Below are 72,089 nucleotides of genomic sequence, written 5' to 3' on the forward strand. Positions count from 1 at the left end.
CCCAGGGGTGAGTCATTTACAACACAATGAAGTTTTACATATTTCATTTGTAAAAGTCTAAAAATACTCACCAAACTGTTACCAGAAAATACGTCTGAAATGTGGAATTACCTCAGAGTTTCTTCTCCCTCCCTCCCCCTTTTACTTTTTCTTTCTTTCTGACAAACAGGGTCTCCTGTAGCCCAGGCTGGCCTTGATTGAACTTACTATGTAGCCAAGGATGACCCTGAACTCCTGATTCTCCTACCTCTACTTCCTGAATATGGGATTACAGGGAATGCATCACCACACCTGGTGTGTGCGTTGCTGGGTATCGAACCAGGGGCTTTAGGCACATGAGGGAAACATTCTACCAACTGAGCTGCATTCCCAAAGAAAGTGTCATTTTTCAAAACCACACCCTTTTGCTGTTACAGTAGTGTGTATTACTTCCACGCACTTAAGAGACTTGTTCCTGGGTCCTCTCAAATGCCCCACGTGGGTAGGAAGGCCCCACCTTTCAGGGCCTAGGGTAGGGACTGCCACAGCGAACGATTACACAACAGAGCTACAGTTTAGGATGCCTGTGGCCTCTCTGAACCCCACAACAGCCTGCCTTTTCTAGAGGAGGCTGCTGTGAGGTTGGGGGAAGGAACATGCCCTGGTCTCTGTCAGACCCTGAGTCAGTCACTGGTCCTGTACCGTGCGCATCACATCTATGACCATATGTGTAGAAAGTATGTATCGCTTTCATAATTAGAAAAAAAAGTAGATAAAATAAACTATGGGGGAACTATACAGTGAATTCATGTGGAGCCATGATAAAAGATGCCATGCTGTGGAAAGAGCACCACCCTTTCCCTAGTGACTTCAATTCTCGTTTTCAGGAACCGTGTCTGCCTGCCCTTGCTAATATGGGCTCTTCCTTGAAACGGACTGGTGTCTGTACCGTTCTGCTGGCCCTCACCAAGGATTATTCCATTGTGGAACAACCGTCTCATGCTTCGCTCTCCGGAGCTGTGCCGAAGGAAGGAGAGCAAGCAAACCATCTCAATCCTTTGAAGTGCATCCCACGGGTTTCCTTCAGTGGATTCACCTTCCTATTAGCTTTCCGTGTGTTAATAGCTACACTCATGAATGCTTTCAAGCACATACACAGGTAGCAGAAGCCTGAAGCTGGGCGAGGACGGGGGAGCTGGGCCAGATCGTGAGAGCCGCTCCCCTGAGCTCCCCTTCCTAGAGACCCAGGAATACCGTTGCTCTATTCACAGATGGCCCCTTTATTCTGGGCTCGCCAGGCTTCTGAAGCTCAATTCCAAGGCCCTGTGTGAAGAGTCTCTCCAGGCTTGGGACGTTAGACCACAGCAATGAATCACACAAGGACTCCTTCCCTGTCAGCTGGAGTGACGCCTCTGAGTATACACAGGTGCTGACTCAGACTCTGATGGAGACCAGGACACATTCCTCCCTCACTTCACAGCAGCCTCCTCTGGAAAAGGCAGGATGCCATGGGGCACAGAGAGGCCACAGCCATCCTAAACCAACCTTCAGGTCAGCCACAGCTCTGTTTTGTAAGCATTCTCTGTGGAAGTCCTTCGGCCAAGGCCCCGAACAGTGGGGACTTCTCAGATGGAGCCCATGTTTATGACTGATCAACACAGACATTGCTGAGTGTCTCTAATACCAACCCCAAGCGAGGCAGTGCTGGGGGTGGAGAAGTCGGGCCCCATGGTGGCAGGTTCGGCCACTTTATGCCTGAATCTAGGGAGAGGCTGCACTTGAAGAGCAGTCTTCCCGGGTGGGTGGGGGTGCCTTCTTCGGGGACAACCTGCTGCCAATGACCCCATATGGCAAGGCCTGAGATTGATTTTTGAAAATCCCATTACTTAGACCAGGGTAATTGCTACACAACAGAACTGTATTGCTCACAGCTCTGGAAGCTGGGAAGTCTAAGCCCAAGATCATGATTAGGAACTGGAAGGACTCCTTTTTTCTAATCATCTTCACAAGCCAGGGAGGTCAAGTTCCCTTGGACCTTTTTTTTTTTTTTTTTTTTTTTTTAACAACAACAACAACAACAAAAAAAGCAAGATTAAAAAAGAGGGCTCCATCTATGGGGCTATGGGAAGCCCTCATCCTTGCTGGCCAAAGGCTTTCCAGGTGTAGCACTTTGGGGGAGTAGCACCCATACCCCTTTAAGTAACTCCTCCCCTATGCTCTGTAAGGAAGCCCAATAAACTCATTGGCTCTCCAAAGTGAACTTTGGTGGAATCGTGCCTCGGTTTGCTGTTGGGAACTTAGCAGAAGAGGCAGACCTTGTTTACATCTCCCCAAACAAAGGGATTTCACTACCCAAAGTTGTGCTATATTCCCCAGGTTGGCCTTGGACTCCTGGACTCAAGCAGTCCCCCTGCCTCAGCCCGCTAGAGCTACAGGCATATATGCCCCACACTGTCCCCTAGGGCCTGCCTTAGGGCATGTTCTTAGGGTGCAGCCCTCGGCACCTAGCCACTAGCCAATGGTAGCTCTCAAACTGTCACACTAGGGACTAAATCACCACAAATCTATTCTTCATGGGCCTAGGGTAATAAACATGAAGCCCACAGCAAAGACAGAAAGAAGATTATACTTAAGGGTTAGTTTTTATGTTTATATCTGTTTTGCCTTTGAGAATTCTCAAGAGGGGAAAACCTAGTGTTCTCTTGTTTGGCATTTATTTTTTGAGGCTGGGTCTCATGTAACCCAGGCTGGCCTGGAACTCCCTGTGTAGTAGAGGATGGCCTTGAATTCCTGATCCTCCTGACTTCATCACAAGTTTGCACCACCACAGCTGGCTGATGCAGTGCTGGGGACGAACCCGGGGCAAGGGTACCCGGGGCAAGGGTACTAGACAAACACCCGCTTAACTCTATCAGTGGCGCAGACAAGGCTACAGAGATTCGGAAAGAAGTGTGTCCTAAAGGTGTGGCAGAGGTCTCAGACACACATGCGAAACTAGAAGAAAAACCTCTGGCGCCCAGCTGCAGGGCTAGACCTTGGCCTGGATGCCTCTAATTTGGAAAAACTCTAATTCCTTTCAAAACCCTCTCCTGCACGCCTTTAGTCCCAGCACTCGGGAGGCAGAGGCAGGCAGATCCCTGGGAGTTTGAGACCAGGCTGATCTACAGAGTGAGTTCCAGGACAGACAGGGCTACACAGAGAAACCCTGTCTCGAAAAACCCAAAAAGGATGTCTGAAAATCCTCAGAAGGCAGGAGTAGATCTGGGGAAGAGGGCTGGGGGTGGAAAGAACTGGGGGAGAGGAAACGTGGTCAGGATGTATGAGAGAATAATCTATTTTCAAGTAAAGAAAATCTTCAGAAGGCAAAATTCACAGCCTGACCATTAGAAATTTGTGATCAGCTCCTTTTCTTGAGCCAAGATGGTGAGATTCCTGGGAGGTCCATGCTGAAAAGAAACTTTGCAAGTCTCTTTGTTCAACTAAACAAAGTCTTAGGTGCCAGGTTCTATGATACAGATGAGAAAATGGAGCTCTGTCTGCTCTTGGGGAATTTCTGATCTGGCTGGCTTTTTACAGCTCATCTTTTCTGGAACAAAGCTAGCCATTGGCTGGCCAAAGAAAGCCACCTTTTAGAGGTGGTTCCTGTATTGGTCACTTTGGCCATTTCTGTGGCAAAATTTTTAACAAGAACAGCTGAGGTAAGGATCAGCTTGTTTTGGTTTGCAGTTTGGGGGTGCAGCTCATCGGGGTGCAGAAGCATAGAACAACAACGGATCACAGTGCATCTGAACTCAGGAGCAGAGAGAGATGGGCTGGTACTCCGGCTAGAACCTCAGCCCTCAGTGCAGAGCCACCCACATTTAGGATGCGTCTTCCCATCTAATCTAATCTAGGAGCTCCCCTATAGTGCTGTGGGATGTCTTTCTGTATGCTGTGAGTATGTATTGCTCTGATTGGTTGATAAATAAAGCTGCATTGGCCTATGGCAGGGCAGGATGGAGCCAGGCGGGAAAAATCCAAGGGAGATAGTGAAAGGAGAAAGGAGAGGCGGAACCTTCCGACTACGCTATAGACATGCCCAGGGGTTTGTCTTGCAAGTGACTCCAGACCCTGTGAGACTGACAATCAATATTAACCACTGTGGTTCCCTTCTGGGGTCAGCCTACAAGACAAATGACAAGTCTGTTTAATCTCAGCCATGAACGCTCTGAATGGGAGAAGGTTCGTATTGATTCTCAACAGAAATAGAAAGTGACTCCAAGGAGACTTAGCCAGGAGGCCGGTGATAGGCTCACTGACGGTGGCCTGTACTGACAGGGGTGATAGGCTCACTGACGGTGGCCTGTACTGACAGGGGTGACAGGCTCACTGACGGTGGCCTGTACTGACAGGGGTGACAGGCTCACTGACGGTGGCCTGTACTGACAGGGGTGACAGGCTCACTGACGGTGGCCTGTACTGACAGGGGTGACAGGCTCACTGACGGTGGCCTGTACTGACAGGGGTGACAGGCTCACTGACGGTGGCCTGTACTGACAGGGGTGACAGGCTCGCTGACGGTGGCCTGTACTGACAGGGGTGACAGGCTCGCTGACGGTGGCCTGTACTGACAGGGGTGACAGGCTCGCTGACGGTGGCCTGTACTGACAGGGGTGACAGGCTCGCTGACGGTGGCCTGTACTGACAGGGGTGACAGGCTCGCTGACGGTGGCCTGTACTGACAGGGGTGACAGGCTCGCTGATGGTGGCCTGTACTGACAGGGGTGATAGGCTTGCTGACGGTGGCCTGTATTGACATGGGTGACAGGCTTGCTGACGGTGGCCTGTATTGACATGGGTGACAGGCTTGCTGACGGTGGCCTGTATTGACAGGGGTGATAGGCTCACTGACGGTGGCCTGTACTGACAGGGGTGATAGGCTCACTGACGGTGGCCTGTACTGACAGGGGTGACAGGCTTGCTGACGGTGGCCTGTACTGACAGGGGTGATAGGCTCACTGATGGTGGCCTGTACTGACAGGGGTGATAGGCTTGCTGACGGTGGCCTGTATTGACATGGGTGACAGGCTCACAGACGGTCACTTGTATTGAGACTGGACGTGTTTTCTCTTCTCTCATCTTACCTTGTCTGCTTTACATATCTTTGAGCTGATGAGCCAGGAAGAACTGACTGACAAAATGGCAGCTTCAGGGTTTTTCATGATTGCTCCTGCCTCTTGGGAACTGTCCAGATAAACTACCCAGCATGCCAAGAGGCTCGGCTCCCAACTTGTAAAGACAGGAATTCTCAGTGAGGGACAACACCAAAGCAGCTCCATCAAGTGCACGCCGACACCTTCAAATTCTCTGGAAACGTTACTGAGATGATTAATCTGGGTTATCAACTTGATGAGAGAGAGAAACCCCTAAGAGATAAGCAGATCGAACCTCTGATGTGTCTTTAAGGGGGCCCTAGAGACAACTGAAGCGTCAGGGCTCTGGTGTGATGGATGGATTAATCACTTGGTAGATTCGTAACGTGACGGCACTATTGGAAGGTAACGAAAAACAGGAGGTGGAGCCTAGGAAGCAGGTCACTGAGGCTATGCCCTTGGAGAGCTGTATCTTGGCCCTGTATCCTCCATTTCTTTGCTTCCTGGACGCCATGGAGTGAGCTGCTCTTCCACACCCCTCCCACCCCACTTCCGGTTATTTGGTGACAGGCAATGAAAGTAACTCAGAAAATTGGTACCAGAGAAGTAATGCCATTCCTGTGACTGATACACTTGACCTTTAACCTTTGGAACTGATTCGGGGGAGCGGAGCTTAAGGGAAGATTATGCTGGGAGCCCCGAAGATTAGAATGCCAACAAAATGTAGACAGTGGAAGCCAAGGGGGAACCAAAACTTAGACCAGGGGCTATTTGTGCTACAGTTCTTACAAAGAACTTACTGAGATTTGCCTGTGTCCTGAAGCTTTGTGGAAGGCTAAATTTTAAATTAATATTCTAATTAACTTGGCAGAGGACATTTCATGATCGCATAACATTAGGCGGTCGTATGGTTATCACTGGCTGCTTTTAGTCAGACTTACAGTGAGAATCTGGATCCGAAGGAAGGGCTTTGAAAATCGTGCAGTTTGACCCAAAAGGGGGCAAACTGAAAGTTGTGGGCAAAGAAGATGGAGCTGATAATTTATGCACTAAAATGTAGCATAGCACTTTACATGGGGACAATCGGGAAAACGGCTTGAGATATCTCAGGAATTGGCCTGACTCTACCCACCACAGGCTCCAGGGTAGAAAAGTATAAATAAACTCATTTGAAAGACTTCTCCTTGAGAAGCGAATACTTCTGGGTTAACCTGGCTTTACAAGGCTGCTTAGGAAGTGTTTCCCCCAGGATGTGCATTATCAAATCAACTGCCCAGGCACTTAAAGGCCAGGGAAACTATGGTCGAAGGGTGACCTGGCCAGACCATGGCCTTGCCATGAAACGCTGCTTTTGCACACCAGCACAACGCAAGAGTTACAGAATCATGGAAACTTCCATCACTTTCAAAGGAAGGTCTTGGAAGCCACGCAATGTGTGGCAGGTCAGATTCTTTGTAAGGACCCCGGGAGACTGAGGATCGAAGCCATGAACATGGATTCTGTGCTGGAATAGAAACCCTGGGATATTAGAGTTGCCCAGCACGTGAAATGTCTGCCTAGAAAAGCCACAAGTCATGAATAATTTCTCATTTTCAAACTGTTCTGTCAGCTACTGGACCACAATTATGACAAAAGGACTCAATGCACGCCAGCATCAGAGGAACACCATTGGCTCTCCTCAACGGCTTCCCGTCTGGACTGTTTCTTTTTGGAGGGGTTGGCACAGAAGCCATCAATTGTTGGGCCCCGGCCCCGTTCCTTGGGGAGCTGTTGCCTTGCTTGCTGACCTTGATCAGTGTCCTCCCTATGCTAATTCCCTGCTGGTTTCATTCCTCCTAAACAGCGTACGGAAGGTTCCTTGTTTGCGTATCCTGCATGTTGGTGTAATGCTAGAATGTAAAACATCTGTAGCGAACTTTTACCCTCCCAGGTTCTTCCACTGTGCTGTAAGCCTGTACTTAAGGCCTCTTCCCTCCTTCAATAAGGGGCATTCTACTGAGACGAATGATCTGCTGTCTTGTCTCTGTTTTAATCCTCAGCCCCTCGCTCGGACATGGTGAACAGATGGTAGCGCGGGCGTTATATTCAATGTCTCTCATTCTCAATTATGAGTCTGCACTCATCAATACCACTGCAGAAGCTTCCTCACCCATAGCAGCTGGTGGCAGCATGGACATGGGACAGCAACAAGGTCTCCATCGGCAACACGGATCGTGGACACCAACATGGTTTCTGGTAGCAGCATGGACCACGGAAGTCTTTGGAGAACACTGAACCCAGAAAATGAGCCGTTCTTCATCTCGGATATCTTGTTGTTGCTCAGAGTCAGGGCGATCAGGCGGTTAGGTAGTATGTCCAAGGGCAGGACCTGCAAGAGCTCCAGGCCGCTGCGTACCACCCTGCCCTTGGTGCCATTCTTTATAAATGACTCAGTCACAGTGTAGTGTTCTAGCACCAAGAATCCATTTATTGCCAACTCATGAAACATACTTCTTTTGCCTTTGAGGTCTAGCTCACAATGTATTGTGATACCATAGACCGCATTCCATACATATATCACATACACAACCCACAGTACCATGCATTAAGTGCTGTGTGTATAAATTATCTTGATAAACTCATGCATTAGCTGATTGAAGTTGATGTTTATAATCCTATTTTCTAGATAATGAAAATGAAGCTCCAAGAAGTTAATTAATGCCTATGAAAAGACACAGAGTTAGTTAAGTGGCAAGCCCAGGATTTTGATGTCTGCCTAATTCTAGTGTATGAGCCCTTAACTACTAAATGCATTGCTCCACACAGAAATTCAGTTGGTTCAGATTTTTGTGACTGGGACATAGATTAGATTTTAGGGGAAAAATGCAGGTATAAATAGTAATACACAGTGAACATTTATTGAGGATTTTATATATATATATATATACATATACATATATCATGAGTACTGTGAAAAACACTTTACATTCATTACTGCTACATCTTCACATCTCTTGGAGGCACATACTATTATTATCCATAGTTTACAGATTAAGAAACAAAAACCTGAAACTCAGAGAATTACTGTTAAGAAATAAGTCATTAGGAAAGACTAGGTGTGCTAGATAGTTTTATGTCAACTTGACACAAGCTAGAGTCACTTGGAAAAAAGGGAACCTCACTTGAGAAAATGCTTCCACTAGATAGGCCTGTGGGCAAGCCTGGGGTGTGTTTTCTTGGTTGTTGACTGATGTGGGAGGGCCCAGCTCACTGTGGATGGTGTGACCGCTGGGCTGGTGGTCCCTGGGGTAGGAGAGGGGAGGGGCCAGCTCTCAGAAAGAAGGAAAGGAAAGTGGGGAATGGGAACCCTTTAGTATTATTTAGTAGATCTAAGGAGAAAGTAACATGGTTTCACTCTAAATGACAAAGTCTTTGAGGACGATTTTTAAATGGTGCAACCACTTTGGAAAACTATTTCGCAGTTACACACACACACACACACACACACACACACACACACACACACACACACACTACATTCTGACTCAGCATTTCCACTTCTAGGTATATACTTCAGAAAAAAAATATAAAATACAGTCAGCTCCCTTTATTCATGGGTTCCACAACTAACTGCAGATAGATGCTCTTTTTAAAATAAAAACTATGGCTGGTCATGGTAACTTACAGCAGGGCCTAAATTTCCTTTACCCTAATTAATAGCTTGATGGCTCTCAGCTAGCCTAAGGAATTTAGCCCTTCCACCTACTATTGATTTAATTGTGGAATTGTTTGTGATTTCATCACCATTCCAATCACATTACACTTTAACAGGCCTCAACACACTTATCACAGTCTTGGTTCCCTCTACATACTAACCACTACATAGTGGAGACATTTTATATATCGGACAAATAATATCAACCCTACAATTACATGAGTGACTGCATTCATAGCCGTACATATTATTCCTGTCTACTCTCCCTGAACTTGAGACTTGGAGGCAGAAGGATCAGAAGTTCAAGGCCAGCCATTCAGCTACATAGTAAATTTGAAGCCAGCCTGTCTCAAAAGTAAATAGAGAGAGAGGGACTTGTTTTAATTTCTACCCCAGAACAATACAATACAACAGTTATTTATTTAGCATTTATATTATATTACGTATTCTGAACAATCTAGAGGTAACCAGGTGTGCTGACTGGTCTTATGTCGACTAGACACACAAACTAAAGTTATCTGAAAGGAGGGAACCTCAATTGAGAAAATGCCTCCGTAAGATCCAGCTGTAGCACGTTTTCTTAATTAGTGATCAATGGGGGAGGGTCCACTGTGGGTGGTGCCATCCCTGGGCAGTGGTCCTGGGTTCTAGAAGAAAGCAGGATGAGCAAGCCATGGGAGCAAGCCATAGCAAGCACTCCTCCATGGCTTCTGCACCAGCTCCTTCCTCCAGGTTCCTGCCCTATTGAGTTCCTGTCCTGACTTCCCTCAATAATGAACAGCAATATGGAAGTCTAAGCCAAATAAACCCTTTCCTCCCCAACTTGCTTTTTAGTCATAGTGTTTCATCACAGCAATAGAAACCCTAAGACACCAGGCATGGTGGTATACACACCTGTAGATCCCAGCACTTGACAGAGGCAGGGAGACCACTGCAAGTTCCAGGCCAGCCAGGACTGCACAGGGACACCCTGTCTTTACAGCCTAAGTAAGAGAGAGGGATGACTGTCTTCAGGTGGCAGCATTTGTGATGTTGACCCGTCGAGAGCAAATTAAAAATTGGGTAATGCTGAGAAAGGCAAGCAGACTTTAGTTCCGAAGTGTGCGGCACCACTCTGTGGAAAAGGGAAGCAAGCACAGGACTGGACCGTATCCATGGTCTGTTTGGTCAGAAGCCAGGTCGGGCCTCTGGATTCTCTTATACAGATACCAAAATGAGCGTTACACGGGTGAGGATATCTGATGGAGTTTTTGGGGAATCCCAGGAAGTATGTCCCTGGAACAAAAGTGATCTTCGCTAGCATTAACAAGGAGGTAGAAATGGCAGGCCTAGTGGCTTATATAGTGAGTAAGTGTAGCTAGAGTTTTCCTGCCTTGTCCACACAGTCAGGACAAATCTCTGTCACCCGCCAGTCCCACAGCCGCTCAGACCCAACCAAGTGAACACAGAGACGTATATTGCTTACAAACTGTATGGCCATGGCAGGCTTCTTGCTAGCTGTTCTTATAGCTTAAATTAATCCATTTCCATAAATCTATACCTTGCCACGTGGCTTGTGGCTTACTGGCATCTTCACATTCTGCTTGTCATGGTGGCGGCTGGCAGTGAGTCCTCCTGCCTTCCTGTTCTTTCTTTTCTCCTCTTTGTTAGTCCCGCCTATACTTCCTGCCTAGCCACTGGCCAATCAGTGTTTTATTTATTGACCAATCAGAGCAATTTGACATACAGGCCATCCCACAGCAAGTAAGGCTACTAGTGAGTACTTCCCTATCTAGTGAGTAAGGCTACTAGTGAGTACTTCTATATCTAGTGAGTACTTCCCCTGCCTTGTTTATTACAAAACAAACGTCTCATGGCTTTTCATGTGTACCATAATCTAATTTGTACACCTGAAATACAGATCACGAATGGTTAACAACGTTTTTCTTGGACAGTCCTGATTAAGGGAAGCTGACTTGTAGTAGTAAAGTGGATACGCTCTCTTTTAAAATAACAATTCTAGTCGCAGAAACACTGTCACTGCTGTCCCTTTCTCAAGACAGGATTAAACTTGATTAGTACTGTTCAACTTTCCACAGAGATGGGGGTGTTGCCTCAAACCGATTGAATGGCTTTATATTGAGGTGTATATAACTAGGCATCTGAATATGTTTAAACACTGGGAAAATTCCATCACCGTCTCAGAAACAAGAAGACTCACCTGTGTTTCAGTTTGTGTTCACTGGCCTGTTACAGGCAATGGCTACACGTCAGGAAGCAACTGTCTGTTCTTGACGATGCTGATTTAATTAGAATTCCCTACGTCAAGGATGCTGCCTTCTACTGCTGAAAGGCACTTATTGTGGTTTATGTATAATATCAAAAAGTATTTAACACTAAAAAAGAAAGCCTAAATAAAGAAAGAAAACCTAAATCAGGAGGTGATTTAGAGTATATAGGAGAGTATATGTAAATTATATATGTGTAAACACATCATTTTGTGTAAGCTGAGCAGCTGTGGGGGCTGCTATTGTTTGAATAACTGTCCCCCCAAAGGCCCAAGAGTTAAATGCTTGATTACTGGGTAGCACAACTGGAAGGTGGTTGTACCTTTGGGAGGGCCTGGGGGAAGTCTTTGCGGAGAGAGCACTCCCTGGAAGAGGAAGACCCGGACGGTCGGTGACTTCCTCTCTGTGGCTTCATGGTGATGATGTGAGCAGCTTCACTCTACTATGGCTGCTACCGTGACCAGTGTCTCACACAGGCCCAGAGCGTGAAGCCAGCCATGCACAGACTGGAACCTTCAAGCTTTGAGGCAAAATAAACCTTTACTCTTCATAAAATAGCTATGTCGAGTAGAACCAACTCCCCCATACCCCTAGATACCAAGGGACACAATTGTGTGTTCACGCAAAAAACTTCAAAGAAGCATTACTCCAAGATGGAAGCAAGGTAAATATGCCCCAACAGATAAACAACTATGGACTGGCCACACCATGCATTATTATGCACGTATGTAAAAGGAATGAAGTGTTGATACACATCACAACTTGGATAAATCACGACCGTCATGAAACAAGCAAAACAAGTCAGTCACAGAAGCCCACATGTTGAGCTGGGCAGTGGTGGTGCACACCTTTAATCCCAGCACTCAGGAGGCAGAGGCAGAGGCAGGTGGATCTCTTTGAGTTCAAGGCCAGCTTAGTCTATGTCTACAGAGTGAGTTCCAAGACAGCCACAGCTGTTACACAAAGAAACCCTGTCTCAGAAAAAAAAAAAAAAAAAAAAAAAGTCTACAAGTTGCATGACTCCGTTTATATGGTGTGTCCATCATGTACAAACTGAAGAGCCAGGAAGTAGATCGTGGTGGCCTGAGGCTTGGGCAGGGCTGAGGGGGCCAGCATAAAGGGGGGAATAAATGCCAATAAATAAAAGGAGATGGTAAAAATGTTATAAGATTAGATGGTGAAGATGCATTTTATGAGTATTCTAAAAACATTGAAGTGTAAACGATTGGTGATTGATTGATTGATTGATTGATTGGCTGGACTGGAACTCACTAAGTAGATCACAGAGATCTACCTGCCTCTGTCTCATGAGTGCTGGAATTAAAGGCAAGCACAACCCCCCAGCTAAACCGGACACTTTAAATGAGTGGATTTTTATGTATGTTAAATTTATCGTAATGAAACATAGAAATAAAACAGAAAGAGGAAGGAAGGAAGGAAGGAAGGAAGGAAGGAAGGAAGGAAGGAAGGAAGGAAGGAAGGAAAGGGAAGGACGGGGGGAGGGAAGGGAGCAGTCCAGCCACCCCACTAAAAAGATACACAGAGAGGCCACACAGAGCAGAGGCCATGGACTCAGATGGGGAAGGAGAAATTCCTGCTCTCTCGAAATGCACATCAAGCCTCTGAGGAGCCCCAGGCCAGCATCAAATGCCACAACTATGTGTCAGAGCAAGACAGGCAGGCCCAGCAGGCTGAGCTCAGCCTACACTGACCACAATAATGAAACAGATGTGCTTTCGAGCCACTAAATTTGGAGCTTTTTGTCATACAGCAATAGACAACAAAAACGCCCATTTGAAATGATACAAGTTCCAAATGGATCAGAGAAGAGGAGGGGGTGGTATTAAAAGAAAATATAGCTAAATTCCTCTATTAACTGGGTATGAGGGAAATGTTCTAATTATGCCTCAAAATGAGGGTTCACTAAGATAAAACATTAATACATTTAAATTGTGTTAAAATTGTTTAAGCTTTTGAAGAGCAAAACCTCCATGAACAAAGTCAAAAGACGTGTCAGAGTCAGATGAAACATGTATAACCTATATTACAGAAGAAAAAAATAAAAGACCAAAATTGGGGTTTGGTGGAATGCTCGGTAGGTAGAAGGGTTTCCTCTGCAAGCAGGAGAGGATGGTTCAACGGACTTCCTCTTCTTTGAGAAACTGCCTCAAGGTGATAGGCCGAGAGCAATAGAGGAAACCACCCCGTGCCCTTTAATGTCCTCCACAAGTGCGTGCATGGACTTGTGTACTTGTACATGCACAAAACATGACCGGGGGCGGGGAGGGGGAGGGGGGGGAGGGAAAAAAATGAACAAAAAAAAAGAAAGAAAAAAAACCACTAAAATTCCTAATATATAAAAACAATTTTTTAAAAGTTTATTTTATTTTTAAGTGTGTGTGTGCGCGCGCGTGTGTGTGTCTGAGAGTATGTGTGTGTGTGTGTGTGTGTGTGTCTGAGAGTATGTGTGAACACATGACAGCAGCGCCCTCGGAGCTGGGGTTACAGAAGGTTATGAGCTGCCCCATATGGGTGCTGGGAACCGAACCCTGGTCCTCTGCAATGGCCTTACTGGATCCTCAGAGCTGAGCCATCTCTGCAGTACCCTCCCACCCCCTTTTGAAAAAAGAACCCTCCTACTTCAGGCTCTTGAGTGCTCGGACTAAAGTTTCATACTACCACACCCAGTTTATAAATAATTTAAAACTTTTTAGGATAAATGCCAAAAATTTACCCTAAAAGCCGGCAAAGATATGACTAGAAAATTAACAACAGCAAAGTAAAACTGACACTTAAACACGAGAATCTCTGCTCAGCTCAATCATCATAAGCAATATGTAAATCAGAACTATCCCAAGTGCTTTCTTGGCACAGGAGGCCCTGCATCAGTCTTACAAAAGCATACTGAGACAGGAATTATTTTACTTATGAGATAGGCCAAAGTTCAAAATCTTGACAGCATAGTGTGCTGCTGGGCCTGCTGAAGCACCTTCATATATTCCTGGTGGAAGGAAAGGTGGTACAAGTTGATGGAGAAGAATTTGGCAATGTCCGGCAAACCCTCAGAGATCCACCGCAGCCCAGTGGTCCCATGTCTAGAAATTTACCATGAGAACACACCTCCACCAATTCAGAAGTATTCATGTGCCAGGCTGTTCTTACAGCACTATTTGGAGTTAAAAAAAAAAATCTGCAGATGGCCACGACGGTACATGCCTGTAAATCCAGCATTCAGGAGGCAGGAGGATTGCAAATTACAGGCCAGGTTGGCTACATAATGAGATCAAAGCTAGCCTAAACTATGTAAGTCCTTTTTCTTTAAAAAAAAAAAAAAAAAGAAGAAGAAGGAGGAGGAGGAGGAGAAGGGGGAGAGAGAGAGAGAGAGAGAGAGAGAGAGAGAGAAGGGAAAGAGGAGGATCAGTTGATCTCTGAGAGAGAAGGTCCTTGAAGCTTTGCTGAAGTTGAAGAGATCAAAATATTTTGTAATAATAATAGGAATTATTTTTCATTTGTGTGATATGGAATTTGCAAAAGAGCAGTACAAAGGCAATGCAAAGTAAACCTATTGACACTTTAGCACAAAAAAAAAAAAAACTTGCTAGGCATGATGGCACATGCCTTTGATCCCAGCACTCCAGAGGCAAAAAGACTAGAGGATATCTGAGTTCGAGGCCAGTCTGGTCTACATTGAGAGTTCTGGAACAACCAAAGCTACATAAACCCACCCCATCCTCAGAAAATATAAAGCACAAAGAAGGTTGTTCTGAGCTAGTTTTATTTGTTTGTGTGCTTAGAAACTGAACCTTAGGCCTCATGCATGCTAGGCAAGGGCGTTCCCACCGGAGCCCTGTCAGGCCTCTCTTGGTCACTGTATATGTTTTTGCTACCATGCATTTTCAGGAAAATCCATCCAAATGCTCATCAGAATATTCTTGAAAAAGCAGTAAAATTATTAACTTTATTAAAACTCACTCATTATGTGTGTATCATCTAGGAATCTCATGATTACGTGAGAAGTATCTCTGCTGTGTTGAAGAGCCGATGATTGTCTGAAGGCACAAAATGTGTACAGCTGTTTGGTTGTTAACTACACTAGTTAACCACTTCCTCTTTCTCTGCTTCTTTCTTCATTGTTTTCAGACAGAGTCTCCAGTAGCCCAGACTGGCTTCAAATTTTTTTTTTTTTTTTTTTTTTTGGTTTTTCGAGACAGGGTTTCTCTGTGTAGCTTTGTGCCTTTTCCTGGAACTCACTTGGTAGCCCAGGCTGGCCTTGAACTCACAGAGATCCGCCTGGCTCTGCCTCCCGAGTGCTGGGATTAAAGGCGTGCGCCACCACCGCCCGGCTGGCTTCAAATTTTATATGCAACCAAGGCTAACCTTGAACTCCCGATCCTCCTGTCTCTACATCCCAAGCACTGGAACACAGGTGTGTGATACCATGCCTAGTCCTTCTACTATTTTTTTTTAGTGAATACCTGTTTCAAATGAAAAAAAATCATTGAAAGATAACTATGGCTATTCAGACTTAGGCATTCAGCAAACACTGTCTCGAGAATGAATAAAGTGAGCCCCTGTGGCTTTGAGGAAACAACTAAGACAGTTTGCTATCAATGATGAAATGTGAGTTTTCAAACTAAAGTTAGATATTTGGGAAATGTGCCCCCGCCATTCCGAGCATGACCATTCCTAATCCTGAGAGGTTTTTCTGTTCCTTTTGTCTGACCATGAGTGGTGGCTGAGGAAAGAAGGGTGTCATTTCCTTCAGAGGTGTAGACACTGAGAAGTTGCCCAGTAAGTAACCTCCCAACTATGCTCATGCAAGAAACACAATTAACTCTGTGAGTTCGAGGCCAGCCTGGACTACAGAGTGAGTTCCAGGAAAGGCGCAAAGCTACACAGAGAAACGCTGTCTCGAAAAACCAAAAAAAAAAAGAAAGAAACACAATTAAGCTCAGTGGGCCACACCCAAAAGACATGGATTTGTTGGAAAGAGGGAGTTTAGTGGAGAAGAAGAAGGGAATGAGAGAGGGTAATAGAGGGTACAAATGACTAAAACTATATACATGTATGAAACCCTCAAGCAATAAAAAATAAAAATGTTAAAAATAAAAAAGATTTTATACTAAAACTGGTGGCAATATTTGTAACAAGTCTTTCTCTGTACCACCAGCCAGCTCCCACATAATGACACAGAAACTTATTAATTATGGAAGCTTGGCTTTTAACTTAGGTTTGTCTCAACTAGCTCATATAACTTAAATTAACCCATATTTTTTAATCTACATTCTGCCACGTGGCCTTACCTCTCTTCCATCTTGCACCTTCCACTTCCTCTCCCCATGTTCTCACATCTCTCTCAAGTGTGCCTAGATTCTTCCTCCTGTGTCCTCTCTCTGCCCGGAAGTCCCGCCTATACCTCCTGTCTAGCGATTGGCCATTCATCTTTTCATTACACAATCACAGCAATACATCTTCACACAGTGTATAACTATCTCACAACAAATATTAACAAATGCGATTTTAATAATACATAATAAATGTGTCAAAATTCAGAATAACTGTATTATGCAGTCATTGATATTTTCTAAGGACTCATATGTGGGATTACAAAATAATACAGAGGTAAAGATGGACTCAAAGTGGAAGAGAGGCTAAGAGGCTTTGACGTCACAGATATTTTAAAATCTTTTTTAGACATGGCTTCAGATTCCTTGCAACGATTAGTCTTAAGAATAAACTACCACATGTTCTGTTTTCATGTGGTATCAAAAGGAAACTCATAAATATCAGAATAGCCTATTAAAATGTCTCTCCTTTTCCCTTTTTATTTTTTAGTAAGTGTGTGTGTGTGTGTGTGTGTGTGTGTGTGTGTGTGTGTGTGTGGTGTATACATGTGTGTGCATCTCTGTGTGCAGAGGCCAGAAGAAGACAGCAGGTATTATTTTTTATTGTTCTCTATCGTATTCCCTTGACACGGGGTCCTCACTGAACCTGAAACTACATTTGTGCTGGCAGCTCCCCAGCATCTGCCTGGCTCCACCCTGCTGTCCTGGGGTTACAGGCACATCTGGTCATGCATTCCTTTTATGTGGGCACTGGGACTAGAAGTCAGGTCTCCATGCTTGTGCGGTGAGCGCTCTTACACAGTGAACTGTCTCCCCAACCCCTGTTTATCCTAATTTTCCTAATTACAGATCTGGGTGAGACTAGTATGAGAGCTATAAGTTTAAGTGACTGTGCTTAAGAGAGCTATAAAACAAAATGCCTCTAACCTGTAAGCCCTACTTGCCCAAGGACAGATAACTTCCTGGAGTGCTGGGGGCTGTTCGTGTAAGAAAGCAAGCCACATGTTTTCACCTCTATAAACAAGGTTGGTTGCCATGACTGCACAGAATGTATTTGATCACACATAGGTGGGAGGTATGCATGTCAGGAAATATGCTTGACCCTGATTGGACAAGGGCAGGGAAGTATGTAGCCTTGTGGGTTTTGCCTTTATAAGCACCGACTAACATAATTCTGGCCATTCTCTGGGAATCCCGAGTATGGACCAGGCCAGTGTCTATCATCCCGGCCAGTATTTAACAAAGCTTGCTTCAAATTTGGCTCAAAAATTGTGGGAGTGGTCTTATTCTTGTCCAGTGGGATCAACACTAATTTTTCTTCATATACTTCTATTAAAACTACATGTCCCAATGTATTGAATACAAAAACAGATTTGATTATTCAGCTGCTCTATTAAACCAGACATTAAAGAGATTTGCAAAACTATCAGTGTCACTATCCTCATTAAAATTTGTACATATTGTTATTTCTCATCCATTTAAACTGTGGTATTAGTGCCAGGCATAGGGGTACACACCCTGTAACTCCAACACTTAAGAGACTGAGGCAGGAGGATGACAAGTTTGAGGGAGCCTAGGTTGCATAGTGATACAGTCTAAACCAAGAATGTGACGGCATTGACATACAGTGGGTTTGTTGCTGTTCTTAAACGAATTAAAAAAATAAACACTGTAGAAAGTTCTCACTTTTCTTTCTAATGATGATACACGCTAATCAATTCTACCTACACAGACATCCTAGGGGCCCCTCCAGGAGTCTGCACAAGTATGAAAGAGCCCTGTAAGCAACAGGTTTCGCCTACATAACTCAATGCCTTGTTTAACAAACATTGCCATTCCTTCTGTTCACAGGAACTTATTTAGGACCGGGGAGAGCGCTCAGTGGTTAAGAGCGCTCACTGCTCTTGCAGAGGACACTGGTTTGATTCCCAGCCTCCACATAGTGATGCACAATAGTCTGTAACTCCAGTTCCAGGGACCTGATACCCTCTCTGACCTTTGCAAGGCACCAGACATGCAAGTGGTGTACATGCAAACACGCAGGTAAAATATTCATATGCATAATAAAACAAACCTTTAAACACATCAGAACCTAATCTTTAAAAGTATAACTTTCATAAGTGCCCCTAGAACTGTTTTTTATGCAGTCTCTCGGGGACTTTCCCCATGATCCTGCACACATCCTGAGCCTGGTGCTTGCTCAGCAGAATCTTCTGGTCAGACCTTCCAGCTGTCTTGTGTCATTCCTGCCTCCCCTACATTCTGCTAGGCGAATTCCAACCACCTCAGCCTCCCCGGCCCAACTTCTCTGCTGAATGTTCTCCTTGCTTTTCCATGCCTGAGCTCTGGTCTGGAATTTGCTTCAAGGTAGAAATCCGGGACCATCTACTAATTGATTACCTCATCTGTCCTTTTTCAGCCGATTTCTGAACCTTTGAAACCCCCGTCCCACCTTATTCTAGTTTTCTAGAAGCTTCCACGGAGGGCTAGTCCCATGTCTGCTGGCTTTTGATAACCAGAATAACCTCTTTCAACCCTCCTGCTCTGCTTGAAACCAAAGGGCCTGGACTTGAGCCATCCCAGACCCTGCCAAGTCAGTGAGCCCTGCTCACCCTTAGCCTGGCAACATGGTCCTTGTTCCAGAGCTCTAACCTCAAACTCCAGTGCTAAATGACACATTACCCTCCCCATGCCTCCAAAGAATGAAAGGGAAGCATTGTATTTTTAACTAAAAAGCCCTGGATTTCACGGGTTGGTATAAATTAACGTGGTAGGAGGGAGTACCCGATACTCCAAAATGTTAACAATGACAGCCCAACCTCAGAGAAGTCAACTGTGAGTCTTTTTTTTTTTTCTTTCTGGACTTTCTAAATTTTTAAATAAATGAACATGTGCTATCTTTAGAAAACAGAACAATGTCCCATACTTGTGGTCCCCTCCCACTGGGTGACATTTCATTGTGCCTTAGTACGAATATAGGCCAGGGTGTGACTGATAGTTGATGATACGGTTCATCTGGGTGCTAGCCAGGGTCTGCCCTGGATCCACAATACAGACCACTGAATTCTGACATCCTCCCTTCCCTGACTCCCAGCAGAAGGTTATTTGAAGAGTTTCCCTGTTTGTCAAGCAACTGACTGCAGCCCAAGAAAACACATCTTTCTCAGAAATTTTTCCAGACATTTCTGATACAGCCAAGTCTCTCAGAGGAGCTTGAGGGAAGGAGTCCTAAGGAACTCATGATTTATTATTCGTCGCCCCGGGCTTGGGGCCCCCAGCCTTTGCTCCCTAGCTCAGGCTGAGGCAAGGGAGACCAGCCTTTCTGCAGTGGCTATCCAGTCGCTCAACTGCTGCGTCCCCTTTAAAAACGGAACAAACAGTTCCTCCGACTGCAGAGCAGGAACTCGAAGGTCTCAGGAGACGTTCGCATATTCTGGCAAGGAGCCTGATGGATAATAGATAACAGGTTATCCAGGAAATAATTAGAAGCCTGCGCCCACACGGATCGGTTGCTCACACTGACCCCTGTCGTTCAGGAAGTGGCCCTGAGTGTCAGAAGCTTTTCTTCTTTCGCTTTCAGGCGTCAGAAAAATGTCAGGCCTCTCTCCTGCCTTTATGTGTGAGAAGTTAACAAGCGCTGAGTTTCCAAGAGGCACTTAAGACCGTCCTAAGCATTGCGGGTTCTCACGAGTCTGGGGACCTAGAAGGTTCCTTCCCATGAGCCCCTGTGCAGGACCCGTGGGGAATCAGCTTATCAACCCCCTGCTGCGGTGTAGGAGGCTGGCTGCTGGGGCCTCTCCACCTCTCTCCCTGCTTCTCTCTACAACCGGTTGCCTGCTCTTCTACCCTGGAATGGACTGCTTTCACAGTCCGTGCCCGGCACTGAGCAGACGCTCCCTAGTCTCCCTGTCTCTTCTCCGGTTCAAGACTAAATACCCCACAACCCCACACCAGCACGCACTGTTCTGTTTGATCTTGAGATTCGGAAGTATCTGCTGTTGTTTGTAAGTGCAGTTTCTCTACGCATCCACTGCTGTAGATATATTTTGATGCTGTTAGGATGGTCCATGATGGCTTCTACCATCTTTAGCTTCTTCTTTGGTAAGATGTGTGGGGTTTGAATGTAAATAGGAACGCTGTGGTGGAGTGGAGCCGACAGAGATACTGAAGACGGTGGATTCCATTTTCTCTTTCTACATCTTTGAGTGGGGCTGACATTTTTTTTTCTGTCCTAAAATCAACAGTAATAACAAAGATGACTTACTTTGACCACGAAAGTAGTGGGCTTCAATAAACACCCTGAGTGCACCTCTGAACTCTTTATGTAGTCTTGTCTTAGTATCCCCATTTCACAGATGAGAAACCTAGGTCTTGGGGCAATTAAATGACCTGCCCAAGATTCACACACATAACCCAAAAGTAAAACTGGAGCTGTCAGAGTCCTAAAACCTATAAACATGAACGGACCATGCAAACCTGTACTAGGCAAACGACACCGAGCTCCTTCACTCACATCTTCTACCCACATGCACCAACCCTTTCAAGCAAAGAGGCCTGTGCCCTGGAAGTTACCCTGAGAAAGGTGGTGGGAAGCTGTGGTGTATTATTGCCTATAGCATCTGAATCATCCGTGTTTAGTTTCCTAAGTGGGCCTGGGGCTTCATTTCATAGGAGCCTCACACCCCCACTCAAGCCCCATGAGTCAACATTGTTTCTTATCACCTCTCCTCCACCCCGAGTTAGAAACAAAGTCTAAGCTAAGAGCAGAGAAGTGGTTTGTTCACGGTCCTTGGGGTTGCGAATTCTTAACTCTATGTCTGTCTTTACCACCTCCGCCATCCCCCAGAGGCCTCTCAAAACCACACAAAGAACTGTGTTTTGCTTGTTTGGTAGGCAGTCCTTTGTAAAGTCAAGAGCTCGGGCTCAGGAACCGAATTCCTAAGGTCACATATCAACTCTGGCACGGGCAAGTTCTGTAACTTTGCCTCAGTATCTTCATTTCCTCCTCTAGAAGAGAGCACCATGTTCCCCCTAAGACTGCCTTTAATGGGGTTGCTGGGCAAAGTGCTGGTGTCCCACTCCCTATCAAGGAAGCTGTCAGTAAACGGAAGCTGCTAACACTTTTTGCTGTCACCCGTGGCTGAACTTACAGAGGAGCCCGGGTTTCAGCTAGCATGGCTTATGTTTTCCCGTCAGAGACAGGCTTTCCAGACTCACCGCCTCAGCTTTAATCCCCCACCGCAGACGGTAGGTGCTGGGGCAAAGGTTTGAGAACAAGGAGTCAGTGATCAGAGGAAGCTCTGTGAGAGAACCGGGAAAGGGAAGCAGAGCCGGGATTGTTACATGAACACCACAGGAGGCCACTGTTTTGGACTAAGCCCTGGACAGATCCAACAGACCAGAGGAAAATCAGAGTCAAACTGAACCATCACTAAGCCAAAACTAAGTCGTTATCTGGACTTCCGGGGGTGGGGGCGTGGGAAGGAGATTCACCTTCTAATCAGTTAATTTTTTTCTATCAATTTATCTCTCTGCATTCCCCCTTACCAGGAAAGCAGCTTTGAGATGACTAATATACTCTGCTGTTCTTCATGCTCTGCCTCCTGCTCCTTCCATCCTCCCGCCCCCTCCTCCTCTTCTTCCTCCTCTTCCTCCTCCTCTTCCTCCTCCTCTCCTTCCCCCTCCTCTTCTTCCTTCTCTTCCTCTCCCTCCTCCTCTTCCTCCTCCTCTCCCTCCTCCTCTTCCTCCTCCTCTCCTTCCCCCTCCTCTTCTTCCTTCTCTTCCTCTCCCTCCTCCTCTTCCTCCTCCTCTCCCTCCTCCTCCTCTTCTTCCTCCTCCTCCTATCCCTCCTCCTACTCTTCCGCCTCTCCCTCTTCCTCCTTCTTTTCTTCTTTTTCTTCAGTTCTTTTATATCCGTAAAACTAAACTACTGCTTGGCTTATTGACACACATTTTATTCGGTTGAATGAAGCACTGGCTGTGTCTAGAACCACAGATAAAGCCAATTAAGTCTCCAGAGTAGGGTTGGGCTACAGCCCAAGGAGCTCTGCCTTGTTCTCTGTGTGGTTTTTAAGAGGCCTGCCTCAGGGGTGGCAGAGGTGGACCCATACTAAGACAAGCACAGAGTTGAGCCTTAGAAGCCTGGATTCCAAACACGTCCGAATCCAGGGACCTTGGACAAACCTCGCTGAGTGCAAGGTCCTGGGTTCCATCCCCAGCTCCACATAAATGGTTTGTGTTAGTGCACACCTGTAATCCCAGAAAGCACGAGGTGAAGGCAGGCTGTGTATCAAGTTTCAAGACCAGCCTGGGATATACGAGACCTGTTTCAAAAAGGAAAAAGAAGTTTTCAGATTAAAAAAAAAAATTAGTGTAAGTTTGTGGGTTTTGTTTTATTTCGATTTTATACATATGGATGTTTTGTCTGCATGTATGTCTGTGCACCATGTGTGTGCAATGCCTGGGGAGGCCGGAAGAGCACATTGGATCCCCTGAGTAGAGTTACAGATGGTTGTAAGCTGCCATGTGGGTGCTTACATGTACCGTCCCACTGGGCTACACCCGGGTCCTCTGGAAGAGCAGCCAGGGCTCTTAAGAGCTGAGCCATCCTGCTAGCCTGTGTGTTTGCCTTTTGATAAAGGCAAGCCTGAAAGGGGTTAGGGATTAGGTTTCCATGAGGGGAAGAGAGTCAGTTCCTCTGAGACCTTCTGATAACTTGCTTGGCACACTCCTCAAAATGGTTCCCGAGAGCCCTGCACCCAGGGTCACCGGTCAGGGTCACTTCTGGGACAAGCTCTTCAGGGACCAGAGCACATGCTCAGGCAGGCAGAAGCAGGAAGCAGTTGGTACCCAAGAAGAACAGGCAAGTGATTTGGAGTGGGCCAGCTGTGAGGGGTGGAACCCCAATTGACGGCTACAATCACCTCCACTCTGCCTATACTCCCTTCTCAGAAACACTTGCCAAGCAGGCCAGTTCTTTGCCCTCAATCTAGCCTTAAAGAGTAAAATTTCCTCTTTGAACTGGAAATACCAAATTAGCAGGAACTTCAGAATTTCTGTATAACCAGGCTGGGCTATAGCTCAGTGATACAGTACATGTTTAGCATGCCCAAGGCCCTGAGTTCAAACTCAGCACCAAATACAAAAGCTCTAGGTACTCAACAACCCCCATAAGGTCCTTGTAGTTATGAGGGTCCCACACATGTCTGTAAAAGTCTCCAATAGACATGGTTACGAAAGAGCATGTGCATGCATTTGTGTGTGTGTGTGTGTGTGTGTGTGTGTGTGTGTGTGTGTGAGAGAGAGAGAGAGAGAGAGAGAGAGAAGCAGCAAGGCAAAAGGCAGTTCTCCAGAGCAGTCTCACAGCTTTCAAATCTTCTATACAAGATTATAAACAGTCGAATTGTTGTTCAGTCGAGTGTTGATTCCAAGACCCTGGGGGAAACTTCACAGCATCCCCCCCCTTTATCTCAGCAAACCCTCGGAGGCATAAAAAGTCCTGTTCTGGCCATTGTTCTCGTGTTTGGATGCTTTCAGCATGTTGTTGCTGTTAGAGGAGAGCGGCCCAGTCTCTTTGACACTGTTTCTGTGTTCAGTGTGCACATATAACAAGACACAAAAATAGAAAGTCTGTTAGGGCGCAAAGACACCAGAACTCACACGCCAAGATGAGGCACCAAAACATCCCGCAGGATTTGGACGAGAGGACACTCGTTTTGACTCTTGAACTGCTTGCTCCTGGTGATGAAACGGCTCAGAGTTTGAGGATAAATGCATATGGGGACAGAGTTTCTGGTGCTCAGGACAGTGGGGCTGCCATAGAAAGCTTATGAAAAGGGGCTTCAACCCATCCATCATGGGGCCTCACTATGATGCATTCCTTGTGAAGTTTAGAAAACACACGAGGCTGGTTCCCCTCTAGAACAGCTAGAGAGCAAGTAACAGGCTGACCACGGGCTCTGACTATGGAATAAAAAGAGGTGGAGGGGACATGGCTAGGGACACTCACATTTCCCAAGGTCATTCCAAAAGAGGGTGTGCAAGTGTATAGCCAGGTGTGAGCCGTGTCTAAGAAAGGAAGGAAAGCCTCAGATCTGTCCCTAGGTGTGGTGATAGTTTATTTGTGCTGAAATGTGGTGATACTTGTGTGTGTGTGTGTGTGTGTGTGTGTGTGTGTGTGTGTGTGTGTGTATGTGCGCGCGCTTTAATAAATAAAGCTTGCCTAGAGATCAGAGGAAAAAGCCAGCCACAACACAGAATTCATGTAGTGTTAGCACACGCCTGCCTTTAATCCTACTACTTGGCAGGCAGGATCTCTGTGTGTTCAAGGCCACACTGGAAACAGAGCCAGAAACACGAAACACACCCTAAATTCCAACACTAGTTAACCTTGGAGGTCTGGAGGTCTGTACCGACAGACAGGAAGTGACAGAGCTGGGCAGGAAGAGGGAGTGATGAAGCTGAACAGAGAGAGCAAATCAAATGGCAGAACATCAAGGCATATAGGCATGGGTAGACAGGAAGTCATGGCATTTGGAAGCTGCAGAGCTGGTGAGGAAAGGTTAGCATGTGGCTTTCCCTATTTCCCTGATTTAAGGTTTTCACTCCTATATGTGGCTCCGTGTTTTTTTATTTAATAAGACCATTTAGAAATTCATCTACACCTAGGGTCGTGTTGAGGGATAGACAGACCCCAGAGGGACACTCCAGGTCTCACCAGTTCCTAGAGGCTGAACAGCAGCTAGAATGGAGGGATCTGTCCTGGGAGGCAAGCTATGAGGAAGACATCCTCGGAGGAAGGAAAGATCACCACAAAGGGCCTCTGAAAAGCAACATGTGACATTTGCCCAGAAAGAACGTTAAACCGTCAAGAAAGAAAACCCCCAGTCCCATACCACTTCTCATACCTGGATATCCAACTTTGTTTTCTATTTTTTCCGTTCTGTTCTGATAGGAGGCCTCACTATGCGGTCAAGGCTGCTCTTAGAAGCAGGATTTTCTTGCCTCAGCTTCCTAAGTGTTGGGATTATAAGTGTGTTCAGAATTAGAACATACAGATAATAAGTGGAAAACTATTCACAGCTGGTCATATACCTCTTCCCCCACCTCTTTTTTTTTTTTAACTACTTCTCACAAATCCTAAGATAGAAGATGAGACAAAAACTAAATTTAAAGTAAAAGGTTGTGGAGTGTGTATTCATCCATTTTCCATTACAGTAACAAAATACCCAAAGCTGGATGTTTTGGAAAGAAATGAAGCTTATTCAGTTCACAATTCAGGAAAGCAGATGTCCAAACAGCGTAGCGCTGGTTCTGGCAAGGACTCCCTTAGCTTCAGCACACCATGATGGAGCCCATGCACCCATGCACCCAGGAGAGATCGCTTAGGAGTTGCGAAGCCCGAGTGTGGGAAGGAATCAGTCTGGTCATTCCCCTCTAAGCCCCACCTCTGAAAGAGTCTGCCACTCACGTCACCACACGGATGATGGAGCTCCAACGCATAAGCCTTTGGAGGACATGCTCAAACCACAGCAGGGATGGGGCAGTTTAATTGTTAAGTTTATATATATTGTGTGGTTTAGGGCTGTGTTACTACCTGTGGCCAGAACATCATGGAGTTGGCTCTCACTGTCACCTGGGGCAGAGGAAGCCTCATACTGCCTTGAGCAGATGAGGGAGAAGACACAGTGGGAAACCAAAATAGTTTTGATTTTTAATTCTATTTGCTGAGTCATGTTTGTTGGGCATGATGAGTGTCATGAATTTGCACGAGTGGGCAACCCACCGCTGGCCGGGCCGGAGTATCCCACGCGTGCAGGGAAACATGGTGGGCAGATGCAGCAGGGGCCGCGGTGCATGCAAAGTCATTCACACCCAGGCGCTGCATCCACGTGGAGAGTTTATTATAATAGAGGGATGAAGAGAAAGATAGGAAAGAGGGAGACGAGAAAGAGAAGGGAGAGAAAGCAGAGGTGTGCACACCTCGTGGGAATGGAGAAAGAGAGGGAGAGGGAGGAAAGGAAGGAGTTTTTCCTTAAAATGAGCTTTTCACATCAGGACACAGGGCGGCCCCAAGGGGCGGGATTTCAAGGGTCGGGTTGGAATATTAACAATGAGAAGCCATATTTCCAATACGGGGAGATATACTAGTGTCCAAGGAGAGAGTGGGCTATGGCTTCTGAGTCAGAATCCCAGAGGAGTTCACTAGAGAGGTAAGATGGCCTCTATAAATAGGCCAGTGCCCACAGCATCCATGAACCATAGTCAGGAGGTCTCCATTGCTGCCCACTCAGTAAGAAGAGAATCTGACCAAAAACGGAAATAAGATTCTCTCTCTGCTAAAAGACCATGGAGGAAGGTGGCTGTTACTACCTTGCCATTGGGAGTACCAAAGTCTACTAAAAATCCATCAGATACGTTACAGAGTCTGCCCAGTGACGAATCACACAGAGAGACTGGAGAATGGTTGTGGGTATTTCAGTAAACAGAGTGTTTGGGGAGACCTTCTTGCCTCTCTGCTCCAAGCCCAGCCTGTGTGATGCTGGAGCCGAGACTCTGCCAACCAGGATTCCGCTTTGCCAGCTGGCTCTGTGAGACATCTTCTCCATGGTAAGGATGTGGCAGGCAGAGGAAGGAAGGACTGGTTCCCTTCTGTCTGCTTCCTGCGGGATTTCTGCTCCTGCCAGGATCACCTTAGCCTCCTCCCTTCGGCCTGCGGTGAGAGCCTCTGTCATGGCAGTTTATACTTTCCCCAACACTTGCAGAATCAGCCTCGCCATGTCCCTGTTCCAGGAGACTTCCAGTCCCATGAACCCCTCTCCAGCTCAGAGACTGTAGCCACAGCTTTGGGTTTTTACATTGGAGTGATTCCCACCTCTCCCCATGCCCAGCCCTCAGGGTAGAGGCTGCTTCCTGTAGCTCTCCAGCAGCGGGACTTTTGGTCCTCTCTGCTGCTTACCTGGTTAATAGCTTCGTTCTTGTCAACATGTCTTGTCCCCTCTCTCTTCAAATATCTGATGATATTTCCCGTCAGCTGACTGGCTCTTGACTAAAAGGCTTCTTAATGAAAGCTGAAGAACTGGATTAAAAAGAGAAATTAGTCGGGCCTCTGTGGGAGACGGGAGTGGCTTGCCTGCCTGTCTGCCTTCCTTCCTTTTTCTTTTCTGGGCTGGAGATTGGACTCAAGGTCTTTACAAGGCAAGCTTTAGCACTAAGCTATACCCCAGCCCGTACCTCGGGTTCCCAATGTGTTTTTGAGTCATTGGGACTCTCAGACAAACTGAAAACAACAAGCTTCACTCTGGGAAGTGCATATACCTGTCACTCACCTCCAACCCCTGTCCACACGTTAGGGGTCCAATGACCCTTTCACAGGGGTCGCCTAAGACCATCCCAAAACACAGATATCTACATCACGATTCATAACTGTGGCAAAACTACAGTTATGAAGTAGCAACGAAAACTATTTATGGTTGGGGGGGGGGGTCACCACAACCTGAGGAACTGTATTAAAGGGTCTCAGTGTTAGGGAGGTTGAGAACCAGTGGTTGAGTGGCTCCCTGAGGCCAGGCCGTATGTAACTCTGCAGTAAAAAGTTGTCTCGACAGTCTGCATCCTGAAGAAACCCTTCTTGGCTCTCAAAGGCTATCGCCCAAGCCTAGGAGAGTTGAGCAGAAGTTCCGTCAGCGCTAAGCTGCCAAGTTGCTGTCCTAGATTTTCAAAGTCCTTGAACTTGAGATAAAAATCCTCAGTGTGGACCTGCCAACCATTCAGGTTTGTAGCTGCTCATATATCTGAAGCCTTCGAAATGTGGCTTTTTTAGCAGGCATTGCTTTCCTCGTGGGGCCCAGCCAAGAGGAATGAGGCAATCTCAGGCAAAGCCCTGTTTTCTTGGCTCTCCTTCCTCCAGGCTGCCGGCTGATGAGGCCAGGTCCCAACCTTTGCTCTCTGAGTCCTTTGATGCTGCCTAGAGCGTAGTCCTGGAGAGAGAGAGGCATCGCCACCTCCTGGCCTACCCTATTGCTGCATGCCGAATCCCAGAAAGGAAGTAAACTCCAATTTTAAATCTGGCTTTTAGTAAAGAGGACTACAGTGCTTGAGGAAGACACCGTCTCTGGGCCTCAAATTTTCCATTTTAAAATCAACACTGCTATCCTTTATGATCTAACTTCCCTGCTAAGTTTTTTCGTGTTCAACGGAGCATGGAGGATGGAAGCGCCTCTTCGTGTATCCACAGTGTGAGCAGCCACCACACATCCCTACAAGGCCATCTTACTCATTTCTTGGGTACATATTACTTGGACATTGCTCAAGCTATGGGTTGATGTCTTCTCTGCTAATTCAAGAAGGCTTCGCTGTTTCGCTCATTTCCTCCACAAAATGACTCACCTCTTTGACACGTTTTTCTTGCTTGCTCTGGGCTAGAAACTTCCGATGTGAAGGCAACAGCAGCAGACGAAGCAGATGTACGCCCTTCCCACCCTGGAGGTGCTGCCCCGCTGCAGGAAGTGGCACACAATTGAAACATGTAGGTCAGCAGAACCAGGTCACCGGGAGAGAGGTGACTGGTTGACTTTGCTAGAGGAGAGAAATTACAGCTGTTTGTCTGCCGGTGGGTCGGCTCAGGAAAGAAGGGGAAGTGATGAGGTGGGAGAGGAGAGAAGAATTGGTAGAAAGATGCCCTTGAATAAGGGAGAGGCCCTGGCATCCAGTTCACCCATGAGGAGAGAGGGTGAGTCAGATGTGCTCCTGCCCAGTCCTGGGTGCTGAACTGGGTGTTGGAGATACAATGGGAAAAGGTGATGATGTTCTTACTGTCCTGTAGGTGTTGCTCTCACTAGGGAAACAGACAAAAAAAAAAAAAAAAGATGCAAATTCATACTGCAGCATGACAGCTGTGGCCTGGGATATGTGCTATGGTGGTGGTAGTGGCAATAGCTTTGAAGATGACTTTGCAATTGGCTGGGTTGGGGAATTGACTGAGATAGGATCTCATGTAGCCCAGGCTAGCCTCACACTCCATGATGGAGCTGAGAATGACCTTGAACATCAGATCCTCCTGCCTTCACCTCCTGAGACTGGGGTTTAAAGGAATGCACAGCCACACCTGATTTACACAGTGCTAAGGATAGATCCCCGGCTTTGCTAGGCAAGCACACTGCGTTTCAGCCTGAGTCTTAATGTATGACAAGGAGATAGATGCTCATTCGAAGAGCCTTCGGGAAGAGGATTTCAAGCAGAAAGAATAACAACTCCCAGCCCCTCGGGGTGAGAGCTTGGCCCTTCTTGCCAGAGAGGAGGTGAGGCTGTAAGCATGGAGCCATCTGGGAGGGCAAAGTGAGAGATAAGGTTACAGAGTGGTCACTGATGGCCTTTTTTTAAACAGCCAATAAATTTTATGGGCAAATTCTTAGATAACTCAAGGCTAGAAAGGACAGCTCACACTGTTAAATGGGAAAAGCAGAATTAAAAAAAAAATTCCTACAGATGGTGTATAACAAATCTCAATGTCATAGTTTGCATTTGAACTCATAAAAATCAACTGTAAAAGAACAATGTAGGAAGGTCAAGTGTACCACTGCTCTTACAAGGAATAATATTCGGGTTTCTGAAAAGTAGAGCCTAGGACAGCAGAGCGGTAAGAACTCATACGCCGGGCATGGCAATTACGGCTGGAGTGACGGGTTGTGCAGCCCTCCTCATGGGGAATGTGGTCCTAGGAGCAGAAATGAGGGAGTTGAGGGAGGGCGTAGAGGCAGGAAAAGAGCCAATGCAGAGCTGTGTTGTTAAGCTAGCTGTGTCCACAGCCCATGTGGAGCCCAATCCCGTGTGCAAGCATCTCGGCACAAGCTGGAGGGCCAAGGCATGGACCCAGTTCTCACTGCCCCACAGGGGCTTCTCAGTGATGCCTCTGCCCCTCACGTGTAGTGCCAAAGGAGCTGCCACGGTGGTCCTATCCACAGTGTCATCCAGAGTTCTCCCTACCCAGAACCAGAGACAATTGGAATAAGAGGTGAGCCTACGCCTCTGAAGTGATTCTCAGGGGTGTCTGATAAACAAGCGGTGATAAAAGATGATCTCTCTCTCTCTCTCTCTCTCTCTCTCTCTCTCTCTCTCTCTCTCTCGTGTGTGTGTGTGTGTGTGTGTGTGTGTGTGTGTGTGTGTGTGTGTGTATGTGTGTGTGTGTGCATGCCTGCCTGTGTGTGTGTTTGCTTATCCCACATGCACATGTGGAGGCCAGAGGTCAATGTGGGTGTCTTTCTCTGTCACTCTACACCTTATTTTCTCAGTCAGGGTCTTTCACGAAACACAGAGCTCACTGTTTCTCCTAGACTGTCTGGCCAGCAAGCCCCCAGGACCCACCTGTCTCTGCCCCCAACCATTGGCGTCACAGAATATCTTCGCATTTCTGTGGCTCGCAGCAATAGGATAGTTGCTGCGCTGGGCTCTTTCGAGGGTACCGGGATCCGAACTCAGGTCCTCACGTTCGCACAGGAAGCACTTTATGCACTGAGCCTTCTCCTCAGCTCCTCTGAGATCATGTATTGAGATCTCAGAGTCGCACAAACGCAGGGAAAGCATGATGCTCTTCACACATGCAGAACGTGTGTCTCCATTACCAAGTGAGACTGCTCATTGTCCATGGTGGGGAAAACGCTTTTCCAAAGCTGAGCGTGTATGAAAATGTCATGATGAACAACTGTTTTTTTTTTTTCCTCACTAATACACTATTTTTGTTTTTTTAAAAGCTGGGCATGGTAGCACACACCCATAATCTCAGTACTTGGGAGCCTTAGGAAGAAGATCACAAGTTACAGACCATCTTGGGTTACATAGTAGGACCTTGTCTCCAAAACAATAAATAAATAAATAAATAAATAAATAAATAAATAAATAAATAATAAGTAAATACATAGCCTGCTATTATGTTATAAATAATTCAGTTTGCCTTTGGTGATAAAATGTACTTGATTATGAAGTATAAAGTTTGAAAAATACATTATTTCTATTATTATAATTCACCCCACCCTCTCTCTCTCTGTCTCTTTTAAAAAATGAAAATAGAGGCTAAGAGATGGCTCAGAGCACTGTCTGCTCTTCCAGAGGACCTGGGCTTGATTCCCAGCATCCTCACGGTGGCTCCCAATTGTTCCAGAGCATCTGATGCCCTCTTCTGGCCTCCACTACCACTAGGGGCACACATGATGCACAGACATACATGCAGGCAGAACACACATATGCATAAAACAATAAAATAATTTTAAAAAATTAAAAAACGATGGAAGTAGTCTTTGCAATTCTTGATCTCTCCAAGTCTTGCCAGCTTGGAGAAAGCACTGCTTCTAGAAGTTCTATAGCACCCCCGCACCCACCCACCCCCACCCCTCCACACACCCATTCTGAGGGCTCAGCATATCTACAGCTTTCTCCTGCACAGAGAATATAAAAAGGCACTGACTGGCAGTGAGCAAGGAACCCTGGCTCCTTGTCCAGCCCCGAGAATGTTTGTAGATATCGCCCCAGGCACTCAGGGATCACATTTTTTTTCCACACCACAAAGGGCTCCTGGACCCTTTGTGAACTCTTGCTGTGCGGAGTCAGTGGAATCAGGCCTCTGTTGAATCCCAGGAGTGCCTTCTCTGCGGCTCTACAGTCTTTCTATTTTCCAGGCTATTTCAAGTTCAAGGTCGCTGGCTGCAGTCTCTCCTGTTAAATCCCCACAGCCCTACAATGGTGCCTTGGGGGGGAGGCCCCACTGTAGCCGGAGGCCCGGTAAAAGTCGGGGGGATGTTATCTCTTGCCTGCAGGTGCAAAGCTGACTATGACTGATGCACCCCCTGTTCCCTTCCTCGGTTCCCTCCTGGGCCTCTTAGTTTCTAGGTAGGGAGAGCCAGCATGTGTAATTCAGAAAAGCATACACTTGAGGAAATATCAACCAGGACTGCAGTCCAAAGAGAGAGCAAGCTCTACCACTCCGGAAGCAAAGGGTCTCTCCTCCACAGAGTGGAGTTTCCGGGCCAGCCCTCAGTTTGCCATCCCCACCAGGACTAGATGTCCTTGGCCTGTATGTGGCCGCCCTTGCATGGTGCTTATGGTAATTTGTTCTAGAGGTAGGTGTTCCCCATTCCTGTGGCCACCTCCTTCCTCGGGGGGGGGGGGGCGCCTCTGTAATCTTCGGGCAGTATATCTCCAGGCTAATCTCTCCCGTACCCCTCCCTGCTTTGGAGAACAAAATGAGCAGTAGGAGGAACGGAAATGGTTCCACTAATCTGCTTCCGACCGGTGACTTTGAAAAAACAAGGATACAAAAAAAAAAAAAAAAAAAAAAAGATGTAGGTGGAACTCCCAGCCCTGGAGGGAAACCACAGGAGATCAAGGCGTGTCCTTCTCTGTCTCCTAGTGCAGTTCCCAATCTGTCTCAGCTATCGGGGTTGACTGGGACTCAGATTTCTCAAATGGAAACTTACTGAAGCCCATTTGGCACCAGGGTGGCGCCTCTCCGGGTGCAGCCTGAAGAGGCCAGAAATTGATCTAAGTCTGCGCCCGGAGGTGGGGCAGCTAATTCCCCTTCCTTCATCTATGACGCTCCAGCTTCCCGCTGGTAGGGTTTCCACCCAGCGGGGTGCCCCACCGGTGAGCGTAAGCATCCACACTGGGGAGCATAAGCATTCTGGGAGGAGTACAGAGGTCAAAAGAGCCGAGTCTCTTGGGTTCCAGGAAGTGAGCGACAGGCACAGGCCTTATGGGAAAAGAGTAGGGAGAGAAGGGGAGAGAGCAGAAAACTTCCAATTGTGGCAAAGCACCGGGTCTGCAGCCTCAGTGAGGCCAGACTCATCTCCAGACCACAGAGTATGTGCTCGACTCTGTCTCTGTTTGTGGAGAATGCACACACGGCTGGGAGAGGGGCACAGCCTGCCCTGAAGGAGGTCCAGCAGCACAGTCTGCCCTCTAACTCGTGGTCTAAGGAGAGGCAAGGGTGACAGGTTAAGTGGCAGAGAGTGCCCGTGGCTGGAGCTGTAAGGAAAGCCCTCGTGATGAGCAGACATTGGAAGAACGCCAAGGGAAAGAAAGGGAGGGGGAGTGCCCAGGCCTGAGAAAACAAAGAAAGAGCATAGAAGTCCATGGAGCATCTTCAAACACGGAAATCATTCCCTACATGCTCTCCCCCAGGACAGACACCCTCTTCTTGCCCTTTATTCATTCTTCGGGAAGTCTCTGGCGAATCCCTCAGCTTGGTAGTACTGTGAAAACCGTCTTTACCACCATTCACAGGAGTGACAGTACCAGCAGTGACTAGCGTTTACTGAATGCTTCCTGTGTGCCAGATGCTGTGGCAAGGGCTTTATAAGCATCAGACTCATTCAAGCATTACACTACTTTTCGATGCAGGCTCTATTATTAGGTACTACTGATTACTATTGTTATGTCAGTACTATTATTAATTAATACTGCCTGTTTTAGCTAGTTTCTATTGCTGTGATAAAACACCACGGCCAAAAGCAACTTAGGGAGGAAAGGTTTGTTTCAGCTTACAACTCTCAGGCCACACCCCATCACTAAGAGGAAGAAGTCTGGGCGGGAACTCAGGTCAAGAACCTGGAGATAGACACCAAAGCAAAAGCCAGAGAGCAATGTGCTTACTGGCTTGCTCTTTATGGCTTGCTCAGCCTCCTTTCTTATACAACTCAGGGCCACCAGCCCAGGGATGGCACTGCCCCCTGTAGACTGGGCCGACACGCACCAATCATTAATCATGAATATGCCCTCAGACTTGCCTACTGGTCACTCTGAGGAAGGCACTTCTCAATTGTGGTTCCTCTTCCCAGGTGAGTCTAGCTGGTGTCAAGTAAACAACAATAACAACAACAAAAAGGTATTAGATTATTAGGTGCTATCATTGTCCCTGTTTTGGAGATGAGGAGTTTCAGTCCTGCAGACATTAAGTTACATATATATATATATATATATATATATATATATATATATATATAGTGATTGGTGGAGAGCAGACTTAAACCCAAACCCTGGCTCCGAACCTCCTGTGATTAACCAGTCTATACATTATGACAATTCTTATGTATTTCTTTTGTCTGTCTGTCTGTTTATTTTTGAGATAGTGGCTTATGTATCCCAGGGTGGCCTCAAACTCCGTACAGCCAAGAATGACCTTGAACTTCTGATTCTTGTGCCTGCACCTCACCGAGGGCTGGGATTACAGGTGTTACCACCTCGACCAGTATAATGTGGTACTGTATTGTGGGATATTTGTACACTGTGTGAAGATGGGTCATTGTGATTGCTTTAATAAAAAGCTGAATGGTCAATAGCTAGGCAGGAGAGGTTAGGTGGGACTTCCCGGCAGAGAGAGGAACTCAGGGGGTGAATCTAGGCATGCAGCATTGGCCAGCGAGACATGGAAGGAGTCAGACATACAGAATGGAGGAGAGATAAAGAGCCATGTGGCAGAATGTGGATGACTAGAAATGAGTTCATTTAAGTTATAAGAGCGAGTGGGACAAGCCTAAGCTAAGGCCAAGCCTTCGTAATTAATAAGTCTCTGAGTCATTATCTGGGGGCTGGCGGTTTAAAGAAAGTCTGTTTACAGTACTGAGAATGGAACCCAGGGCTTCATGGGTGAGCACTCTACCAACTGAACTATATTCCCAGCTGCCATCTTTAAGTACGTGTGTGTCAAATTACACAGTAATTATCTCCTTCCTTCTTCTCTCCCTCCCTTCCCTCTGTTTAGACAGGGTATCTCTTTGTAGTCCAGGCTGACCATGGACTCTTGATCCTCCTACCTCAGCCTCCCAAGGATTACAAGCAGGCATGTACCATCATGATGTCTGGTTTGGATGCTATGTTTCTGGGAGATGAATTTACTCATCAATTCTCCCATGTTCTTCTTGAACTAGGAAAGCCTAGTTCAATTTGATCTCTCTGGGACCTTAGGACCTTTGAGTTCATGCAGGATGACCTTTTTCCTGACTCTCCACTCCACTAATTGGCATTTTATCATCCAAGGACTCGGGTCACATGTCATTCAAATGGAAACATCTGGTCCCTCCAACTAGTCTGCAGGTAACCCTGGGCAGGGGCATACCTTGCTTCTTGAGGCAAGAAAACAGGTGAACCTGGGAATGACTGTCACTGCAGGTCCCTCTTGCTGAGACTGAGGCCGCTCTGCAATGTGTCCTCTGGCAGGCCTGGCTCTGGACTTCAAGGCCATTGTATCGCTCAGTCATCTTGGCTGCTTGCCCCTCTGCATCCACCCTCCTTCCTCACCCTGTGGTGACTTTTTTTCTTCTGTTTGCCTGGCAAGAGAAATCTGGCAACTTCCCACTCCTCTCCCGATGCGACTGTGTGACTCTTTGCATCTAGAGAGGCCACTGCAGCCTGTTCCCCGAGAACTCCTGGCTGCCTTCCAGAGAGGTGGCTTCCCTGATGCGCTGCTCTAGAAGGTCACCGTGCTAGGCAAAGGGACAACCGAGCCCCAGCACAAGGCAGTGCGTACTGTCCTCACACCCTTCAAGAGCTCCCCATTAACTGTCGCCTCTGAGAAGGAATCAATCCACTCTGTAATCATTCTCTTGAGGGGCCTGGGGAGTGATTGATGGGTCCAGTTGTTTTAGTATTAGCCAGTGTAAGTTAAGTAAGTCAAATCAATAAACTTTATAGGTCTCCCCAGATTGCTCTAGAGGTGAGACCCAATTGCGTTCACCTCAATAGATTTAGACCTTTGCCTGAGGAAAAATCAGGAGTCACCTGGGGAAACAGTTTGATTTCTCCTGGAGAGATTCTCTTAGTGCCCTTGAGCCTGTCATGACTTAAATCAATAACTTCAACAGCTTCCAAGAAATCCGTTGCTGCTGGAGTGTCTCCATGCTGCCGCCTGCTATCCCAGGCACATGATGACTTCAGACACCTGACTGAAGGAGGCAAAGGGGTGATGACCAAAACCCCTGCCTGAGCCATCTCTGGGTGCCCCACACAGTACTGCTAGCTCAGGCATTTGTCCCTGCCAGAGCCCTTTCTCCTGTCGTCTGTCTGTCTGTCTGTCCTAGATTTTCTATAAAAAAAAAAAAAAAAAACCAGGAGCCTGAGTGGAGTAAGAGAGTAGAGTGGTTGTGCGGTCGAGTCTCAGAAACCAGTAGCCCTTGCGGCATGGCTGACCGACTGACTGAGGAACAGACGGCAGAATTCAAAGAAGGTGTTTCACTATTTGTCAAGGATGGTGATGGGACTGTAACAACTGGGGACTCTGATGAGGTTCTCCTGGTCAGAAGCAGAGCTACAGGACATGATCAGTGAAGGAGACGGAGATGCTGAGGGCACAATTGACGTCCCTGAATTTCTGACAATGACGGCAAGAAAAATGGAAGGCACAGACAGCGAGGAAGAAATTAGGGAGCATTCCGCGTGTTTGACAAGGACAGCGATGGCCGTATTAGTGTATTAGAGCTTCTCCATGGGAGGACAAAGCTTGGAGAGAAGGTAACAGATGAAGACGTTGATGAAATGATTGGGGAAGCAGGTATCGATGGTCAGGTAAACCATGAAGGGTTTGTATGGACGATGACAGCCAAGTGAAGACACTGCACAGAATGCGTTAACTGCCTTCTACAACACTGTTTATCTGCTTTTTCTTTGTCACTTTTCTGTAAAAGGCTTCCCCTTACTGTCAAAAACCCAGGCATGTATAGTAATTAGGACTTCATTCCTCCACGTTTCCTCCCCTTATCTCACGCTCATTGTCCTTAAACCTTATTTTAGAACACTGATCAAGTAACATGTTCCATGTGGCTTCCTCTCAATATGTCAAGCCCTTCTGCGCATCTGAACTTAGCTGGAGTTGGTCACATGAGGGAGCGTCTGGGTTGTGCCTTTTTTAAAGTCGATTTTAGGAACTGTCAGCATGTTGTTGTGGAAGCGTGGATAGTCAAGGATGTGCACTTAAAAGCTGCACTGTTGCGAAACGCCTTCTATCCAGGCACTCCTACACTGGTTTTTTTTTGTACTGATGATATTTATTGTACAAGAAACATTTTCTTTTATTGTTACTTGCATTTTAAGCTTTGTTTAGCCACTTAAAGAAATTCTGCTTATGGCATAATTTGCCTCAAATCTATTCCAAGTTGTTTATTTGTTTTCTGATAAAAAAAAAATACAATTACAAAAAAAAAAAAGCCAACAGGATGAGTAAGCCATGGGGAGCAAGCCAGTAAACAGCATCCCATGGCCTCTGTATCAGCTCCTGCCTCCAGGTTCCTGCCCTGTTTGAGTTCCTGTGATAAACAGTTCCTTCAGTGATAAACAGTGTTATGGAAGCATGAGCCAAATAAACCCTTTCCTCCCCAAGCTGCTTCGGTCATAGCGTTTCATCACATCGATAGGAACCCTAAAACACTCCATCTCCCCATTCTGTAAAGTGTGCCCAGTATGGAACCAGCAATGAAATGTTCAGGCAAGGACCAGGGATCAGCAGAAGAGCAAAGCCAGTTCCATCCTTTCGCCCAGTGTTGGGTCTCTCTGTACCCGTAGCAACCTTAGTCACCATGTAGACTGTAAGGCCCCTAGATATTTTCGTTCTCAAGCGGGTGTGAGACTCAATCACCCCTTGACCACAGGCTCACACTTGTAAAACTGAGACTTCCACAGTCACTACAAAGCCCAAAGGACTCGCAACCCAGGCCATTAGGTAGTCACAGTCGGCTTTTCAAAGCCATCTCCACGGCAAGTAAAGTTTTAAATGAAGTGATGGAGCCCCTCTGCCAGCATGATGCCCACACCTGAGATTCAGGAGCTCCTGATATTGGGGTCCCCACTGGAGAGACTGAGGTAGACTGAGGGTAGGGCACCCCAGAGACACTGCACACAGAAAATCCTTAACGTCTCTTCCTCTTTATGACAGCAACTGTCAGCAGTTAGGTTACAATGAGCCACGTAACAGCCACGGCCAGGAGAGGAATACAAACAGTAACATTTGCCTTCATTGAGCTTTGTATATGTGTGTATATGTGTATATCTGCGCCAGTAAAAGTGAACTAGTGTTAAAACTCGAAAAGGGAAGTGATGGGTCCATATGTTTTAATTATACCGGTACTTTTAAAAACGGGGCCCCATCCACCTATTGGAACCAGCATACTTTTGCCAAAGCAGTAATTATTATAATTTCTATTTTTGAGACTTAGTAAATGTCAAAACGGATCTTAGCATATTGATGTTCAATCAACAGTTTAATGGACCTAGCCATACTCACTCAAATATCTCCACAGTCAGGAATTTTGGCTAATGTAGCTTCACCAGAAAATTCACCATTAATTTCTATTATCATTGGTCATCTTCAGAGATTTCCCTTAGTAACAATCAGAGAAAATGGCCGTGGCAGTAAACATCGGCATTATTGGACATATTGATTGATATTTGATTTTGTGGTTGCTGCTGTTTAAGATTTATTTATTACTTATTTTACTTATGTTTTGTGCTTGCTTGCAAGCGTATGCGCACCAGATGAGTGCAGGACTCCACAGGGGCCATATCCCCTGGAAATGGACTTGTAGGTGACTGTTAGCTGCCAAGTCACCAGCTGCCTTGTTTTTTGCTGTTCAAGATTTCAAGAAGACTGACTGGGAATTTAGCATATCGCCGAGGCTGGCCTTGAACTCTGAATCCTGCTGCCTCTGCTCCCTGAGTACTGGTATTACAGATATGCATCACTACGCCAGGCCAGGCATGTTGATTTGAACAGGCATCCAGTTCCTGGCGAAGACAAGGCATTTTAGATGGCACTTTTGAGTTCCGAGGGGAACCTGTTTCTCCACGTACAATCCCATGCAAGCGTTGTTCATTTGTAATCTGCTACTTCAGTGTTGGAATCCTGGTTCCCCAGGGCTTGGAACTGAAGGGATCCATACCATTAGCTTCTAACTCTGGAAACAAACGCTGTTGGTGAAACACTTGAATCAGGGGTTAATTCTCCATATTAACCTCTGTGTAGAAAACCATGTTAGTTCACAGTTATTTAAATGGATTCACTTGAAACGTATAGATGCACGTGTGTGTGTGTGTGTGTGTGTGTGTGTGTGTGTGTGTGTGTGCCCTGTTAAATCTCAGCAATAGCAGTGGCAATTATTTGGAACTTAGACCAACAGCAGATGTTTTGGTTTGTTTTTTTTTTTTCCAAGAAGGAATATTTCAATGAGAATTGCAAGCACATGGTGATAATAAAAAGCATATTGAGCCAAGCATGGTGGTTCAGGCCCATAATTCCAGCATTTAGAAGCTAAAGCAAAAGACCATGAATTCAAGGCCAGCCTGTTCTATATAGCAAGACTCGGGGTGGGATGGGGTGCAGGGAGGGGCTGGATTTAGTTTGATTATTGCTTGAAAATTTGGTACACACAAGAAAACCCACAGAATCAGCTAACCTGGGCTCATAGGGACTCACAGAGACTGAACCAACAACCAGGGAACCTGCATGGGACTGACCTAGACACTCTGCATATATGTGACAGTTGTGCAGCTTGGTCTTCTTGTGGGACTCCTAACAGTGGGAACAGGGCCTGTCTCGGACTCTTTTATCAGTTTTTGGGACCCTATTCCTCATAGTGGGTTGCCTTATCCAGCCTTAATATGAGGGGAGGTGTCTAGTCTCACTGCAACTTGATATGCCATGTTTTATTGATATCTGTGGGAGGGCTGCCCTTTTCTGGAAAGAAACAGAGGAGTGGATGAGGGTAGAGGCGGAGGGGAGGGAGGGGGAGGGATGGAGAGGAGAGGAGGGAGGGTAAACTGTGGTCTGGATGTAAAAAAATAGTAATTCATCAGTTAATTAAAATTTGATGTAGACAATTCATCCCTTGCTGTCTGTGCCTAAAACACATGGATGCCAGTATTCGCCTACCCCTGCACCATGGTGCCTCAGGTGTATGTGTGTGTGTGTGGGGGGGGACTACACTGAGCATGGTAATTCAAGACTGTAACCCCAGCACCCAGAAGCTAATGCAGGAGGAATTCATTAGAGAGCCACCCTAGGCTACATAGTGAAATGCTGTTTCATATCCTCTAATTATTTCAATAATAATAATAATAATAACCCTTTGAACAGACACTTCGTGACCACTCACAGAGTAGAGATCTGCATCTAAACTGCACAACCATTTGTTTCACTGCTAATGTTGAAAAACAAAATTAAAAACAAACAAACAAACAAAATCTTCAAACTGGATGTGTCAACTCAGGCCTATAATCCCAGCCCTGGGAAAAGAGCAGTAGGAAGATCCTGAGTTCAAGGTCATCCTTGGCTACATAGTAAGTCGGAGGTAAGCCTAGGTTTCATGAGACAGGGTCTCAAAACTAAAAAAGGAGAGGAGAAAGAAACATTCAATGTCTTCCTGCGGGGGTGTGAGCTTCCAGTTTGCCATGGTCTCTCCCACTCCCTACTCTACCACACCTTGTCTAGTATGCCCACTGACACCATGCGCTTGGCTCACATAGACGGCTGAGTTGGTAGCCCACTTTGTGACTGTTTCCCAACCTGCCCGACAGTAACCACGTGTTTTCCAGCCCTTTCACTTTGTAGGGCTTGCTCCCTAGTGGTCACCAGCTTCTTCCTGGCCCCTCAGCCCACTTCAGAAATCCTTTTCACTCACGTTTAACCGGAGAGTTTTTCTCCCTTCCCTCTGAACAGGAGTCGGGCCACCAGGCCTCTGAAGTGGCTCTTCTGTGACCCCCAGAGAGGTCAGTGAGGGGTGAGCAGCATGCAGTCTCCTGGAGGTGGGTGAGGGGGAGCAGTGAGAGATTCACTCTCCTGGCAGGTGGAGAAACAGGGAGAGATCTTTCCCAAGCTCTACACTCATGTGCAATTCATGGATATACCGCAGGCTTAATTTAACCCCCTACAAAACCCACCCTGCCCAAAAATGTTCATTGATTTGGACAAGTGTCGTCAGCCAGAGGTACACTGTGGCCAAGTCAGACCAGCCCTAGAGGCAACTGTTATACACCCAGCAGACGGTATCTTGGATTCAGCCAAGGTAAAAGTATTTGCACCAAAGAAATCAGCAAGTGGCAGAAACCAAGGCTTTCGGTGGGGCGGGAGGAGGCAGTTTTGAACATGCCTTGGGTCCAATAACATTCCCTTCTGCCGTGGCAATGGGCAGAAACTATCAGTGCAGTTTTATCTAGTTCCATTTTGTACGTGCGTGGGCTTTATTTTTAATTATGTGTATGTCTGTGTAAGAATGCGCACGTGTGAGTGAATGTAGGTGCCGTAGAGTCCAGAGAGGGTGCAAGATCCCCTGGCGCTGGAGTTACATTCAGTTGTGAGCTGTCCAACAGGTGCTGGGAACTGAAGCCAGGACCTCCAGAAGAGCAGCAAGTGCTCTGAAGCACTGAGCCATCTCTCCAGACCAATTCTGCTCCTTTTTTTTTTTTTTTTAAAGAACTATATTTTAGGTTTTAACATACACTGTATGTCTTCATTTTAATGGTTCCAGATAGGTGTTTCAGTCAAGATATGTTGTGGCCATGTTTCGATCTCCCTTCAAAAGTAGTTATTAAACTAAGGGCACATCTTAGAGTCTGGGAGATGAGGTCATAATCGTCAATAATAAGGTCAGTTATTGTCCTGCTGACCCAGGACAGCAGCCTTCAAGTCCAGCGTCATGTCCCCCAGGTGACACTGTTCTGAAGGAGGCATTCTGAGAGGCCTGTGGCTACTAAACTCACCCCTTTTCATTTGGAAGAGCACAGTGACTCAGCATGGGGTAGGGGGAGCTGCTGATGTGTTGTGTCCAGCTGGGGAGCCAAACCTGGACCACACACAAGCTAGGCAAGCACTCCATCACTGAGCTGCATCCCCAGCCCCTTCTTCCTTAGCCTCCAGCCAAAAGCAGGCTGAGCGGCCTTCTGGGCTAGGTTTTAACCACCGGAGATGAAGGCACCAAAATTAAGTGAAAATGAGTGAAAACTGGAACCAGCCTCTACCCTGGGGACGGGCTCAGCTGTGTGTAGGGGGAAAAAAAAAAAAAAAACCACTTTTTTTTTTCAGACTGTGCACACACTACCACCTTCACATCCTCTTTTAAGTTATCTTCCTGGTTCCACATGAGTGATCTACGCTTCGCACTTTCTTTCTCGATGGTCTCAGTTTCCCCCCCTGCCCTGTTTCTTGTTTGAACAGCGTGTGGAGGTGAAAGAGGAGAAAGCTAGACAGGCCTTGAAATATCTCCGCAAAGAGAGCATCACTGACCCAGGCAACTGCCCCGGGGCTTCCCCCTCAGCCAGCGGCACAGAAGAGAGAGCCCTTGTGGATCAACCTGTGAACTCCTCAGGCTGGGGCCAAGCCGCTTGAGATCCCAAGAGAGCAGCAGCCCCAACGGAAACCACCGTACAGTCCCCTCATGAAAGCCCATCTGGCAATCTAGCAACCACATCCTGGCTTCCACCGCCTTGTTCCCTCCAACCATTGCCTCCGATTCCTGTACCACGACAGCACCTCGTCTAACCACGCACCCTGGCATGTTTGATAGCCTTCACCTCCCTCTTTTTGGAGGGGGTCGCCTCAAAGGAGACCCGCAGTGCACTGCGGTAGGAAGGAAGGCTAACAGGCCACCTCTGCACCCTCACCCTAGAGGCACTTCCTCTTCCTAGCTCCAAGGGCGCAACAGCCATGAAGACGCACTGCAGTCTCCTGCGGGGAGCAGGCTGGTTGCAGGCCGGGGGCTGCTGCTCTTCACCCACCCCCCCGCCTCACAGATGATGAGCGTTAAGGGGTGCTGGGATTTCAGTATGGCTTGGACGCGAACTCATGCTGAAATGGAGCACTGTGAAGTGTTAGGAAGGTAGAAATGTAATCCAACTGTGAGGTTTATAAGGCGGGAAGGTTGAAAAGTGAGGAGGATTGACATCATTACAATACTGCCCTGTGAGTGAATCCTGATGGCTTTAATAGGAAGAAAGAGCCAATGAGATGGCTCAGCAGGTAAAGGTGAGCTTATGGTAGAAGGAGATGGCCAACTCCAGCAAGTTGTCTTCTGACCTCCCTCCATGCAGGGTACATGCATGCCCACGCATGAAATAAGTCAGGTAAACTCTAATTTGTAATTAAAAATAGGACTAAAAGGGAGAGATGCTGGGAGATGTCTTTCTGTGCTCTGTGAATATATGTTGCTCCCATTGGTTAATAAAGGCAGCTCAGAGGCAGGCGGGAAATCCAAGGAGAGAGACGGGAAAGAGAAAGGCAGAGTCTGGGGAGATGCCAGCTGCTGCCAAAGGAGAAGCAAGATGCCAGCAGACCGGTACGCCAAGGTCATGTGGCAAAACATAGATTAATAGAAATGGGTTAATTTAAGATGAAAGAGCTAGCTAGCAAGAAGCTTGCCATAGGCCATACAGTTTGTAAATAATATTAAGCCTCTGAATGGTTATTTTTATAAGTGGTTGTGGGACCTTGGGGCTGGGCGGGACCGGAGAAAACTTTCAACTATGGAGAGAAGCAAGGTATGGTGGCACATGCCTGAAATCCCAGCAGAGGCAGGAGAATTGCTCCAAGTTTCTTGCCTGCTCTGCACAAGGAGTTCCAGGCCAGGCACAACTATACACACACGTGTTCACTTTTTGACTCTTGCCATGCAATGTCCTGTGATGCTTCACGACTCTGTTGGCAAGGAGGTCATCACCAGCGCCAGACACAGTGACACATGCCTGAAATCTCAGGACTCAGATTGAGGCAAGAGGATCGGGAGTTCAAAGTCATCCTCAGCTACATAGCAATTTCAAGGCTAGTCTGGGCCACTTGAGAACCTGTCTCAAAAAAGAAAAAAATATAGTCACCAGACACAACACCTTGGCCTTGCACTCCCAGAACTACATATCAAAACTAACCTTCTTTCGTTATAAACTAGCCTGCCTCTGGGCTTTCATTATGGTGGTGTAAAAGAGACTTATACAGGGAGTGAAAGGCACTAATGTAAACTAATGGAGGCCACCTTTAAGACCCAGGACTCTTAAAGGATAAGCTTGATTCAAGGACTCCCTGTCTACCTGTCCGACCCTTTCTGAGCACCATGCGGTTGTCTGGCACTCTTTATACCTATGCAGAAAGTAATTTTTGATAGTCTTGGTATTTGAATCCAGGGCCTTATACACATACACGTTGGGAAAGCATTCTCCACCTGTTTTTTTTGTTGTTGTTTGTTTGTTTTTGTTTTTTGTTTTTGTATTATTTGTTTCAAGTTAGGCTCTCTCTAAGCTTCCCTCTCTGGCCTTGAACTCCCTCTGTAACCCAGGCAGATCTTGAATTTGGCAATCTTCCCACTCTCACCTCATGAGTAGCTGGGATTATAGTCTAGAGGCCTGTACTGTTCAGCAAAGAATTTAGTGGTGGAGCCACTAAGATGGCTCAGTGGATAAGAACTCAAGCCCAACCACCCACTTCAGTCCCCAGAACATAGTGAGCAGAGACAAGGGCCCGAGTCTGTAATCCTAACGCTCCTACAGCAAGAGGAAAGGCGGAGACGGGAGACGGTCCGCCAGCCAGTGCAGCAGCAGAAACACGGAGACCCCGCTTCACCAAGGTATAAGAAGAGAGCTAACTCCCCAAAGTCATCCTCTGAGCTCCACACACAGGCCATGACACGCTCAGTCTCCCTTTCTCCCTTCCTCCCTTCACACACACACACACACACACACACATGAGCACATGCGCGGCACAATTAATTAATTAATCCCAGTAGTGGGCAACTGTGGCCTTTCCATCTTCCCCGGCTGGTTTGACTCTGCAGCCTTCTCTGTAATAAACTGTGATTGTGACTGGAAGAGCACTCCTGAGTTCAATTAACTAATTAAAAACGAATCATTTAACCTTGACCCAGAAGCCATCTAGACTTTAACCTTGCTCTTGGGAGGGAGTCTGTGTTTGCCTAGGGGACTTCAGTGAACTGGAGTGTAAAAAGTGCTGTAGGCTGGAAACAGCCACCCCAGAAAGGGTGACACCGTGATTCTGGGTGGGGCTTCGGGAGAGCGTCCCTGTTTGGCAGGACTCCATGGCATGTCCCATGTCAATGCCAGGAGAGTAGCCATGTCCTGACTGCCGGGGGAAGTTTGGGAACGTCCCTGGTCTCTACCCTGTGTTCCTTCCCTCAGCAGATTTTAGTTGTTACAGAAAAACTTGCATGTTCAAAATAGATAAAAAAGGAAGAAAGAATTCGGTATCATTTATTTATAGAGTTATAGCATGAAGTGTCTCTGATTGGGAGCTCCCTCTCCTGTCCAATAAGGTCTAGAAACCACCAGACAGTTCTTTCACTGCTGTGGAAAATGAAGATTGCTTACACTGGACAGGGACACTGGGGAAGAGTCTGCGGTTTTATTTTTGTGGCATTTTTTTTTTCGAGTCAGGGTTTCTCTGTGTAGCTTTGCGCCTTTCCTGGATCTCACTCTGTAGACCAGGCTGGCCTTGAACTCACAAAGATCCGCCTGCCTCTGCCTCCCGAGTGCTGGGATTAAAGGCGTGCGCCACCACCGACCGGCTTTATTTTTGATCAATTGTCCCCACTCTGTCCTTTGGACAGCTGAGGGAGTTTCATATTTTCTTCAGACGTCATCCAACACGGAAACTCCTTCAGAACAAGGTGGCTACTCTTAAGATTTTGCCACCCGCCAAGTGTGGCTCTCGAGTCCACCACCCCTTGAAGACTATTGATCCCACTTATTAATTTCTGTTGCAAATATTACAAGAGCGGTGATCTGAGGTATTTAGTTGTCCATTGTATCTTAATGTGGGTATCTGGTTTTCACAAATTGTTCTCAGAAGCCCAATAATTCTTGCAGTCCAACTTGGGACATATTTTTATAACCTTCTAGGCCCCGGATAACTACGTCTTGGTATTTGAACTCCAACAGCTCTGTCCCTAGGGTCATTAACACTTTCACCAACTGAAGTGACTCTAAGTCAGCTGTTCTTTCTCGCCCTCGGGAAGGCCTCTTTGAACCTATGGCATCTTCAACCCACTTGTTATCATTCTGTAGCAAATATAAAATATCTATTCTATATCCACTCATATAAATTGAGTGATCTGAAAAGTAATATTGGTAATTAAGGCTGGAATAAAAAGAGCCTGTGACCACCAATGGTCATATTGAGGACAATCAGTAGTACTTGGGCAGCTCAGGTTGCTGTAGCAAAGTGGCACAGACTGGATGGCATATAAACAGTAGAAGTGTTTCTTGCAGTTCTGGGAGCTGGGAAGTCTAAAGTCAATGTGCCAGGATGTCTGGTGACGGCTCACAGTCCATCGTATAGATGGCATCTTCTCATGGTGTCTTCACACAGAAGGCAGCTGTCTGGCCTCTTGTAAAAGTACCAATTCCTTTCACCAGTGTTCTGGCTCCAAGACCTAATTACATCCCAGCAGCCCCCGCTCCTAATACTACAACACAGGTGACTAGGTTTCAACATCAGAATTTGAGAGGGAAGGAGAACCCTGGCATTCAAACCATAGCCCTTGCTTAACTAGTAATCCTGCCTCAGCCTCCTGAGTGCTGAGATTTCGGACGTGTACACTTCCTGTATAAATATATGTATATATATTTGGTGCCTTGAGGCTAGGCCTGTAGCTCATGGTAGAGTCTGTGATTAGTATGACTAAGCTCCACAGTTAAGTCTGTAACACAATCAATCAATAAACAAAATTAAGTGGGTGTTTATTTCCTTGTCAAAGTAGTGACAATTCATTGAGTAAGGTTTTGAAGCTATAAGGAAAATAAAGGTATAATGTGTAAATGACTACATGCACAGTAAATGTATAAAGGAAATAGAAGCTGCCTGTAATCTTAGATCCAAATATAACCACTCTGATTATTTTTAATGAGTTTTTTTCCATATTCTTATTTTGTATGTACTTATACCTATGGTTGAATATTTTTTATATACCAAAAAAATTTGTACTGAATTCTGATTGCCTTGACCTTTTTCTATGTGACTGCTATTCTAAAACATGCTTTTTAACTTGAACTCTGTAATCTCTTTAAAGAGCACACATATCTTTAAAACCACACACTCTGTACTGGGAGACCAAGGTAAAGAGACTGTTTACCACTGTCACATCTCAGGACACCGTGCATTCACACTCTTCCACATCTCTTCTGTATCACTGTCTTGGTCATCTTCAGATCCATTTTGTGGGTCCTCTCCCAGTTTTCTGGGGTGTGTCCTCTTGACACCTTCCCTCTGTCTAAAGTATTTCAAACGCAGCGCTACAGATGCACAAACTCTATTTGCTATTTTTATTCTGAACCTCAAGTAGAAGAGTTCATTCTATCTAGAATAATCCAGCTCTCCTTTTCATTATAGCAATAAATCACAGAAGGGAATTTTCCCATAGACCATGTGATCTTTACAACATAAACCGCTTGCAATTCGGGTTGTTGTTATTGTTGTTGTTGTTGTTGGTGGTGGTGGTGGTGGTAGTGGCTGTGGTTACATTATTATGGCTCAAGGTTCCACAGGAAAGATAATTTTTACTAATCCATAATTTTCCTTCTTAAAATAGAATATACTTAATCTACCTCCTGCTAATGGATATTTAGTAGAGGGTTTTCATGGAGCTTGTTTTTGAAACGGCTTGGGAAAGGTCTGAGAGAGAGGAAAAGAATCAGTATCTGCAAGCCCTGACATGGTGTAGTGGCAGCCTTAGGAGCATGTTTCTGGCCCCCTGGAACAATTTCCAGCTTCTCTCCCTGGGCCAAGAACAGCCTGCCCTCTAGCATGGAGGCTCTCCTTTGACTAGCTGTTTGAAGAATCCCTTTCCTAGTGAGACTTAAGTGATACCTACTCCTTCCTTACATGGTCCCAAAGACTCACTCAAGTCTGACTCCACTGGAGCTCAGGCTGGGAAAACAATGAGTTTTGTGGATTTACTTACAGAGCATAGGTGAGGGGTTGCTTGGTTACAGGAGCATGGGTTCACCAAAGCTCCTCTGCAGGAAAGTCTACATGTAGCATGGATGATGGCGTCACCACAGCTGCATAGATGGTGTCTCCTTCAGTCAACCTTGCCCAGTTTATATGCTCTAGCCTGCACACACACACACACACACCCAAGACCCAGAGGTCACGTGCAATTAGGTCAGAATTGTATCGCAATGGCTGGGAGGTACAGAAGGGAGGGCCGACATCTCAGCTGTGGATATGATGACACTCTGCCTTCTTCCTCTCTTGGGGCATGTCACCATTCAACAACTCCACTGGTAACAGTCTCTTACAAGCAGGCAGGGCTGACACAGACACATAGACGATGTCCGCCTCCTTTGGAAGACTGCATTCTACAACAGTGCTAAGCCCTTGGACCCAAGGAACTACGGAGGTACAGGATAGGAAGTCCATCTTATGCCAGCCCCGACTTGCCTCAGGCAGAGCTCCAGATGGCCAGGAGCTGCCAGAACAGGGACGCGACCTAAAAGCAATGCTCTCCAATGGGCAAGGAATTTGGCCAGCAGGCATGTGAACAAGTGGGAGGCGGGGGGTGGGGGGGGAGTGTGCGCACGCGTGTGTGCGTGGCTCTGCAGGCCTGCACCCCACTCCTTTACATAAGTCAAAGTCTAGGCTTCCAGAGAGTTACCAGCTGGAAGATGGTCAGGACTGACTGAAAAAAAGGAATGGGGGCTGAGAGAGACACATACAATGCTGTGACTTCCAGGACTAGAATACCCCAAGAGACAAATGTACACTTGCCTGGGGACCCTGAGGAACAGACACTTGATACTCTGAGGTCTGAGGAAGCAGAACACTTTCTCCTGAAGATTCTGCCCAGTTGCCTGCTACTTCCTGTAGCTGTCCAGTTGATTTTTTTACAAGTCTTCCCATCGTGATGGAAGGGTGAGCTTCTCTTAATAGTTCAGGAAGTTTCAAGGGAAGGTGGAGTCAAGGAATCATGGAAGACAATGGTTTCTAGACAGTGTGTGCTGATGATGTTTAACAAGAAGCTGGGGCGGGGGTGGGGGGTGGTGAAGGGGGGGAGGCGTGAGGACCGGATGAGTAGCATCTGCACATCTTCGTGGTATAAACACTTCCAGTTTCAGGCTATGGATAAGAGGTCCTTGAACACAGAGTTGTGAAGACGTGCAAAAGCAGGTCATCGTGTAGTATTTTTACCAAGAAGATGCAATTGAGACCACACCTCTGGGGATGTCTTCCAGGGCATCGCCACAAAGGTGGCAAAGGGCAAATACATACTGAATGTGTAAGGGAGAAAGCCAGGCAAACATTCTCTCAGCCTTTCCTTGCTAGTTCTACATCCCTCTCGATCCCATCTCCTGAGTTCCTGCCTGCTATGATGTGAGGACTGTGTCTGATCCTGTCTGGCATCTTGTTGTAGTTCATCTTCTTTATGATGCACAGAATCCTCTGAAGAGACCATCAAGACCACAGATAGATTGCTTCTCCCTTAAACTGTGTTTGCTCAGTGTGTTTGTTTTTGTTTTTCGAGACAGTGTTCATCTCTGTCTTAGTTTTGCTGCCAGTTCTGAATAATACAGCAGTATACCATAATTGGCAGTGAACTGACAGAGTTTTAAGCATGGTTACTACCTTTTTTAATGATGAATCGTGGTTCACTGTAATGTATATACTTTAACTCTTTTAATAATGGAAAGCATTTACATGGATTGGCTTACGTTTTCAGAGGTTAACTCCATTATCATAATAGCACGAGGCGGTGGTGGCGCACGCCTTTAGATCCCAGCACTCGGAGAAGGAGCTGAGAGTTCCAGGCGGATCTCTGTCCACAGAGTTCAGAAGTGCCAGCCTGGGTCTCCAAAGCTGAGCATTCCAGGGCGCATAAGCTACCACAGAGAAACCCTCCCCCACAGTGACACACTACCTCCAGCAAGCCCACACCCACTCCAAAAAGGCCACGCCCACTCAAAAGGCCACGCCCACTCAAAAGGCCATGCCCACTCCAACAAAGCCACATCTCCTACTAGATCCCTCCTTATGAGCTTATGGGGGCCAATGACATTCAAGTCATCACAGGGGTTTTGTTTTGTCCTGTGTAATTTTGTGGTGCTTCTGTCTGGTTGATTTGATTAGGTTTTGTTGGGGAGCCTTTTCTTTTCTTTCTTTTTCTTTTTTCTTTTCTTTTCTTTTTTCTTTTTTTGGTGTTTTGTTTGTTGTTGTTTGAAAAAGAGTCTCTCTATGCAGTCTTGCCTGGACTGGAACTCCCTGTGTAGACCAGGCTTGCTTCAAACTCATAGAGATCTGTCTGCCTCTCCCTCCCAAGTACTGGGATTAATGATATGTACCACATACTTGACTGGGTTTTGTTTCATCTTTATTTTTATTGAGATAAGATCTACCTCAGCAGCCCATATTGACCTCCAACTCACAGCAACACCCCAGCCTCGGCCTCCTGAGTACGTACAAGCAGGAATGCATGGTACCATGCCTAGTGGTCCCATGTGGGATTTGAATGACATGTAGACCGTTGTATCATTTCCCATTTCTCTGATGCCAGTTCTAGACCCTGTTTTAAACTTTGTTTGGAGAGATGGCTCCATGGTTCAGAGCTCTTGCTATTCCTGCAAAGGACCCAGGTTTGGTTCCCAGCACACCACAACTGTCCTTTACTCCAGTTCCTGGGAATCTGTCACCCTCTCCTGGCTTCTGCAGGCACTAGGCATGCATGCAGTGCACATACATACATGCAGGCAGAAAACTCGTGTACATAAAATAAAAGTAATAAGTAAATCTCTTTTTAAAACCACAAAAACTTTCTGTTCAATTTGACAAAATAAAACAACACAGTTTCTTGATACTTTGTAGGTATCCTATTTCTCATATTGCCCTCTCTCATCCTCAGAAAGACCATTGTCCTGAATTTGATGCCTACCATCTCCACACATATATACTATTTTAATATATATATAATATATATATATTATATATATATTGCTATATATAAAATACGTTATGTGAGCCGGGCGGTGGTGGCGCACGCCTTTAATCCCAGCACTCGGGAGGCAGAGCCAGGCGGATCTCTGTGAGTTCAAGGCCAGCCTGGACTACCAAGTGAGTTCCAGGAAAGGCGCAAAGCTACACAGAGAAACCCTGTCTCGAAAAACCAAAAAAAAAAAAAAAAAAAAAAGTTATGTGGCACGTGTTAATATATATGCATATGTACAAAAATACAGTTGGTCCTCTGTATGTATGGGTTCTATGCCCATAGATTCAAACAACTTCAGATTGAATTTTTTTTAATTCTATCCGTTCTGAACATATATATTTATCTCTTATCATTATTCCCTATAATAGGCACAGTAACTACTTATAGAGCATTGACTATGCATTAAATATTACAAATAACCCAGAGTTGACCTAAAGCATACAGGGGATGTGGGTAGTTTACAGCTTAAACCCGATGACCTTTTATTAGGGACCTAAGGGTCCTTAGATTTGGAGATCTGGGTGTCCTCAAGGAATCTTGACACAAGTTGTGTAAGGACCTCCAATAATGGCTGGATACACATAGAATGTTGCTTCTGGTCCCTTTTAATAGATAGGAAAGCAAAGAACCCAGAATCTAACTTATTTAAATAAAAATATCTTTTATCACTTAAAAAAAAAAGTTCTAGCTCTGTAGAAATGAACTCATAGGAAGGAGGCTTGGGGACAAAACTGACCCCTCAATTTCTAGCCCAAGTTTTCATCTCAGCACTGAGGCAAATGCTGGTGAGCAAAGAGGAATTTGTTTTTGAAGATCTCCAGATGATGGTCTGCATGGTGATTTCCCTGTCCATGGTGCTGGGGGCCGTCACCATCCATCCACTCACCGGCTGCTGCTTTTCACAGATGGATTCTGGTTTGTGAGCCAGGGTTTCAATATGTATGCCTGGCTGGCCTGAAACTCACTGTACACACAAGAATGGTCTTGGATGTGTAGGAATCCTCCTGCCTCTGCCTCCCAAGTATTGGGATTATGGACATATATTGCCACACCTTGCCCTTATTGAATTCCACCCAGAAGGTAAGAGTTTACGAAGTATTTCTATTTTGTGCCTTTTTTAAAAAAATGACAAATATTGACAAACATCAAGGCCGGAAGATGTTATTTACAAAGGTTGTTGTAAGCTAAACTCCCAGGTGGAGATTTGTGATTCTCTATTGAACTTGATTATAAAAGTTTCTATCGAGCACTGTCAAACTCATGAGCTGAGGAAAGACTTCAGATTTATAACTTAGTCCTAAATGGGCATCAGCAGATATAAAATCTGGAATTTAATATCGGCTCTGAAAATGTTAAATGGAGAGTTCGACCAGTTCTCACTTTATGAACTGGCGCACTGTGGAGTGAAAGGGCTCTCTTGGTCCCTGACAGAAGAGGCTGTCTCTGAAATGGATTGGTGGAGCCTTTTCAGATCCCATTTCATTGTAAAGGCGCATTTCAAGGGATGTCTTCTTCACTTCCACCCAGTACCTCAGCCTTACTTGGAGAAGAAAGCAAACAGCTTTGCAGAGAAGAACCCCTCCCTGCTGAGAGCCCACTGTGGTCACTGCTGGGGGCGGGGGGGGGGGGGGGGGGAGCGGGGGGGGGGGGGGACGGGACAGAACTAAAGAAAGCTGGTAAAGCTTGAGAAACTCACATGGTGTGGGGGTTTGGGCAAGAATTCCAGTGCAGGGCTGGAGAGATGGCTCAGCAGTAAAAAGCACTGGCTGCTCTTGCCGAAGACCCAGGTTCGATTCCCAGCACCCACACTGACTCACTCAAAACCATCTGTAACTCCAGTTCCAGAGAATCCAAGTATCTGTGTTTTCTGATGGTCTTAGGCGACCCCTGTGAAAGGGCCATTCTAACCCAAAGAACCAGAGTTCTACTGGAGTCCTACTGGATTTCCTGGATCTCAGCTCCCTCCTTTCCACGTCCAGTGCGTTGGTGCAATCTCAGCTTGTCATCACATCAGCTTTGTGTTCTGAACCTCCTGCCTCACTCTACTAAGACCCAAAGAGACTACCCCTAACCAGACAATCCAAAATAACATCCACATGTTGAGTCAATGCAAGTCAACATGCTCACAAGTTCTGGGGATTAACGTGTGAATGTACTGGGGAGAGCATTATCTAGCCCTTTATACCTCTCTACTGTTAAACTAAAATCTTCCATTTGGGAGGCACTAGGGATTTTTTTTTTTTTATGCTTGGGGCTGGCGTCATAGCTCAATGGTAGAGCACTTGTCCAGCATGTGTGAGGCCATGGCTTTGATCCCGAGAATCAGGGAGTAGAAGATGAGAAGCAAGCATTCTTGGTAACATTAACGCCAAGAGAGTATTGTAGAGTATTAGCTCGCTTGTGAGTTCCATCATCTTTGACTCTTATGAGATGAGGCTGAGTTCAATTGACTGGTGAAGGCCCTCATGCCATGTCCTTCTCTGGCCCTGCAAACCATGAGTAATGCAGCGGTAGGATTATATCAAGCCATGAATGGCAAGGGTAAGACAGGAGGAATGTGAGTTCAAAGCCAGTTGCGCTACATCTAGAGACCCTGACTCCCAAACTGGAGGAGAAAGGAGAGGAAGGGAAAGAGGAGTAGATGGGACGGAGACACGGCTCAGTTGGTAAGTGCTTGCCTCAAATGTGTGCAGCCCTGGGTGAGATCCAGTACAGCACAGATTTGATGTGGTCACACACACACACACCTATGATCACAGCACTCTGGAGATGGAGGAGGAGGAGGATCAGAAGTTCAAGGTCATTGTCAGCTACTTCGTGAGTTCCAGGACAGCCTGAGATACATGAGATTCTATCTCAAAAGAAAAAAAATAGGCATTATTGAATTCATCACTTACCTGATTGAAACAGAGATACTTAGAGTCACTTTAAAGAGATAGGGACTCTAGGCAAGAAAATCCTCTGAGTCTCTAGACTGAAGGAATTATTGTAAAAGTCCTTAAGCAGAGACAAGAAGATCTGTCACGAGAGCCTAGAAAGGGGAGCATAAGAATTATAGACCCTAAAAAGGGGAGCACAAAGATTATAGACCCTAGAAAGGGGAGCACAAGGATTATAGAGCCTAGAAAGGGGAACATAAAGATTATAGACCCTAGAAAGGGGAGCACAAAGATTATAGACCCTAGAAAGGGGAGCACAAGGATTATAGACCCCAAGCCAGATGTCTGTTTGCTCCTCCAGGCAGGTCCTCCCTCCTCTCCCTGACTGTGAAGGGAGCAGCCAGCATCCACTGACCACACTAGCCGGGCTCTCTGACTTCTAGCTTGCATGCAGTCAAGCAGGGTCATAGGACAACAGCAGAGCAAAGGTGAAGTGTCTCTTCCCCAGGTCCCCTCCATGCTAAACTATGCCTTGTCAGTGGCCCTGTCCCTCCAGAGGCCACAGCTCTGTGGCAATGCACTGTAGCTGTCCCCAAGTTCTGGTAACTGTTTCCTGCTTTTGCTCTTGGTATAATAATGACTCCACTGCTGCTGGATCAGGGATGCTAGGTTAGGGCTGTTTCATTATCCCTTGTGGATTTGGAAATACACTTGGAAAGAATCTTTATGCTCACTCCAATTACTTTTCCGTGTTGAGTACCATTTACTTCCCGCTTGGGCCTCATCTGATGCCTCCTGTGTCTTAGGCCCATCCAACAGAGAGCATGCCTCGTTCAGTCACTGTCATCCTCGATGGGAGAGGGGACAGTCCCAGATCCTAGAATGTTGTTTTTCTCTTCTTTATTTTTTACGGTTTTGTTGGGGGGGGGGGGGGGGGTGCGCGTGCGCGCGCATGTGTGTGTGTGTGTGTGTGTGTGTGTTATGGCAGAGCAGGGGGAGATATGCCACATAAGTCCTGTGAAAGCATCTGATCTCCCAGAGCTAGAGTTATAGGCAGTTGTGAGCCACCAGATGTGGGTGCTGGGCACCGAACTCAGGTCCTCTGAAAGAGCAGCAAGCACTCTTAGCTGCTGACCCATGTCTCCAGCCTGATTCTCCATTCTGAACTAACACTTCCTGCACTGACTCCAGGAGCCCTGAACACGACAGCACCAGGACTCCTCTCACACATTCCAGTTCCACCAGAGAAAGGCTATGCTCCAGCTGAAGGCAGCTTAGCAGGCTTGCATCTTCCAGTGAGGTAATCAACCAGTTTTTTGTTTGCATTTTTCTAAGAGCGTGTTATTACAAATCATCATGTCTGTATCCAGTTTCATTTGGAGCATCAGAAAATAGCGTCTGGACTTCACAGGTTTCGGACAGTCCAGGGACCAGCTGATGATTGGATGGTAAATGGCACCGTGCACAGCCACCTGGGGCCAGGCCTTCTGGCACCATCTCAGCACACACATGCTTCTGTAGCTCTTAATGTCCTCCACCAGGCTAACATTTATGGTCCTCCCATGGGCCACTATCAGCTAACACTTTGCAGGGGTTATGACAGCTGGCTCAGAGCACAGAAATGGGACCAGCTTAACATCTGGCGAGAAGGGTGAAGGAAGAGAGGTGATGGGCGGTTCTGAGAGAGAAGCAGATAAAGGGATATCTAGCTTTACCTACTTTACATTTAGTAACGGTCTCGTGGGCTCCTGATTGTTTTTGTCTTCTCTGTGGGTCTGGGTTCTCATCTTGGCTCTGCTGCTAACTACCTACCTATGTGAGCCTTGATGTCTGGGATTTGTTTCTTCTGAGGAAGCAATGCTGACAATCAGAGTCTATTCTAGATGTTCTTATGTTTCTTTCAAAAATACCAGTGGCATTTAGTTCTGTGGAGTTACAATTTAGTCTGACAAGCGCTCTTTAGACTCCAGCTTTCCAACACAAGAGATTAAATGAACTTGGACTTGGAAGCCAGCTTCACTCTCACTGTTTGACCTTGCAAAATTATTCAGCCTCTCTGAATTTCAATTTCCTTGTCTGAAAAGCAAGAATTATGTCATTTACCTTGCATAATTTTGAGGATTATACGAGACAATGCATATGTACCCCAGCCATAAGCCAGCACCCCATGCCACGCAGTCTCTGCATACAGTTACCTTTGAGAAAAACACTTCTAAAATCAAATATAACTTGCAACGTCCTCTCCTAAAAAACCATAAGGGAACCCAACTTGTTTTATTTTTATTTATTTCTTGTATGCTTGTTTGTATTTGTTTTTAGACAGGGTCTCCTTATATAGGGGCCTCAAATCCGAGTTGTTCCTGAGTCCTGGGATTAGAGTTATGTCACCATAACTAATGATCCTATTTATTTTAGTGTGTGTGTGTGTGTGTGTGTGTGTGTGTGTGTGTGTGTGTGCACAAACATGCATGCATGCACAGTGTGTCCGCAGTAGTACTCACTCATTCCTGTGAAGGCCAGTAGTCGCCAGCAGGTATCTTCCTCTATTGCTCTTCCTCCTCATTTATGATTGTTATTTTTAATTTAAATTTAATTTCATACAATATATTTTGATCGTGTTGTCCTCTCCCCCCAACTCCTCCCAGGTTCTCCCCACCTCCCAACCCATTCGGCTTTATGGTCTCATTCTCTCTTTTAAAAAAAACAATGCAAAAAAAAAAAAACTCTACAAAACAAGCAGGCAAAACCCCAAAAAGTCAAGGTAAAGCAAAACAAAGCAAAATGTCCACAAAAATGCCATAGATGTTGGCCATTTGGTGTTGGCCAACCACTCTGGACGTGGGGCCTGCCCTGGAATCTGGTTGACATGCCCTGTGACACTCCGTTGGAGAACACTGACTTTCCCTTTGCCAGCGGGTGTCCATTGCTGATAGCTTCGTGGTTAGGGGTGGGACTTTGTATCCACTTCCCCTTCTCACGGACCTGCCGACTTGGATCTGTGCAGGTCTGGTGCATGCTGCTACAGTCTCTGTGAATTCATGCGTGCATCCGTCCTGTGTGTCTGGAAGACACTGCTTCCGTGGAGTCAGCCGTCACTTCTTTGGCTCTGACAATCCTCTTCCTTCCTCTTAGTTTTTGAGACAAGGTCTCTCACAGAACCTAGAGCTCACTAATTCAGCTAGACTGTAGCCTGGCTCACCAACTGGCTTCCAGATCAACCTGTCAGGACTGGAGAGATGGCTCAGCGGTTAAAAGCACTGGCTGTTCTCCAGAGGATCAGGGTTCAATTGCCAGTACCCACATGGCAGCTCACAACTGTGAACCTGTGTTACTTTGCCTGTCTAAAACACCTGATGGTCTAATAAAGAGCTGGCCAATAGCAAAGCAGGAAAAAGGAAAGGCGGGGCTGGCAGGCAGAGAGGATATACAGAGAGAGAAATCTGGGAGGAGAGAAGAAGAAGTGAGAGGAGGAGGGACATCAGGGGCTAGCCACCCAGCTACACAGCAAGTCACGGAGTAAGAAAGACGGTATACAGAAACAGAGAAAGGTAAAAGCCCAAAGGCAAAAGACAGACTGGTTAATTTAAAGTTGAGAAAAGCTGGCAAGAAACAAGCCAAGCTAAGGCCAGGCATTTATAATTAAGAATAAGCCTTCATGAGTGATTTATTTGGGAGCTGGGTGGCAGGGGCCCCCCAAGAGAGTAAAAACAGCAACAACACTCATACAGACCACATATGCAGGCAAAACACCAAAGCACATAAAATAATTTTTTTAAGCCCTCTTGTCTCTGCCTCCCCAGCACTGAGGTTACAGGTGCGTGTCTCCATGCCCAGCTTTTTTGCACAGACACTGGGAGTCTGAACTCAGGTGCTCATGCTTACATAGTAAGCACTTTATTCCCTAGCCCCCCCCCAATATGGTTTATAGTACACAACATTTATTAAATACCATTTCTTCATTGACCCAGTCCCCTTGGCCCTACCCACCTACTACTCTAGCATCTCAAGGGTAGAAACCCCATGAGATTCCACAATGCCACACTTGCCAGATTTAGAAAACAAAACAAGCAATATAAAAGGACACCCAGATGAATTTGAATTCCAGATATATAACATATTTTTAGTATATGTCTTGCGTAATATTTAGAACATACTTATAAAGAAAAAATAGTTGCACTAGCAAGTTACTTGTGTCCTACAGGAGTTATCTAATGTCTGTCAGAAATGCAGATTTCTTTACCACACACACAATGCACAGCTTCTCAGCTTTTCTCTCCCATATCTGTTCATGTATGTAGGTCAACTCCAAGGAAGTTTCTCTTCCATCATTTACATTTTCACTGTACCTCATTTCGTGTGTGTGTGTGTGTGTGTGTGTGTGTGTGTGTGTGTGTGTACACTCACATGTGCCATAGTGTACATTCAAAGGTCAGGGGACAGCCTTCCCTTGCTGGTCCTCACCTGCCCACCTCCCTTGAGGCAGAATCTCTTGGCAGCTGCATGTGATGGGCTAACTGGCTTGCCATCCTCAGGAGCTTCTCCCTTCTCTGCCCTCCATACATGTGGCTGCCCCTCTCCCGCTGTGATGACAGACACAAGCTACTACATCCAGCTCCTGACCTGGGTTCTGGGGATGGGAACTCAGGTTCTCAGACCTGCCCCACAAGCTCTTTTGCTCACTGAGCCTTCTCCCGGGCCCCCAAGATTCCCCATAGGACCAGAGGAGGTGAGAGCTCATTGGGAGCTAATTGGACAAAAACTAAAGTTGTGTTAGTGTCAGGGAGCGGGGACATTCTCCTCACAATACTAAATAAGGCACTTAGCACCTGGGCTGGTGCAGCGTAAACACAGAAGGCCCGTGTTCTGACCTCCTCCCTCATCTTTACTATGAGGTAGACCCCTTCCCTGCCCTCCCAGCGGTTGCCATTCCAAGTACTAATTTTTTTTTCTAATTCTTTCATATATTACATCCCGAGTGCAGTTTCCCCTCTATCCTTCTCTCCCTCCTCCTCTCCCCCTCCCTCCTCCCCTCTCAGTCCCTCCCCCTCCCTCCTCCCCCTCAGTCCCTCCTCCCTCCTCCCCTCTCAGTCCCTTCCCCTCCCTCCTCCCCCTCAGTCCCTCCTCCCTCCTCCCCCTCAGTCCCTCCTCCCTCCTCCCCTCTCAGTCCCTCCCCCTCCCTCCTCCCCTCTCAGTCCCTCCCCCTCCCTCCTCCCCTCTCAGTCCCTCCCCCTCCCTCCTCCCCTCTCAGTCCCTCCCCCTCCCTCCTCCCCTCTCAGTCCCTCCTCCTCCCTCCTCCCCTCTCAGTCCCTCCTCCTCCCTCCTCCCCTCTCAGTCCCTCCCCCTCCCTCCTCCCCTCTCAGTCCCTCCCCCTCCCTCCTCCCCTCTCAGTCCCTCGCTCTCCTCCATCCCCCATCGGCTCCTCCTCCTTTTCTCTTCAGAAAAGGGCAGGCCTCCCGAAGATATCAAGCCACTGCTCTCTAGAGCTGCCTGGAACTGGACCCAAACAAGGGCATAAGCCCATGCACTGTCCCAGCCGCAGCTCGGGCACCACAGCTAATTCCAGCACCACTCTGTCCCCAAAGTCATAAGACTGAACCACCTTCCAACCCAGGAAGTTCAAGATTTCCAGGCCCCGCTCCCCCGGAGCCCAGGGTGTCTTTGGGAAGAGTGGCTTCGGTTCCCTTGGAAGTTGCTGTAGCTCCCCTCCTGATGGATACCCGTCTTGATGTACGTACAGCTACTCCTGCATCTTCGGGGGCCACCCGAGGGAGTTCAGTTCCCATTACGAAAACAAAGCCCGCTGAACTGAAAGAGATACCGAGAGCGAGAGTCCACGGAGCCTTGCCTCATTCCCAAAGGGGTGCCGGGTCCACTGAAGCCTGACACAGCTGCTGCTCACCTGGTCTTCATTTTCGACTCCACTCGGCGAACTAGACGGTGTGCCGGAGAGAAGGGCCCTGCAGAAGCGACTGATAAAATTGAACATTTCCCCCTCAGAACCCTTTGAAGCATTATCTATCCTCCAGGCCAAAGAAAGAGGCAGCTTTGCGTCTTTCTTTCTCTCTCTCTCTCTCTCTCTCTCTCTCTCTCTCTCTCTTTCTTTTTCTTTTTTTTTTTTAAGAATGGGAATACAATCTAGGACGAATCAGACCCAGGGCTTTTAAAAAACTTGGGACCTCGTTCATTTCTACTTATAGCCACTAAGGGGCTTCTCCACTGCTCTCTCCTCCTGTATAACCACTGTCCCCCCACAGATAAGAAAAGGAAGTGGGGAGAGCAGCCAGGGACACTTCTTAATTTCAATTTACTTTAATGAATACTGGCTGTGAAGGAGCAACTCACCTCAGGGGCTGCAAAATAGGGGGAAGCCAGCCTTTGTTCTCAGGAGTGCTGAGCTGAGCGAGACGCAGACTCCCGTGCACAAAAGCCGGCCAGCCCAGCCAGGGGCATTGGGTGTGGGGAGTATCTATCTGGCAGGGAAAAGAGCTGGATTTAAGACCTCAAAAACAGCAGTAGCGTTGGGGTATCTGCGGCTCAGGTTGTCCCGTGTGTGTGTGTGTGTGTGTGTGTGTGTGTGTGTGTGTGTGTGTGTGTGTGTTGGGGGGGTGTCTCTTTGTTGTTGCATAGGTTTCTTCCTCCGTTTTCTTTCTCTGTTTTTTCATAATCAAACCCTCCCCCTCCCCCACTGGAGTAATCAAGCTTGAACCGCCCTGAGAACCCGTCCAGGGCCCTCCCACTCTGATTCTAGGAAACAAGATATCATTGGTCTAGTTTTCTGTAGATCCTTCTGTCTGTAAAGGTGTGCAGCATGGCCTCTGGAACAGCCAGGAGCAAAACACCTAGCTCCCACTTTCACAGAGCTTACAAAAGCAGGGGTTGGTATAGAGGTTCTTAGCTCAGCAGCAAAGTGCCTGCCTAGATCTCACGAGGCCCCGGGTTCACCCCTCAACATGGCAAAGTAGAATAGTAACAAGAAATACATACTCTGGAGTGGGGTTAACAGAACTGGCTTGTCTTTACCATCCTCGAGACCTTAGGCCAATCGAGATGGTTGTGACTCCGTTTGCTGCTGTATAAATTAGGGACAGTACACCTCACGTCCAAGGCTTGTGAGGGAGGAATGAGACGCGCGCTGTGTGAGTCAGCATTCACGACTGGCTGAGTGGGATGTTAGCGCTGCACATTTTAGCACCTAATGGTAACACTGACTACACACTGTGCCTTGCTGTTTTCAAATTTGTTTCACATACATCTGTCTCATTCCACTCACAGTCCTCATTTGAGGACACAACAGCCCCGCTTATCGTAAGGATTCAATGAATAGCTGTGTTTAGGTTGCAGGAGAATGTGGAATTTTTCCGTAAAGACACTGAGGCTTCCATCTGGGGCAAGAGCAGAGTCTGAGAATTTCCATGGCTGAAATGCCAAATGTGCGTGTTTGCTCAGCAGATAAAGTGCATTCCAATCGGGCTGTGACAGGCTCCTGTGACAGATCGCCTGTGGAGCGGAGAAGGAACACAGCTGAATAAACCAGGGCACGGGGAGGAATGAAAGCCACAGAGAGATGCTCAGGAGGGTGAGAGAGTGGGCCCATGCGAAGCCGGAACTGAAACCTCCTCGTGGCTGGCCAGGTGAGGCAGGGGTAGCTAGCTCTTCACCTGGGGCGGTGCTCTACAAATGCCAGAATGTGGCTGCATCAGGACCAAATGGAAAAACAACCAAATGGCAAAAAACCCACCAGCACAGTGAGTAGGAAAGGTCATAATTAATAGAAGTGTGACTGAGCCCAAGGACGCCGTTGCTCCACCGCTGCCCCCTTGAAGATGCCACAGGGCTGGAGCCACAGGAGAGAAACCTGCTGAGATCAGAAAATGGTTCTTTTATCTAGTTTTTACTTCTTTATTATTTTAATGTGTGTATGTGTGTGAATGTCTGTGCATGTGTATACATGGGTGTACAAGCACATGCCCCAGCACAGGCGTAAAGGTTAGAGGACAGCTCGCAGCAGGAATCAGTTTTTCCTTCCATCACGTGGGTCCTGGGAATCAAACGCAGGTCACCAGGCTTGCCTTTCCCTCCTGAGCCATCTCACCAGCTCAAAAAACACCCCCCCCCCCCTTTTTTTTTTTTTCCAAAACAGGGTTTCTCTGTATAATAGCTCTGGCTGTCCTGGAATTCACTCTGTAGACCAGGCTGGCCTGGAACTCAGGGAAAATGGCTCTTTTATGAGCTCTCCTCACAGGACCTGGCAGCTAGAGACAGCTGAAAACTACTTTCCAGGCACACGCATGGAGCTCTGAAAGTAAGAACGCCATTATGTAAACAGGCTTGGTAAGTGCACACCTGTCAGTTCAGCACTTAGAGGGCTGAGGCAAGAGGATCTCCATTTCGGCCTCCTGAGTGTGGTGGTTCATGTCTTTAATCCTGGCACTTTGGAGGTAGAGGAAGGAAGGCAGAAGGGAGACAGGGGGACAGACTGACAGAGATCTCTTGTGTAATATGTGAGAGAAATACCCAAGCCAGTTCCACTAATTTTGCCAGCAAGGAAAACTGAAGTGCAGAGAAACGACTTGACCAAGTCATGCAGGGTGAGAAAGAGATTCAAAATGATAGCTCACCCGCTGTCAAATCCTAGCTCTTAGCTCACTCTTGAGGCAAATCTCTCAGCAATGAGGCCATCTCTCTGTTACAAGACATCAGTTTCCCTCAACCCAAAATGACTTCCACATGGCTCTGTCCTCTTCCAACCTCAGTGGCCTGGCTAGTTTCCTTTTCCCCCTTCTGAGTCTAACCATGTCTTTCAAAACTGGAAAAACCTTAGCGGTGAGCCAACACCCACCCATCACAGAAGCCTCTGTTGAAATTGGCTCTCACAACTATCATCATCTCGTTACTGTCCTGATCAGTGGTATCATTTGCTCACCCATTACAGTGAGGCCCGAGCAGTAATGCTCTCTCTGGCTGCTAAGCTGGTCTGCAGTCCTGGATGCTTAGAGCAGGCCAGCTGCTCTGCCCCTGTCAGACACCACAGCTCTTGCAAGCTGCCAAGAGCCAGGCACAGGAAAAAACCCCAGCAAGTTGGTGCTGGCTTGGAGCTGAGTCATGACTCAGGGGAGACTGAAGGAAGGTGGCTGGCTAGCCCTGAGGCTGAAGGAAAAAAGCACTCCCTGCCCTTCCTGCTGACAGAATGCCAGCAGGACCGGTGATCCCATGAACCCGGGGGTAAGCCTCAAACCGGCATTTTATTGCTGATTTTTAAGAACTTCGCTTCCTTGCCAATCTTCTGTTGTATGTCTTTTAATTGTTTTTTAAAGTGTGTGCTCAGCGCTAGGGGTGATTTTAGCACCTAGGGCAGCACTTTATGAAGTGCTGGGTAGGGAGCTGTGTTTGCCTCCCCACAGGATGTGGGCGGAGCAAACCCGGTTTGGAAGTCAGATGGTATGATCTGGCTGCATCCCTTGTTCCCTCTCAAGGCCGCTCTGGCCTCTGACCAGCAGCCAGAATCAGAAGTCTGGAGGGCAGGGAGAGGGTAGCCAGAGGCCTTTCGAAAATACGTCAGTTTTGCTACTGCCCTGGCCAGCCAAGTGGAGCCAGCTTAAGAACGATGGAGCACCTGGAGGGGTTGTTCTTCATGAAGATTTAGGGAAAGTGTTGCTCCTCAGTCAGGAGGAGAAAAGTAGGATTAATAAGAACCATTTAGACTTCCAAAGGCTAAAGGCCACCCAGCAGTTGCTGGTATAGTCAACACCAATGAGGAAGTCACACACGTCCCAAAGGAACTGTGGTTTAAGTATGAAATGTCCCCAAATGTGCTCACATGTTTAACACTTGTCCCCCAACTGGTGGCCCTGTTCGGGAAGGCTGTAGGACCCTACAGAAGTGGAGCCTCCTAGGAGGAAGTGGGCCACTGAGGGTGGCTTTGTGATTTTTAGGACCCAGCCACACTTCCTGTTTGCTGTCTACATCCTGTTTCACCAAGATGTGAGGGGAAGGGTCCCAGCTGTACGGACACCCCTGCCATCTTGGGGCTGCCATCTTGGGGCTGCCATCTTGGGGCTGCCATCTTGGGGCTGCCATCTTGGGGCTGCCTGCACTGGGCTGTCTTCCCCTTCCTGATAGACTGTGCCCTCAGACTCTGAGCTGAAATAAACCCTCTTTATTTGTTTCCGTCCTGCTGTTTTGTCACACCAACAAGACAAGGAACTGTTGTGATATTTGTTTACACTGTGTGCAGATGTGTTACTGTGACTGGCTTAATAAAAGGCTGAACGGCCAATAGCTAGGCAGGAAATGTTAGGCGGGACTTCCAGGCAGAGATGAATCTAGGTATGTGGTGGTCACCAGCGAGACACAGAAGGAGCTGGATGTGCAGAATGAAGAGAGTTAAAGAGCCACGTGGCAAATTAATAGAAATTAATAGAAATGGGTTAAGTTATAAAAGCTAATTGTGAACAAGCCTAAGCTAAGGCCAAGCATTCATAATTAATAAGTCTCCATGTCATTATGTCCTGAAAGAAAGTCCAATAAATAACTGATGCCGAGAGAATATGTCTACTTTTTTTTTTTTTAAGTGAGACCAGTGTTACTTGGATTCCAAAGTCAGACAGGGATATCACAAGACAAATTACAGGCCAATGTCCTTTTGGAATATACATGCAACAAAACACAAATTCAATAACACATTAAAAGGATTATTCACCATGACCAAGTGGAGCTGAATGCAAGGACGCTTCAACATTAATAACTCGATCGTTGTGATGCAACATATTAGCAAAAGGAAAAATAAAGGCCATGCTGCCGTCACAATAGATGGAGAAAATAATTAGACAAAATTCAGCCTCTGTTCAAGAGAAAAGCTCAACAAATTACATATGGATGAAGTGTGCCTCAACACAGACAGACCGTGGATGGTGAATCTACAGCTGGATTTTACTCAATGGTAAGCCTTTTTCAACAGCACTGAGGGTTAAACACAGGGCAAGCACTCTACCACTAAGCTACAGTCTCACTCTTTATGCTTTAAGATAGGGCCTCGCTAATTCCCCAGGCCAGCTTGGAACTTGCTCTGTAGATAAGGCAGGACTTGAACTTGCAATCCTCCTGCCTAGCCTCTTGGGTATCTGAGATTACAGACCTGTGCCACCAGGCCCAGCTTCACTGGTTAAAAAAAAAAAAATGTACAAGTCTTTCCTCTAAGAAGAGAGGATGCTCACCTGCTTCTGTTCCACACAGCGCTGGAAGTTCTCATGAGAGATAAAAGACGTTCAAGGAGGAAAACAAGTTCGGTGTCACTATCAGTCGATGACGTGATCAGAGAAAACCTTAAACATTCCACCAAAAGAAAATGCTCGCACTAAGAACTGACGTTTCAGATATAAAAATCAGTAGCATTTTTATACACTAACAGTGAACTATTTGAGAAAGAAATGAGAATAACCCCACTAATAATAACTATAGCTCACTGATTAAGAGGGCTTATGAGAGGGTAGGGAAATGGTTAAAGCATTTGTGGCACTCTGGGCAGTGGTGGCGCACGCCTTTAATCTTAACCAGCACTCGAGAGGCAGAGACAGGCGGATCTCTGAGTTCGAGGCCAGCCTGGTCTACAGAGTGAGATCCAGGACAGCCAGGGCTACATAGCGAGACCCTGTCTTGGTAAACTACAACAACAACAACAACAAACATCTCCCTGGAGCTGGAGAGAAGGCTCGGTAGTTAAATTGTAGCTAGAGTTTTCCTGCCTGGCCCACAGTCAGGACAAACCTCTGTCACCCGCCAGTCCCGCAGCCGCTCAGACCCAACCAAGTCAACACAGAGACTTATATTGCTTACAAACTGTATGGCCATGGCAGGCTTCTTGCTAACTGTTCTTATAGCTTAAATTAATCCATTTCTATAAATCTATACCTTGCCACGTGGCTCATGGCTTACTGGCATCTTCACATGCTGCTTGTCATGGTGGTGGCTGGCAGTGTCTTTCTTCTGCCTTCCTGTTCTCTCAATTCTCCTCTCTGTTAGTCCCGCCTATACTTCCTGCCTGGCCACTGGCCAATCAGTGATTTATTTATTGACCAATCAGCAACACATTTGACATACAGACCATCCCACAGCATTAAATCACTGGCTGCTCTTCCAGAGGACCTGGGTTTCGATCCCAGCTCCTACATGGCGCCTCACAACCATCTGTACCTCCAGTTTCCAGGGGGCTCTGACGCTGGCAAAACACCCATATACATAAAATTAAATAAATAAATCTTTAGGAAAAAAAATTAAAGAATGATTTATGACATCAACCTTGGTCACCCACACGCATATGTGTGGAAGTTCACACACACACGTGCCAAACCATATATACACACACATGTTCACCACACACATGAAATGTGGGGGAGGAGGGAAGAGGTGTGGGAGGTTCTTTGGAGTCGGATCTGTATCCCCGGCCCCTCTGCCTCCTGGTTACTGTATCACTTAGGGAAAGGGGCCTTACTCTTTTGAGCTCCAGCTACTCTTCTTAGTTAGATGGTGGCGATTACAATGATATTGTCGGATATGAATACCGAGGGAAGCAGAAGGAGATGGACAGTCCAAATAAAGTGTTTCCTTAGCCCAACGCCAAGTGTGTGCTAAGTGGTACATATTAGCTATTGCTGCTGGTATTATGTATTTAGTCTGAATTAGGCAATCACGAGAGAAAGAAAAAAAAAAAAGTCAGCAAGGAAATCCACAGGTTCTCCAAACATGGGTTCAGCCAACCAAAATGCTGAGGGAAAAATAGTGTCTGAGACCCAGAGAGACGACTCTGCAGTCAATATAGCATTTGCTGCGCATTGGTGAAGACCAGAGCTCTCCTCCCATCACCCATGTAGCGAGATAAGCATCCCCCAAACACCTGTGACTCCAGCTGAGAGGGCTCCACCGGCCTCTTCTGGCCTGTGTGCGTGTAACCTATGTGCATCCTCCTGCGTGGCTGAAGTCACCTCTCGGTTCCTTGTGCCTGGCGCAGTGTAAATAGCATACATCTCACTGCTATTCTGTGTTGTGTAGTGAGTGATGAGAAACTAATCTACATACTTAATGCAGACACAATATTTAATGTACTCATTTACTTATATGTGAAGGGTTGTACAATTTTATATAAGGGCCCAAGGATTTTAATATCCACATATGGTCCTGGAACCAATCCCCAGGGGAAACTGTAATCACTGTCCCTGAGGCAAATAGTCTTCAAAATCCCGTCCTGCCTCCTCTCCGCCCACCCAACCAAGAGACTTCCCCGTTAGCCAAGAGCCACAGGGTTGCCTCCTGCTTTGTGCCTCTCTCTGGATCCTCCAACTTTTCTTCTGCAAGATAAAAAGGATAGGAAAAACTCTGGCCACTTCCTAAGGTTGGCGTGAGGCTCAAAAGTGATAAGAAGTGAGTTCACTTCAAAATCCACAAAGTGGGGCTTGGTGAGGTGGCTCAGTGGGGATGACATCAAGCCTGAAAACCTGACTTCTGTCCCTGGCATCCACGTGGTCGGAGGAGAAACTGACTCCCACAAGTTGTCTTCAGACCTCCGCCTGCAGGCATGGCATGCAACATGCCCCCCCTCCCATATACACAATTAGTTAATTAACTAATTAAAATGTAATAAAAATATTTTTAAATCCTTATGGTGAAACCGGAGGTCACCGGGGTAGAGCACTTGTGTTGCCAAGCGTGAGGCAGGTCTGATCCCTGGCACCGGGGTGGGGGAGGGGCATAAACTACTTATAAAGTAGATTAATCAGCCTTCTAGGAATTACACAAACTTCACCTTCTCAAGCTTCTCTATGAAAGAAAACCAACTCAGGCTGCCCTGAGAGAGACTGGACAGGAGAGAGAGAGGAGGGGGTGGTTTTATTAGTTCATGCAACTGAGAAGCCCAAGAGCAAAGGCTGCAGGAGCTGGATCCATGCTCCCCAAAGATGACGCCAAAGCTCTGATGCTCTCCTTCCCCAGCTGTGGCGCCTATGCTGGCGTCACCCTCAGGCGTCACCCTCAGCACGCTCACCCTACGCAGCTCCTCAGACATCTTCAGCATCTCTCAGCTCACAACCTACCAGCTTTGTGACTCCAACCCACAGCCCACCCTGACTCAATAGCTCCAGAAAAGGCCTAGAAATGGGTCTCCTGACTTGGCCCTTTTCCCTAAGGCTAGGAGAATGGAATACATCAGTCAGCTGCATGCTCACTGGAGTCTCCAAACACATGAACAGAATGAGGTTCTCCAAAGAACCTAAGGCTTTCTTTCTTTTTTCCTTGGGTGGGGGGATAGGGTCACTATGTAGCCCTGGCTATCCTAGAACTCTTTATGTAGACCAGGCTAGCCTTGAACTCACAGAGATCTGCCTGCCTATGCCTTCCGAGTGCTGGGACTAAAGGCGTGTGCCACCATGCTTGGCTTGAAAGCAAGACTTCCACTAGAAGGAAAAAAGGTGGTCGATCATGTCACTGCCTTTAGACACAGACATTGATGTACTCTATACAGACAGTTTTTAAACAGGATCTCATCCTTCCATAGTGTATATGGGGAATATCACTTGGTACTCACAGACATTTTTCTACAGCATTAATATTTATTTATTTATTTGTTGGGGGTTCATGTGTGGTGGATAGAGAACAGCTTGTGGAAGTTGGTTCTCTCTTTCCACCATGAAGGTCCGGGCGATGGGACTCTGGTCATCAGGATGGAGGTGAGTGCCCTTACCCGCTGAGCCATCTTACCAGCCCCCTGGTGTTTGGTTTGGTTGGTTGGCTGGTTTTGAGGGGAGGGTCTCACTCTGTAGCCCTGGCTGGCCTAGAGCCCTCCATCCTCCTGCCTCACTTACCCTTCTGCATGTTGGGATTGTAGGCATGTGCCTTTGGTAGCATCGGTTTCAATAAATTCAAGAGTGTTTGCTGGTTTTACTGAGTGGATATACAATAACTTATAATGACCACTCTGCATAGATTTTACTATGATATTTTCTGACAGGGTGGAGGAATAAGAAGAGAGAGCTAGACAAAATACCCCAGAGAGTAACCAAACATTTGTCTGTTACTCTGTGGTTGAATCTATCTATCTATCTATCTATCTATCTATCTATCTATCTATCTATCTATCTATCTATCTACTTATCTACCTATCTATCTATCTATATACACACACATATATATGTGCATATATATATATATATATATATATATATATATATATTTTTTTTTTTTTCCCCTGAGACAGGGTCTCTCACATAGCCCAGATTGTCCTCAAATTCACAACGTAGCTGAGGCTGGCCATGAACTCCTGATCCTCCTGCTTCTGCCTCAAGCATGCTGGGAGGTGTGTTTTGTTTGCCCGTATGTCTGTACACCACATGCATTCTTGGTGCTCACAAAGGCCAGAATAAGGTATAGGATCCCCTGGAACTGGAATCACAGGAGGCTTTGAGAGGCCACACGGGTGTGGGAATCAAACCAGAGTTCTTTGCAAGCGCAACAGGTACACCAGGCATTTCTCCAGCCCCAGGAGCCTTACTTCTGCGGAGGAAAATAACTAGTCACAAGAGCAGACCGCCTGGCTTATTAAAGTAAGAGTGTGCTTAATGACTATAACTATAGTAAAGTTCTCACAAGGCCTCTCACTCAGTCGCCACAGTTCTGATTGCTGTTTTACTCCAGAGTCTACAAGAAACCAAACTCCACCTACTATTAACAGAGAGCAATACGATGTGATGTAATATACGGGCTGGCTACCTGGAGTATTTGAGTTCTGTGTCCAGAAGGCAGAGCATGATGGTACACGCCTTTAATCCCAGCACTCAGGAAGCTGACTCAGATATTTGTGAGTTCCAGGACAGCCTGGTCTACACAGTGAGTTCTGGACTTTACCAGCCAGGACTAAATACTGAGACCTTGTCTTAAAATAAAAAAATTTAAAAAAAAATCAAGAAGGGCAAGACTAAGGGACCACAGGGGTTTGCATCTAAGTCCCGTCACGTCACTTTCTCTTGGCACCCTCCAGACCGACTTCCTCCAAACTGTCTCTATTTCTGATCTGAGGTGACGTTCTGTTTTATCATGTTGTAAAAGCTATCCTGCTTATCTCAGGGAACTCAAATAAGTTTTTGTTTTTGTTTTTGTTTTCTTTTTTTTCTCCAGACAGGGTTTCTCTGTGTAGATTTGGAGCCTATCCTGGGACTCGCTTTGGAGACCAGGCTGGCTTCGAACTCACAGAGATCGGCCTGGCTCTGCCTCCAGAGTGCTGGGATTAAAGGCATGCGCCACCACCACCCAGCGAACTCAAATAAGAACATACAAATTTCTCGTATTTTACTCCTTGCCCCCCCCCAACTCATGTTACATGTCCTCACATGCCTTTCCAGGCACTTGAGGTTTTTAAATAGGTTTCATACTGTTGCATAATATATAGAGGACATCTCTTGCCACCAATGAACATCTTTCTATGGCATTAATTTTATTTTGACTTCATTATTTTGTGTGCATGGGTATTTTGCCTGCATGTGTATCTGTGCATCACATGTATGCACTGCCCCTGGAATGAGAGATACAGATGGCTGTGAGCCTCCATGTAGGTGCTAAGAATGGGATCTGGATCTTCTGGAAGAGCATCCAGTGCACTTAACCTCAGAGCTCCAACCCCAATCTCCCATTAATTTTAATAAATTTCAGGGTTTTATTTTGTTGTGGTTTTTGTTTTGTTTTGTTTTGTTTTTACTGAGTGGATACCATAAATTATTGACCCAATCTCCTATTGCTGGACAAACTAGATTGTTTACAGGTATTATAAATGTTAAGGCATTCTGTGGAATCTTTTAAAAGTGTAGTGAAGGGCCAGGAAGACAGTCAATGGGTAAAAGACTTGCTATGCAAGCCTGCTGACCCAAATTAGATCCAGCAATTTGAAGGGACTGTGTCGGGTGGCTTTTCTGTTCCACATGCCACTGCTCAGGGTCATTCACCTGGAGGCTCTGTAGAAAAGTCTTAAGAAAATGTTTCACTTGGGCACCTGACCCCTCACACTTATCCACGTTGCTTTTCTCCTTCCACGAGGTTAGCCTGTGGCATTCCTCACCACAGGAACCTCTAAGACATGGCAACAGCATCCAAGCAGGACAGAAATAGAAGCTGCCGGTGTCTTAAGGCTCCGCTTGAGAAGTTATACACTGTTATTTCCAACATACTGTATCTGTCAAAGCCAGGCTCACTGTCCATCTGAATGCAAATAACAATAAAGAGCCCTTGGCTCTTGATGGGAAGAGAGGTCATCGAACTCAAGGCTGTCTTTTAACCATTATCATAAATAGGATGTGAACATAAGGATTATAGGGCTTCTCTGTAATCAGGATGCACAGATCACCTTGCTACCACAGAATACCAAATCCTGAGTATGGGTGTGGCCATCCAGGAGAGAGGCTTAAACCAGGGTGTAACCAACAACTTTGTCCCCATTTTTGAGGGGTTCACAAATTGCCAAGATTCAAGTAGGAAACAGAATTCCTGGCAGAAGTCATAGCCCTGGAGCCAACAGGGACACCATCCTGATCCAAGCCACCATCTGCAACACAGAGATAGCCCTGTAGATCCACAGCCCACTTCCTCCACCTCCCACAGAGCTTCCCCTGCCCTGGTCTCCCCCAGGCACATCCTTTCCTGGTGCAGATTCCCTGCTCCTCAGACCACAGGAGTTTTGAGATCTTTAGGAGGACATTTCTGCTGAAAATTACAGACATTGGCCCTGCAAGGTTGATATGCTTCCTCAGACTGGGGTCAGGGATGAAACTGAGTTCCCACGAAAATGGTTCCTCTCCCGGGTGAGAGCAAATGATATGT

General features: G+C 46.6%; 2 pseudogenes; both read left to right on the top strand.

The window, feature by feature from the left end:
* The first annotated feature begins 9,860 nt into the window (after window positions 1-9,860).
* LOC128110431 (cytochrome c-like) lies at window positions 9,861-10,729 on the top strand (annotated as a pseudogene).
* Window positions 10,730-36,580: 25,851 nt separating this feature from the next.
* Window positions 36,581-37,503, top strand: LOC128110573 (calmodulin-like; annotated as a pseudogene).
* Window positions 37,504-72,089: the final 34,586 nt, after the last annotated feature.

The sequence above is a fragment of the Peromyscus californicus genome, unplaced genomic scaffold (genome assembly GCF_007827085.1).
Source record: "Peromyscus californicus insignis strain IS unplaced genomic scaffold, ASM782708v3 Scaffold_15__1_contigs__length_86483966, whole genome shotgun sequence".
NCBI classification, from domain to species: Eukaryota; Metazoa; Chordata; class Mammalia; order Rodentia; family Cricetidae; genus Peromyscus; species Peromyscus californicus.